The 60948-nt window shown below is 36.0% G+C and overlaps 4 protein-coding genes across 7 annotated transcripts in view; 2 read left to right on the forward strand and 2 right to left on the reverse strand.

Moving 5' to 3' along the window:
* Window positions 1–3760, forward strand: part of LOC125227003 — a 4772-nt gene extending 1012 nt beyond the window's left edge. Inside the window, exons 5-7 of the mRNA XM_048131193.1 lie at window positions 165–299; window positions 2939–3099; window positions 3522–3760. Coding sequence (XP_047987150.1) covers window positions 165–299; window positions 2939–2994 — 191 coding nt within the window. The 3' untranslated portion in view covers window positions 2995–3099; window positions 3522–3760. The remainder of the gene's footprint in view (window positions 1–164; window positions 300–2938; window positions 3100–3521) is intronic.
* A 7388-nt stretch (window positions 3761–11148) lies between these two features.
* LOC125226942 (probable G-protein coupled receptor Mth-like 1) lies at window positions 11149–19856 on the forward strand. 2 transcript variants are annotated; one of them, XM_048131123.1, is made up of 3 exons: window positions 11149–11338; window positions 16864–17054; window positions 19346–19856. In XM_048131123.1, exons 1-3 carry the CDS (start codon window positions 11196–11198, stop codon window positions 19480–19482), a joined length of 471 nt encoding a protein of 156 aa, XP_047987080.1. In that variant the 5' UTR covers window positions 11149–11195; the 3' UTR covers window positions 19483–19856. The 2 variants fall into 2 exon arrangements, with proteins under 2 accessions (XP_047987080.1, XP_047987081.1); XM_048131124.1 differs by lacking the exon at window positions 19346–19856 and adding an exon at window positions 18637–19323.
* Window positions 11671–16716, reverse strand: LOC125226940 (uncharacterized protein K02A2.6-like). 2 transcript variants are annotated; one of them, XM_048131121.1, is made up of 2 exons: window positions 15650–16716; window positions 11671–15345 (listed from the first exon to the last, which is right to left on the reverse strand). In XM_048131121.1, the coding sequence occupies exons 1-2, from the start codon at window positions 16523–16525 to the stop codon at window positions 15334–15336; spliced, it is 888 nt and encodes a 295-aa protein (XP_047987078.1). In that variant the 5' UTR covers window positions 16526–16716; the 3' UTR covers window positions 11671–15333. The 2 variants fall into 2 exon arrangements, with proteins under 2 accessions (XP_047987078.1, XP_047987077.1); XM_048131120.1 differs by having other exon boundaries at window positions 15650–16715.
* A 7290-nt stretch (window positions 19857–27146) lies between the features above and the next one.
* On the reverse strand, window positions 27147–60259 carry LOC125226976 (sodium/hydrogen exchanger 9B2). 2 transcript variants are annotated; one of them, XM_048131161.1, is made up of 12 exons: window positions 60082–60259; window positions 39665–39756; window positions 39015–39114; window positions 38773–38921; window positions 38437–38668; window positions 37749–37918; window positions 33977–34191; window positions 33486–33657; window positions 32437–32591; window positions 31398–31562; window positions 30128–30344; window positions 27147–27688 (listed from the first exon to the last, which is right to left on the reverse strand). In XM_048131161.1, the coding sequence occupies exons 1-12, from the start codon at window positions 60126–60128 to the stop codon at window positions 27483–27485; spliced, it is 1920 nt and encodes a 639-aa protein (XP_047987118.1). In that variant the 5' UTR covers window positions 60129–60259; the 3' UTR covers window positions 27147–27482. The 2 variants fall into 2 exon arrangements, with proteins under 2 accessions (XP_047987118.1, XP_047987117.1); XM_048131160.1 differs by lacking the exon at window positions 60082–60259 and adding an exon at window positions 47536–47797.
* Window positions 60260–60948: the final 689 nt, after the last annotated feature.

Consider the following 60948-nt stretch of genomic DNA (forward strand, 5'->3'; position numbering starts at 1 on the left):
TATGTAAATTCCAAGGATCATAGCGTCATAAAATGGTTTTTCTTAGAATTGTCTCGATGAGTATTAGTTGTCTGTCGTAAGAAAAGTGCAGTCATGCAGCGATAAGAGCTTGTACCAAAAATATATTTTTTTGCCAAAAACTTATTATATTTGTATGTTGTCAGATTTGGCAGAAGACGGCGACGGACGGTTAACTCCCTTTGCACGCCAAGTTAGTCCCCGGTGCCGATATGAACAACCGTCGAATATCGGCAGCGACGAGCCAGCAGCAACGCCATCGAGAGTTCAGGGATTAACAGGTAGGTAATATACTATATATGACTATGATACATACATACATACATACATACAATCACGCCTGTATCCCATAAAGGGGTAGGCAGAACACATGAAACTACTAAAGCTGCAGTGCCACTCTTGGCAAATAAGGGGTTGAAAGAAAACGAAACTGTGACATTGCAGTGACAGGATGACTATGATGTAGTACTTTTTAGGGTTCCGTAGTCAACTAGGAACCTTTATAGGTTGACTCGTGTTTTAAAAAACTCGCAAGTTCAATTCTCGAACCACTCGCTTCGCTCGTGGTTCAACTATAGAATCCTTTCACTTGCTCGTTTTCCAATTCCACACTCGGCATTAAAATACAACTTTGCCCCCTTGTATAACAAATAACTACTAATACAGTATGATTATTGTTGTTGTGTCAGTTATTGGAAAAATCTTTTTATGAATTAAAAAATAATGGCGTTAGAGCACTTCTGAGAAATAACCCTATGTGGATTTAAGGCTTTGTCCAATGGTATACTGTATACATAGAAACATTACTCAAGAACAAATATCTGTGATAAACGCACAAATATATGCCCTTACCGGGGTTCGACCCCAGAATCTCCTGCTATGTAAGCAGTTGCACTACCAACTAGGCGTAGGCTAGGAGGCCGTCAAATGCTAACAGATAGACTGAGTTCCTTTCGCATTTATAATATTAGAATTGATGACTGAAATGGCGTGCCCATCTCGCGTTGTAGTCCGTTGCTTCTGGAAAGTTATGTATGAAAATGTTGGCATAATTAATGGAAGATTTTTTTTTGATTGGGATATGTACATTACAGGCCGAAGTTATTTTTCATCAACCCTCCCCATCCGCGTCACCCCTCTTCACCCCCTTAAATAGCCGAAAATGCGGTTTTTCACGATTTCTGACAAAACCGTTGTAGATACAGAAAAAGCGTGTAGGAAGAAAGTAATCCTTGATAAATTTACTACAAATCGTTTATTGACACTTTGGTTCTAGCACTTATAGGTTTCGCGTGATCCATCACGAAAGTTGGTCCTTTGCTGCAATTTTCTTCAGTGAATGTTAAGTTTTCTTCCAAATTGCTTACGAAATCTGTTTAATATTACTAAAATATTATAAACTGAAAATGAATTTCAGGGGGAAAATCACTACCATGGGTGGGACTTGAACTCACGGCTACTGGATTGATACTCCAGGGCTCTACCAACAGCTACCAAAAGCTCATCCCCAGTCATAGATATACTATATAGATCAATGGTACTCCTAGCGACTACTACCGTGAAAATATTACGTCTTAAATAGTTACTGGAATTCCAAGAAATATTGGAAATTCCACCCATGGTAGTGATTTTTTCCCCTTAATTTTATTTTAGTCATGAGTTACAATATTTTAGTTATATCAAACAAATTTCGACGATTTCGTATGCATTTTGGGCGAAAACTTAACATTTACTAAAGAAAATTGCAGCAAAGGACCAACTTTCGTGACGGATCACGCGTAAACTATAAATGCTAGAACCAAAGTGTTAATGAATGATTTGTAGTAAATTTATTAAGGATTACTTCGTTCCTACGCGCTTTTTCTGTATCTTCAACAGTTTTGTCAGAAATCGAGAAAAACCGCATTTTCGGCACTTTAAGGAAGGGTAGAGGGGTGACGCAGAGGAGGGAGGAGTGGGGAGGGTTGATGAAAAATAATTTCGGTCTATAACGTACATATTTCAATTAAAAAAAAACCTTCCATTAATTATGCCGTAATTTTAGCTAATTTCCCCTACTATTGTCTCGGCGAGTGTGTACAGTCGGCATAACATGTATCTATATCGCAGCGGCCAATGTACACGCTCTCAAGTCTTGTTCCGATATATTTGACCACTTTGCACTTACACTGTTTTTATTTTATATTTATTTTTTAGGATACCAAACAAAAGTGCTGTAATGTTGACATGTATCAAAACTCAAAATGATCAAATAATAAGTCTGTTAAAACATGCAGGCACATCGAAAGGTAGCCTAAAACCGGAATTCAAATTCCCAATTCAAAATGCCGATGAATTAACTACAACTGAATTATTAATAGAGAAAAAAGAAAATTATGACAATTTGGTAAGTTACAATACCTACAATAACTCTTTATTGAACACCATATAATAAGATTTACAGAAAAAAGATAAATGGAGAATATTTGCACCAATAGGCGGCCTTGTAGCTTCAAAGCTATCTCATTCAGACAGCTTATTACATTCATAGGAAGAAGGAAGGAACATCTTGAAAAAGAGGGTGCAATTTATTTATTTATTTAGTAGTAATACAACATTTGTAAAGCTGAGTTTAGACCAGCAAGTTATTGCTGCAAGTTTTGAGATGCAACTATAGGTAAGAGTGGGTGGCAAAACTGGCAAATATCTGCATCTCTTATAACTTGCACGTCTAAACTCGGCTAAAAAATGTATTTCACATATTGCTATAATCTTCACTCAATTAGTGGTTTGTCAGGATCGTAGTAAATGGAAATCCGTGATATCTGCCTACCCCTCTGGGAAACAGGCGTGATTATATGTATGTATGTACTAAATTAGTCTGACCAACAATAATTTTTATTTGCTATTTTTCAATTATACATTATTTTGTTTGTTACAGGATTCATACATGAGAACTATTGGAGGCAGGGATATTGCGAGCAGTGTCTCGGCTAATGAAATTTTGTTTCACTGACCAGCTGGCTCAACAGTACAACTTTTATGGAAAGAGATCGAACAAAAAGCCTTTCTGCCAACTGCGCCTGCGAGATTGTATCGTGGGTAAGTTGGCTGTTTCATAACTTGTGGTAAATTTTTTTAGGATTTTGGGGTTGGTCCACGTCCCATAGAAAAAGTTGTTCAATATGACCTACCTAATTACCTCGTACAATATGGTTAGTTGTAAAAAAAGCAATCTGTATGCTGGAGAATCTGGAGATGAAGTAAAAACTTATTAGTTTGCATAAATAGTTATATTTTTTTTTATTGCGAGCCTATAGTGTCCCACTGCTGGGCAAAGGACCCGTCCCACTTTTTCCATTGTTCCCTATCTTGAGCAGTCTCTGGCCGTACTTTTAGAAAGGAGTCAAACTCGCCTCGCCACTGTCGGCGGGGTCTGCCGGATCCTTGATTTGAATTATTAGGTTGCCATTCAGTAGTAATGTTATAACATTAACAAATGTATTATATCTTTATCTTTATAGAAGGAGTTGTCACCACTACATCTGGGTCTACAGCTAAAGACGTAGAAGATTCCATTAAAATTTGGCTAAAACATGCCCCCGAAAGATTGAAGAAGATTAATAAACAACAATAAACATGGCAGAGAAAATAAAATATTCGAGAAAAGCCATAGTTGGCCAACGTCAATTATTGAGAAGAGCCAAAGAAGCACAGTTAAATGTAATTTCAAATTTAAAAAAGAGTACTACAACTGTAAGTGCATCCTTTTCCTTAGTTAATTTGCCATGTACTTCATATAATAATTCTCAATCTGAAATTGTATTCCAAGGTTCTTAGTCCGAGTTCTTAACGGCTAATAAGTATGAGAGTACAGTCCCTGCTGGCAGAAAGCATGAAACTTGGCATGTATATAGCTTATAGGTTTATAAGAAAATATGGAAGTAGAAACACGCCGAGGTGTCAATGTTTCCCCTCTTTCCCCCAACTTTTGTATCCCTGATTTCAGTTTTTTAATATTTCCATGAAAACCGTGAAAGCTATCATCACGATGTCTAGGAGAAGTATATTCTTCATAAAATTCTCCACAATATTGTCTTTGGAAGTATAAAGCTAGAACTTATAATTTTCAAACTATGCTCATTTTCCCCTAACGATATTTCTCTTTGGTGCCCTGAACGATAAGCAAGACTAGCGACTTTGCTCTTTTACCTGTGGCGATGTTGCTTCACAAAATTGTTCCTTGGGTCAAACTGATCCGATTTTGCTCAATAGTCATGAAATCGCACGTCACTACCCCCCACAAAGACAAGGGGAAAGGGCCGTAATCCTCGGTGAAAACTATGCATTACATCTTTTTGCTCTTAGTGACTAGGGCAAATCGTATATCATTTTCGTGTAATATAAGGACGAGTTAATCATTTCTGAAAAAAATCGTTGCACCTTATCATACAAAAATAACGATTTGTCAATGTTCTCAACGTAAATGCATGCTGTTCTTATAGAAACACAAAAATCACTATATCTTATGCCTTTAATATTTGAAATGAAAATGAAATGAAATGAAATTGTTTATTTCGAGTAACTAATGACTCATACAATTTGTTAGTAAGCTTACGTTTAAAATGTTAGTACTTAAACTAATAATAATAATTACAATATATATTCACTGCTGGAAACATGCATTTCACAGCAGTGTCGCATATACGGACAGTCCAATCTATCCGCTAACATACACAGGATAGGGTTGGGGCTGGCCCGCACCCGGCGCACCAGGGATGTACACCGTTTGCGCATAGTCGTATAAAAACAGTCCACGTGCGCTTCTGCAAACATCCCTGATGCGCTGCAGAAACGAGGCAGCCCCATCAATACCCGGAACGCGTTGTTGTACTGGATTTGAGGAGTTCCCTCGACCTCTCCACGATTCCATCATCAGAACTGGGTTATTGGCTAATCTGTCCTATGTTTTATTTGTTGATAATTACCGCATTGTAACTGTAAATGCCATAACTTCCATACTTATTGAAATACATCGAAATTCATTATTTTGCTATAAAATCGTTATTTTTGTATGAAAAGGTGCAACGATTTTTTCAGAAATGATTAACTCGTCCCTATATTACACGAAAATGATATACGATTTGCCCTAGTCGCTAAGAGCAAAAAGATGTAATGCATAGTTTTCACCGAGGAAACCGGCCCTTTCCCCTTGTCTTTGTGGGGGTAGTGACGTGCGATTTCTTAACTATTGAGCAAAACCGGATCAGTTTGACCCAAAGAACAATTTTGTGAAGCAACATCGCCACAGGTAAAAGAGCAAAGTCGCTAGTCTTACTTATCGTTCAGGTCACCAAAGAGAAATATCGTTAGGGAAAATGAGCATAGTTTGAAAATTATAAGTTCTAGCTTTATACTTCCATAGACAATATTGTAGAGAATTTTATGAAGAATATACTTCTCCTAGACATCGTGATGATAGCTTTCACGGTTTTCATGGAAATATTAAAAAACTGAAATCAGGGATACAAAAGTTGGGGGAAAGAGGGGAAACATTGACACCTCAGCGTGTTTCTACTTCCATATTTTCTTATAAACCTATAAGCTATATACATGCCAAGTTTCATGCTTTCTGCCAGACCGGACTGTACATCTGGTTAAGAACTCGGACTATCTAGAAATAATTCCGGTTTATTGATAGAACATGACATTTCTCACGATAATCATATCATTACTAGTGATAATGAGCATTTACTATCTGATTCAGATTCTGTTAAGTCTATAAAAGAAGATGATTTCAAAACAGAGTTAAAACATTGGGCCACTCAATATCAAATACCACATAATGTACATGATGTGAGTACATGTTTTCGATGAAACGAATAGGTGTTATTATTAATCACATAGAGCACAATCACGGAGGACGCGTACGACACAACAGGCGCCAAACGAAAAAGGAGGGTAAACAGCGTCACTTGAATGACTTGACTTCGTTACTTCAATCAAATCAAACTGACAAAATGCGTTCCGTTCCAATATATTTCCTAAGCTTCTTTTTAAATTAGATGATGTCTATTAATTATATTTGTCCTCTTAGGAGAACATTTAAGTACTTACTCGTAATCATATTTTTATCTTTATTCAGTTTTAACAGACATGTATTAACCTCGAAAGTCCTGTGCTTTTGCAACAGCTGTACTGAAGTCATATCTGCCGGTTGTACTATACCAAGTACGAACCACGAATAGTGCATCAGACCGAGACAAATAGATGTCGTTATTACAGATTTTTTGATGTGAAGTCTTGTTGTCTTTATATTTTTAGGAGACCAGTCAGCGAAAGAAAAGTCTTCTAAAAATCGTGAGCGTTAGGACCCCTGGACCACTACAGATATTTGATGTTTAGTACATACTAAAATTTAGTACCTATTTGATACTATTTGGTACCTTGGACCTATTTGATACTATTTAGACATTCTGACGTCAGGATGTCTGGACCATTTTTGGTTTACATAGTTCTAGACAACACTACTAATTGATATCTTAGTCAATATTTACTACCTATTTGGTACCTGTCAATATATTTTTTTTGGCGTATCAGAAAAAAGTTATGACGGAATTTAAAGTTGTGAGCCCGGCCGTGCCGTTGAAGTATGTAGCGCCAGTCAAAAGAATAGAGGCAAATCCGCCTGCCCTCCTGCGCGTCAACTTAAATAGGAATTTATTTTTAGGCACTCGCACATCATCTCTACTGACTAGTGGCATTAATATAGTCGAACGAAATATAAAAGTAATTAGTGTAATTACACTAGTTTTCAACTTTAAATTCCATCATAACTTTTTTCTGGTACGCCAAAAAATTTGAAAAAATATATTGACAGGTACCAAATAGGTAGTAAATATTGACTAAGATATCAATTAGTAGTGTTGTCTAGAACTATGTAAAACCAAAAATGGTCCAGACATCCTGACGTCAGAATGTCTGGCCACTTTATTCGCTCGATTTTTCGATATCACTGGAGGTACCAAATATATGTACTCAGGTACCAAATAGTATCAAATAGGTACTAAATTTTAGTATGTACTAAACATCAAATATCTGTAGTGGTCCAGGGGTCCTGACGCTCACTAAAAATTGATTTTCGCTCATGTCGTCTCGGATATGGATGAATATAGTATCGAGGTATTCAGTATAATGCCCTGAACACAAATATATGAGATGACAAGCGCGAAAGTGGTTGGGGTAGTTGCTGTGACTAAAGTCGACAGTACAAACTTTTTCTTTTAAACATAACATGTGGGGCCCCCAATGAAAGGTCTTTGAGTAGATCACAAATATATGACATACTGTAACATTTTCAATACTTGGTCTAACAAATTATTAGAATACGTTTAAAAATTGTACAATCCACAGTTACTGCCGAATTTATGACGTCACAGCAACTACTCCCACCACTTTCGCGCTTGTCATCTTATATATTTGTGTTCAGGGCATTACACTGAATACATCGATATCATATTCACCATATCCGAAACAACATGAGCGAAAATCGATTCTTAGAAGATTTCTTTCGCTGGCCGGTCTACTAAAAATATAAAGGGGTGAATCAACTTTTCTTTGCCAGCAAAATTACGCATACTTCGACTACATGTGGTCAGAAAATTTAATTTGTATTTAGTGTAATTAGTTTATACTGCTATATATTATATAGCAGTGACCCAGTGGACATTGCTGTCCCTCACTTTTGTATGAAAAAAGTGTCTCTTCCACTGAGTCACATATAGATTTAATTGTAAATGTTTTTTTTTTATTATTCCCTTAATGTAAAATAAAAATAAGGATCTTTATTCACGATGGCCAGGTTAAAACTCACAAAAGTAGAGCTAATAATAAGTATGGGCAATTCTTGCAAAAAGCAAGAAAAAGTTGATTCACCCAAAGACAACAAGACTTCACATTAAATAAATCTGTAATAACGACATCTATTTGTCTCGGTCTGATGCACTATTCGTGGTTCGTACTTGGTATAGTACAACCGGTAAATATGACTACAGTACAGGTGTTACAAAAGCGCAGGACTTTCGAGGTTAATACATGTCTGTTAACACTGAATAAAAATTAAAAATATGATTACGAGTAAGTACTTAAATGTTCTCTTAAGAGGACAAATATAATTAATAGACATCCTACAGACATCCAGGCCCAATGTACTTTTAAAAGCTACCGACAAGAGCTAGGTTCTTAATACACACAAAAGTCAGTAATTTAGGCAGATTTTTTCGTAGTTAGTAATTAGTTTATGTTTAAACATATGTTGTGTACTTTGTATGAGTAAATTCGGTTTTTACAGTGTAATAAAAACAAATTTAAAAAGTCATTGGTTTTATTTAGTATCCAAAACAAATCACATTTTTGCTCTTAACATAACTTACTTAACCTTTTGACCGCCAAAGACGGTTATGACTTACGTCGGAAAATCGTGCTGTGGACGCCAACGACGGCTAAGGACGTCAGCTTTGTTAATGTAATAGACACCTACGGGGATTCCGCAAAGTTCAATTGCGCTCAACAAAAAATGCGATAGCGTGACATCAGGGCAACGGCATATTTCTTCGTCGTCTGGTGTTCAAAAGGTTAAAAAGCGGCCGCCCTAATATTTTCGGCCCAGTAACGTCCCTATGAATTCAGTATATGACGTCACTCCGACGTCAGTGGCTGCCCTAATATGTACGTCCGTGTAACGTCCTCATGAACTTAGTATATGACGTCTCTCCAACGTCAGTGGCTGCCCTAATATGTACGGCCTAGTAACGTCCCTATGAAGTCAGTATATGACGTCACTCCAACGTCTTGGCTGCCTTAATATGTACGTCCGTGTAACGTCCTCATGAACTTAGTATATGACGTCTCTCCAACGTCAGTGGCTGCCCTAATATGTACGGCCTAGGAACGTCCCTATGAAGTCAGTATATGACGTCACTCCAACGTCTTGGCTGCCTTAATATGTACGTCCGTGTAACGTCCTCATGAACTTAGTATATGACGTCTCTCCAACGTCAGTGGCTGCCCTAATATGTACGGCCTAGTAACGTCCCTATGAAGTCAGTATATGACGTCACTCCAACGTCTTGGCTGCCTTAATATGTACGTCCGTGTAACGTCCTCATGAACTTAGTATATGACGTCTCTCCAACGTCAGTAACGTCCCTATGAAGTCAGTATATGACGTCACTCCAACGTCATGGCTGCCTTAATATGTACGTCCGTGTAACGTCCTCATGAACTTAGTATATGACGTCACTCCAACGTCAGTGGCTGCCCTAATGTACGTCCCAGTGACGTCCCCATGAAGTCGGTATATGACGTCTCTCTTAGGTCTGTAAACTGACGTCTTGAGGCTGTGACAAATTGACGTCATCTGCTGGGACCCCCCGACGTCAAGAAATGACGTCTCTTACGTCGAGCAGTACCGTAAACGGACGTCATAAAGACGTATAAATGCTACCTGGGATGCAGAGCACATGAACTACTTAAGTTTCAGTGCCACTTTTGGCAAAAAGGGGTTGAAAGAAAACGCAATTGTGTCATTGTAGTGACAGGTTGCCAGTCTCTCGCCTATGCCACAATTTAACCCATATCCCACATTCGATTAGGGACTAAAACATCCACATAAGTTAAGCTCGTCAAAACGGTGTGTCATAACAATCGCATTCGCGCGTAAAAATACGCGTCCCGGATTTGTAAGTTCACATTTTTGACACATTTGTTTTGAAGTATGTTGCGATGTGGCTAAGACGTATCGTTTGCCAAATCTAACGATTAATTTCGAATTGGTTGAATCGATTAGGCCCTATGTACAAGGAGGCGCTTAAACAAATATACGATTTCTATCAACTTACTGAAATGGCATTTGAATCGAAATGACAGACTCTGCCACAGCACTAGTTTAAAAATAAAAACCGGCCAAGCGCGAGTCGGGCTCGCGCACAAAGGGTTCCGTAGCAGCAAATATAATAAACTTATTATGTCAATTTATACACCTGCCAAAATTACAGTTAAATCAACCTATCTCAAAAACTATAAGAGATACTTTGATCAAACCAAAAATCGTTGAAAGAGTTAATTAGCATGCATCACCTCTATTTTTTTTAGAATTTTATACCCCGTAGTTATAAAAATAGAGGGGGGGGGACATACTTTTTACGACTTTGAGAGCTGATATCTCAAAAACCGTTCACTTTAAGAAAAATGTTTTTTAGAAAACTTTATATCATTTTAAAAGACCTTTCCATTGATACCCCACACGGGTATGTACATCGAAAAAAAAAATTTCATCCCTCAGTTACATGTATGGGGGCCCCACCCCCAATTCTTTTTTTTTTTACTATTTAGTGTCATAATTTTGTAGCGGTTCATACAACACATATTCCCATCAAATTTCATCACTGTAGTACTTATAGTTTCCGAGTAAATCGGCTGTGACAGACGGACAGACGGACAGACGGACAGACGGACAGACGGACATGACGAAACTATAAGGGTTCCGTTTTTGCCATTTTGGCTACGGAACCCTAAAAATGAATGATAAATGACATAATAAGTAAATCCTGCGTGATAAATTAATATCGTAAAATACTCACTAAAATCCGCAAAATGTAACATGTGTTAGATTATGTTTAAAGTAAGCGAAATATTGTTTTTAAGTACTTGATTTTTTTAAATATTATTACAGGATTTTATTAAAAATTTCATTAGGTTGCGCGAGTTTACGTTTTGTGGACGCTGTCATGTGTCAAAAAGAGGTTCTTACAGCTCTGGGACAATAGTCTGTAATCGCCGTATACATAAACATAACAGATAAAGATTTTAAGTAGTAGTAGTAAAAATATTTGGGTTAGACTTAGGCACTGGTCCCATCGCGAGCTAGTAAACTATGAGCTATCGGCTATAAAAACGAACAAAAGATAATCACTCCCGTGTAAATAAAAGAGACACGGCGATGTTTATAGCTACTCGCCCAGCCGTGAGCTAAATATCGCCGTGTCTCTTTTATTTGCACGGGAGTGCTTATCTTTTGTTCGTTTTTATAGCCGATAGCTTACTAGCTCGCGTTGGGACCAGTGCCTTAGCAACACATTATTTTTTCAGTTCAAAATTCCGATTCGGACTGGCCGCACTACATTTTCTTCGTGATCCCCATGGGCCTGGTGACGTGCACGAACTTCGTGCTGTGGGTGCTGACGGCGCGGCACTGCGCTCGCGTCAAGTCCGAGGTGCACCGGCTGCAGGCGGGCTCCGTCGGTGACCGAGCAAAGCGTCGGTTTCGAGTTGATAAAGCCAAGTTAGTATTCGAAACTTCTTTTATTTATACATCACTGGAGACTACATTCTGACTCGCACTGGCCGCACTATTCCTCGTGATCCCCATAGATAACCATGTTTAGAACTTTTGATTTTTAATCACCTAATAAACATTTTTCCACTATCAGCTTTATCAATCTTTTTCGAGATCTTTATACTTAACTAATTTTTATGTTCTGTTAGAAACATAAGTCCTACAGTTTTCCAAAATTAGGAGTGTATTGTTCCTTGGCGATAGGCGTTGACCAGGGATGGCTTTATTTAATTTATTTCAATTTTTGGGAATTGGGAGCGCAGCTATTCAAACACCAGTTCAGATCAAAGACAATTTTATTTTTTCTTTTCATGCGACCACAGACCAACCATAGACTATACAACATGCCCCTTTTTAAAAAGAAAATAATATGACAGATGACATTGACAGCTAATTTTGACAATCACATTATTTTATCATTTGACAGCTAACCTATTTACGCTAGGCAAACATTAGCATTAATTATCATTAAATTGAAATATTATCACAGTATCAAATTCCATTATCCTATTTCAAATACATTACAATTAGTATACATAGCATTTTGCAGTCAACCTTTTTAAACATTTGTGAAACTTACACGTTAATTACAATTTACATCAGTGGAAACCTCGTCATTACTTCTTCTAGAATAAATATATTATTTTATTATGTTATGTTTACATGTCAAACTTATTAAATAAACACTTATAAATCTAATTTGTCTATTTTCTTTAACAATCTCCCTCTAGAACTGTATCGAGGCTCCTCAATCTGTTTCTCTGTTGTTGACATGCAAGGTAAGTTTTCACAGTTTACATCATCATCTACATCATTACTTATATCACTAATTACTGACGACTGACACAAAGACTCATTATTTAGACTAGTGATTGGACTTGACAAGTTTTCATGAGACTGACTAGACCTGAAACTTTCATTATTGTTAGCATTACAACTCGACTCTGAACTGACATCTACATTAACTTTTGGACTTGACTGACATGGCTGAAATAACAAACAATCTGGGATATAATAGCCTGTATCTCCCTTTTCTTTCTCTTTTTGAACCTGACATGACTTTTTATTGTACTGACTGACTGACTGACTATTTCTGTCTGTAAATACTTGACCAGGCTGACTCGGGTGCCTGCGACTACATGACTGACTGACCTTGTTGGACTTAGACTCGACATCATTATTAGATCCAGACTCTGATCCTAACAGACATGACTTAAACAACTTAATGTGTTGAGAATTCCGCCTATACACTGTCCCATCTGAATTTTTGACAAAATAAGATCTAGGAAACTTAGTTTTAGACATAATTGTGCCTTTTGTCCATGTTACATCACTAGGATTTTTCTTGAAATAGACTATGTCATTATCATGAAATTCCTGTGCCGGAGTTGCATTCCTATTATAGTATGCTTCTCGTTTTGCCAATATTTCTGACTTATTTTTAGAATGATCTGCAAATGTAATGACTTTGGGCTTTAGACTTTCTAGACTTGTAGGTAACTTAGTTCTAAGCTTTCTTGACATGAGTAATTCGGACGGTGACTTCAAATTTCCTCTAGGTGTTGTCCTATATTGTAACAACCCCAAGTGAAAATCTGTACCTGAATTTTGACATTTTCTCAAAATGTTCTTTATTATTTTTACAGATATTTCAGATAATCCGTTCGACCTTGAAAGGTGAGGACTTGACATAATATGTTCAATGTCCCACTCATTGAGGAATTGGTGAAATTCCTGACTATTATATGGCGGACCACCATCACTAACTAGTTGCAATGGGATGCCATGCCGGGAAAATATTGACTTTAACTGTTGAATTACAGTCTGACTTCTAGAATCTGTATTTAATTGAGCAATTTCTATGTAATTTGAATAAAAATCGACGACTAGTAGGTATTTTTTATTATTGTAATCAAATAGATCTGTCGCCACCTTTTGCCATGGTAGGCTTGGTTGCTCATGTGACAATAAAGTTTCCTTTGTTTTATTTGGACTAAACATCATACACGTTTCACATTGTCTAACTTTCATTTCTATGTCATGATATATGTTTGGCCAAAAAACTAACCCACGGGCCAAATTTTTTGTTTTTTCTATACCCATGTGGCCTTCATGTAAAATATTCAATATTTCAGAACGCATTGACTTTGGTATGATCACAGACTGATTTTTAAATAGTATTTCATCAATTACATGGATTTCATCACGAATATTCCAGTATGGTAAAGTTATAGGATCACATTGAGTTTTACTATTTGGCCAACCTTCAAAATAATATTCCTGTAATTTTACAAGAGTCAAATCTGACTTAGTATGATTTCTAATTTGTTCTAATTTATTTTCAGTTATGGCTAAGTTTGAAGTGATTGACTTTACTTGACAAATGATGTTATTTTCTAACTCATTAGCATCAAATTTCTCTATATTACCTGATGATATTGGAGCTCTTGATAATGTATCTGAAACATACATTTCAGTACCTTTTGTGTATGACACAATTAAATCATATGCCTGTAATGTAATCATCATTCTTTGCAGACGAGCTGGCACATCGGACAAAGGTTTTTTAAATAGAGTGACTAAGGGCTGATGATCTGTTTCTACTTGTATGGTTTTACCATATATATATTGGTGAAACTTTTTACAACCATATACAATTGCATAAAGTTCTTTCTCAATTTGAGCATAATTTTTCTGTGTGCTTGTAAGTGATTTTGATGAATAAGCAATTGGGTTTTTCCCATGAAATATGACTGCACCGACTGCACTCTTTGATGAATCTACTGACATTCTTATAGGTTTGTTAACATCATAATGAACTAAAACTGGTGACTGTGTGATAAGGCTTTTTAATTCTATAAATTCTTTTTCATGACTATCTGTCCACTGCCAAATATTTTGTTTTTTAAGCAAACTTCTGAGTAGATTAGTTTCATTTGCTAAATTTGGTATGTACGAGCCTAGATAATTTACCATTCCCAGAAAACGTTGCAAGTCTTTGACATTTTCTGGTCGTGGCATTTTGACTATGGCTTCGACTTTAGATTTATCTGCTGAAATGCCATTTCTATTAAAAACATGACCTACATAAGTAATTTCTGACTTGTCAAACATGCATTTTGATTTATTAAACTTTAAATTTACTTCTCGAGCTTTTCTGAAAACATTTTCTAACCTCTCATTATGTTCTTTTTGATTTGAGCCAAATACTAGGATGTCATCAACAAAAATAAGTACTCCAGGCAAATCACTGAATATGTCTGACATTATTTTATGAAATATTTCTCCACTTGAGTTTATACCATATGGAAGTCTAAGAAATTTGTATCTGCCAAACTGTGTATTAAATGTACAAAGTTTACTACTTTCTTCATCTAACGGTATCATCCAATAGCCAGAATTAGCATCTAACTTTGAAAATACTGACGCACCTGCTACTTTAGAACGTAAATCATCTAATGTAGGGTATGGGAAATGAGGTCTTTTAATGGCTTTATTAAGAGGTCTCGGGTCTAGACATATGCGTAATTGACCATTCGATTTTTCTATAGGAACTATGGCATTTACCCAATCTGTAGGAGTTGTAACTTTCTCTATGACCTGTAACTCCTCCATTCTATCTAACTCTGTCTTAAGTTTTGGATGTAAAGCATATGGAATTCTACGGACAGGACAAACTTTCGGTGGAACATTTGTGTCAACATGTAAATGTGCCTTCTGAGGCAGACAGCCTAAACCCTCAAAAGTGTCTGAGTAAGAGTCCAACAACGTTTTTACTGACCTGTCAGTTGTCACTTCATATAGTCGTTTGACGAACCCAAGTTCTTCAGACGTATCTGCACTCAGAATGGTTGAGCATTCACAATCCAGAACTATGAAGTTTATGTCAGCCAGTTTTCCATTTTCGAAAGTACCCGACAGTGTGATAGTACCTAAATTTTTTACTTGTTGTCCTGAAAATGAGAATATGTTATTATGCGATCTTTGGATTGGAATTTTTATATTCGTAGCCTTTTCTAGGCGTTTTAGCGTGTGAATGGATATAACAGTTGGATCTGCTCCTGTGTCAAGTCGACAAGTTAATACAAAATCATGACATTTAAAATTTACGCTCCATTTTTCTCGAGTAGACATTACATTTGTATTAATAGATTCAATGATAAAATTAGATTGACTAGCATAACATAATTTATAATTTTGACTAGGGTCTGATTCTGAACAAGTATGACTACTATGACTAGAAGTTACAGCACTTACTTTTTTATTTTTGTTGAAACAACATTGAGCAAAATGATTTTGCTTTTTACAAATGACACAAGTCTTGCCTTGCGCTGGACATTTGTATCGGTGTACCTGGCCACATCTTCTGCAGGTCCCGTTGTTGTAGTTGCTGTTGTTTGGCGTTGAACTGCTGCGGTCTCGACCAACTCGATTGTTGTATTTAGATCTTGATCGTGTTCTTGATTGTCTATTTTGGGAGTTATTTCTGAAATTCGATCTTGACTGATGTCTTGAGGTTCTATTGTTGGAAATCTCTTGCACTTCTTGAGCCTGATGATTACCTTCGTTTAATAACTTTGACCTTTTGCTTGACAATTCCAGAGTTTTCGCAATTTGGACTGCTTCACTCACTGTGGTTATCTCGTCGTTTTGTAGAAGTTTTTCTTTAATGATGCTATTTCGTAACCCTATGACGAACATGTCTTTTACGAGCGACTCTTTCAGATCTTCAAACTTGCATGATGCTGCTAAATTGTTGAGACATGTGACGTACTCATCTAAAGATTCTTCCTTTTGAAATCTTGTAAAAAAATTATATCTCTCGACGGTGGTGTTTCTACATTCGTTAAATTTCTGGTCAAATTTAAGTAAAATTGAGTTTAACGTTTCTTTAGTGCGGTCCACGTGGAATGAGTCAAATATTTCTAGTCCATCGTCGCCTATGGCATTTAAAAATATTGCTATTTTCTTTTTGTCGGTCAATTTGTCGAAATCGTTAGCCTCTGAGAAAATTTCGAATTTCTGACGCCACTTTCTCCATTTTTCGCCGTTAGAACAAGCTGTACCTGCGCCATCTTGTGCGGTTAGCAGTAGCGGTTTGATATTTCCTGCGATTATTACCTTATTCTCCATCTGTCTTCCTTGTTTTTCTTTTCCTTTTTTCTTCTGACACCATGTATTGTTCCTTGGCGATAGGCGTTGACCAGGGATGGCTTTATTTAATTTATTTCAATTTTTGGGAATTGGGAGCGCAGCTATTCAAACACCAGTTCAGATCAAAGACAATTTTATTTTTTCTTTTCATGCGACCACAGACCAACCATAGACTATACAACAAGGAGAACTGCCCCGAAAGTTTATTTTTAATCTTTCAGCTCTTCACCTCGCTGGAACATTTGTATTTAATAATATGCTGATGACAAATGATGAACCACATTTATAAATATGTATTTGGACATATGCCGTTACAGGTACATATTGACTGGAAAACTGTGGGTAGTCATGGGTGCCGGCTGGCTGGCAGAGATGCTGTCCACGATGACAGGGAACCCAAAATGGCTGTGGGACATCATCGACCGCATAAACGAGCTCCAGGGAGTCTTCATCTTCATCATCCTCATCATGAAGCCAAAGCTGTACTACCTCATCAGAAAGAGATTAGGTAAGGGTCGCCACATTTCGACGGGTGATAGTGATGGTCGTTTAAATTTAAGTCTCAAGAGTCTCAATATTAGTGTGCAAAAAAAGTTTGCAGTTTTCCTAAGATCTCAATCTGCTCCAGTAGGTAACTGTTCATAACCTGTAGTCTAGGGACCTGTTTCTCGGCTGTAACCGATACCTACAAGTAGAATGTTTAAAAAAAAATGGTTTATTGTTTATTATTCATTTGTTAGAAGATATAAACTTAGTAGGTAGGCGGTGGGACACCTCAACCTTCTTCCTTCTCTCTTTCTTTCCTCTTCCTTTTTCATCTTCTTAATTGAGTCTAACTACTCACGTGATTTTACATTCATACAATCACGCCTGTATCCCATGAAGGGGTAGGCAGAGCACATGAAACTACTCGTTTCAGTGCCACTCTTGCGATCTTGGCAAATAAGGGATTGAAAGAAAACGAAACTGTGACATTACTGTGATAGGTTGCCAGCCTCTCGCCTACGCCACAATTTAACCCATAGGTATCCCACAGTCGCCTTCTACGACACCCACGGGAAGAAAGGGGGTGGTGAAATTCTTAACCCGTCACCACACTTACGTGATTTTGATTTTCATAAAAGGCTCTCTAAATTGTGTCGACATAAAGTTAATGAAACATTTCAATACTCGGCTATGTACCTACTGCAAGCAATTCAGAGGTGTGTAAGCTCGTAGCTCTAGCTACTGGAAGCACGTAACTAGCTCATTTAGAAAGATGGCGCGAGGACTCGTATGTAATATTGAGATAATATAGATGACTATTCAGTTTACATACAATCAGCTGCATGCGAATTCTCGTACCGTCTAAATCAGCCGTTATATCGTTAACAGGCATTAATTACTGATTGTTAAAAATAAATACGAGGATACAGTGATGTAAGTAACAAAAAACAAACGTGAACTATATAGGGAGGTACGCTATAGTATGTACATCTTTATAGGCATGTAGATTATAAGGCACAGGGTGACAATTTCACGTGATCGATTTTTTTCCACGTTTTACACTTTTCAGCTTTTCTATATGATGTATTCACGTTGGTATCCACTGACACACGCGTGCCATATGTGCCCAGTGGTCACTATTTAATAATGCCAAAATTGTAAAACATGGATAAAAATCGATTAGGTAGTTGAAATTGCCCGTCAGTAGAAATGACCCGCCCCCATCCCAACCCCAGGCCCCGTAGCCGAATGGCATATTTACTAAACGACATCGAAACGCCGCAGAAATGTAGTCTGGCTCTTTCGCGCCAATACGCAAGAGCGATAGAGATAAATAGCTACGAAAGAGATATTATCGTGGTGAGCGTTTCGTGAGCGTTTGTTCAGAAAAATGTAGGTATTGGTCAACGATATTCTATCTGGCTATCAAAATATTCTCGATGATATGATTCACACTCACACCATGTACAAGCTATTCGGCGCTTTCAAGTGCCTTAATGCCCTTAATGGACAAATGAGTCGCATATATTGGTGTACATGCGTTGTGATTATGCTGATTATACTTAGTCATAAAACCAGATATATTGATATATATTATTTTTCAGGTTGCTCAAGGATACCGATTGATACAAGTATATATTGAATTTATTGTCGATTTCCTTCTTTCGTTTTCGTTACGTTAGTAAAGGTGAGATCCGACGGTTGACTACAATGAATGTTTACTTGAGTGAATGCATTTTTCTTTCATTCTATATTCACACAGCTCATCAATGAAAGATTGGACGTTCATTTGTCATTTTATGATTAATTTTGTGTTCAGAAGTTTATCACTTTGAAGTCAACACAAAATAAACCGTCTGATTTCACCTCAACGCTATTATCGTAGCTTGTAGCTAAAAATCGAAGTTCTTGATATTCTGCTATAACATACTAACGCGGTTTTATTGACACCCATAAAATTATTGCTTAGATTTTACAACATATCAAGTGGCCAAGTGGGCCAAAGAGCATGTCGAACCTAGCTCGATGTAGGGATTCGGATCCGTAATTGCTCATTTGGCACCAGACATGGACTACATTAGATCGCGGTCAAAGAAAACCGATACTTTTATGGGAGTTAATATAGGCCCATTTCCAAAACAACTTAAAAATACTTGTAACAGCTTGTGCTTATTTGTAATTTGAACAATGGGCTAATCTATTAATACCTTAGCGCCACTAAAACTTATGTGCTATTCATATGTCTACTTAGCATAACCGTTGTGTATTACATCTGAGATTACATCATCATTCTAACCGTCACAATATTAACAGGATTGGAGAAACCCGACGCGAAAAACGGCACCTCCTCTTCTGGTCGCACTTCCTCAACATTCCTCTCACGGACCATCAGCACTGACGAACGCACTAACTTGAGGATTTCACTGCCCGAATCTGCTAAAAAAGTTTAACGACACCCACCGAGTGAATTACGAACTTAAGTGTAGTGACGTGTCGTTTTCGTGAATAATCCTATCGTAGGGAATACTTTTCATAGGGAATTTTCCCAGGAATAATTCCTGAGAACGGCACATCACTATATAAAGTGTCATACGAGAGCAAAATTACTTATCGATACTCTAATTCACAATCGTATGATTTAAGAAGGAAAATCGCTTTAATTTGTATTATAACGCGTAAACATAAAGTGGTTTTGACAATTTCCTCAGTAATTAATACGGCTGTGAAGTAGGGTTTCACGACGAAGACGGTATGTTTAAACCTAAATGACTAGAATCCCGATAAATAGTGGTTGGTGCCAGGCAATCACGCTCGCGCGATAAACGATAAAACATCGGGCCGTCCCTATCGCCTGCTGTTTTATCATTTATCGCTCGACCATACTTGCCTGCCTGAGCATAGATTCTAGTTTGTTATATCCATTATGGAAATAATTTGTGTTTAATATTTTGTATTAATTAACTGCCATGTCACATATTGCTTTTCACAACACATTTGAGGAAATTATTAATTATCAAAATAATATCAGCTACTAGGTAATTATTAGTCTTCCAGAATCAAAGAGTGCCTCTGATCCTTCAGGTTAGGTGAAAAAGTATATTTATAGCCATATTGACTTGACTGATGTTTAAATAAATCGAGATGCCACCAGACTGTAAAATGAATTGTATTTGTATGTGAAGCCGCACCGGTACGTTTTAGCCTCCTTTGAAGTTAAAATTAAGTGGCTCTAAAGTTTACGCATACCTAAGCTATAAATAAGTAAATAATTACCAACTAGTTTTGTCGGTGGATTTGCTACAGCATTGGCTGGTCATTCCTGAACACGTACTTATTTTGGTTCAAATTTTTATTAAGAAAGTCTTATCGATCTCTACAGAATTGTATTCCAATATTTAAACATATTTTTTCTGCAATGTTTAGACTGCATTTACACGGTGCGAGAATTTGCATGTGAGTTTTATTACATTGCGATATTTGATTGGTAGGTATCATTGAGGTATATGTACTACGTACTAGAGGCGACGTTGCCAAGCGAAAACACTGCACATGCTGACAAATGCGCGGGGTGGGGGGAGCGGCCATTTACGCATAGAGTAGGTCTACCATCAGATGTGACACATTATTATATTCTGCCTAATGGGAATTTTACATTTAGTTAAAATACGGCTATTCTAGTCAAAATGATTTATTTATTTACAACTTAAACAATACAAAATAATATAATTGTGCTGTACTTATTTTCTTCTTTAAAATACAATGAATGAACAATATGTGTGTGGTCAGTTGGTAACCAAGTTTCCTCAGCACAATTTTTGGATAAAGCGTATCCATTGTTCCCTTTTTTCATGACCAGGCCAAAGAAAACTGCAAAAAGTGAGCGTGCTACAAATACAATTTCACTCAAAAAATATTAACAATTTATAAACAAATAAACTTTTTTAATATTATAGTAACATAATTCAAGAAGTAGTAAGTAGTTACCTAATAATTTTCCAAATAGAAATATATATATTTCGCAAATATATTAGAAGTGAAACACATTAGTAGGAACAATGTAAATGGCACATCTGCGCGGTTAACTTTTTCTAGTCTATGATTGCGTCACCAAAATGGCGGCAGTCCGCACCCGCTCGCGTGTTTGTAGAATATTCAATCTTAAAATATTATAGACGAGTTTTTTGTTTAATTTACCGATGAAATGTCACACCTTGACTTTTATTTGATTTTTTCGAGTGATTAGAACAATTTTTAAGCACACAAGAACGCATTATTCACGTGGATTGTAAATGAATCACGGCACGTCACTGCACTGCAAGGGCCTGGAGACGACTGACAACGTTGCGGTCCATGGACCGCAGTGGGGTGTGTTAAAAATTCTCTTAGCAACGTCGCCTCTAGTACGTAGTACATATACCTCAATGGTAGGTATGCTAAATCGATGTACATAACCTCAACAGTTCGTAATATGTATTTAACTTAATCGCATGCACGTTCGCGCGTCGTTAAATGCGCCTTTAGGAGTTTCTAAATTTCTTGGTTATTTGTAACCAAAAATGAAGTTCCATACTTAACGTTGAGAGTATTTAGTTTCAAGTACGAGCTGTAATCTTTTGCATTTAACATTAATTTTAATAACCTAAATACCTAACTAGAAAAAAATATAGTCAAACTTATATAATATATAATACATACTCGTTCAAAGAGAACCTACGTAAAGGGGACTTTGCATTTAATACATCAGCCTATACCATCAGTTTTTCGAGTTTTCGAATATGTTACCCGACAAACTAAACGTCATGTAAAATGACATTCATTGTAACCAAGTAATACTTATATTTTAACTTCTGATTAGCAGAAACGTCTGCAATCGATGCATATGACTTGGAACTCCGGTTGCCGTTTAAGAAGTTTAACACTCTTACGGTAGATGTCGCTACGGGTCCCATTGACCTTAGTAGTGGAAAATTTCGCTGGCTTGGTTGAAGTCTTGGTGGCTCAGTTGGCAGAGCGCTGGAGTATCGATCCAGAGGCCGTGAGTTCAAGTCTCACCCAAGGCAGACATTTTCCACTTTTAAATTTATTCTAAGACTAATACTTATATGTAGACAAAGAGAACAGCGCTACCAAACGATACCTACATTCAGTAAAGGTACATTATAGTAAACGGATCAGCATTGCTATCCATCCAGCGGGGCAATGCGGCCAGCCTTCTGGGCACCTTACCCAACAACGAAGACTTAGGGCAAATCTTTTGTAAGATTTTAATTAAAGGCATATTCAATTGGCTGCGTATATATTATGGGTTTGACTATATTTTATCAAAACTGCTTAGGCGGTATTATTATATGTACTATCTTTAAAAAACTAGGAATAACTTTAGCATTTACTCTAGTCATAATTTAAGTAGTCCATGTAAGTGATTTTTGTTTAGATGTAGGTACCTAGAACTACATTTATTGATATATTGATTGTTTCGTTTAGACATGAATACGAGTAGGTAGTTTGCTTGTATTGTTGGTAATGCTATTTGACATAAAACTATATTATTGGATGGACAGACACTATCTAAAATAGGTACATAAACTATATACCTACAATACAGAGCTTTACATCATTACCTCACCACGCTTACAGCGGTACGACTCTCATACATTCTCTCATTGGCCTAAGGGCCCATCTACACCCTGCAAGAACTCGTATGCGAGTTTTATTGAATTGCGGTATTTGATTAGAGAGTTGAAAAAATTATGCTGATTCGCGTGCCGTGTAAATGGGCCTTACATCTCTTGAATTTCTTAATCATAATCAAATTAGTCGTTGAACAAAATAATATGTTTGTAAGCGGTGGTGTGTTTAGGATAGGCAGTACAGTATAATAAATATTGAGATATTTATGGACACTGTACCGATATTTATCTGTCGGCGATTGTAGCTAATTAAGGTAACACGCTTAATGCTTGACTTCATTGTAATACAAATAATGTCTGTACAGACTCACGAGTGACGTCAAAACGTGTTTGACGCCATGATCATGACATTACGCTTACATTTATGTATTTTCACCACACCAACTGGTAAAAGCTTACATTGCTATTCGAAAACAGGTAGCAAACATGCATTTTATCCACAAGAGTGCAAAGTAATTTCATGCAAATTTTAACTTGATATATTAAGCTGGCTAGTAGAATTTACTTATAAATGATGATTTTGAATCATAAATATTGAATAGAGTGATGGATTTGATTTAGTTTGATGTTTTATAGTCAGTATTTTGTTCGTGTTGGTGTGGTGAAAAATGTTGTGTTTCACTCGGTGGCAAAGTTTGTTTAGGCTTCGTGCCTTGAAACCCTCGCAACGCTCAAGATTCCACTTTTTGAATCTTTCCCTTGCTCGGGTATCAATATTGGCACGTGCGGTTAAAGAACAACTTTGCCCCCTTGTAAAACAAATACTTAACTATTATTAAAGTAGACCAGTAGGTATTGCATGTTTTATTCAATCACTCAAGATAGTAATACAAAAATAGAATTGTAAGAACAAGAAGAAATGTGGTTACATACTGCATTATAGTTATTAAGTTTACTAATATATTACTATAAGCTTCTGAATAGAAAAATGGTTAAGGTACAGAGGGGCAAATTTCGACTGGGGGACAATTGTAACTAATCCATTTTTTCCATTATTACACAATGATGTTGAGTTCTAGATCCACTGAACACGCCTACCATATACATATAACCGGAGGACACTCTATTTAATAATGCAAACATTGTAAGACATGGAAAAATGAACCAGTTAAATTTGCCCCCCCAGTCGAGATTTGCCCCGCTGTACCTTACGAAAACTGAAAAATGTTTTTTTTTATGAATATCCTACCCGTTTTATTTTTGTTCTAAGAGTGATTTTGTAGAATATAACCGCGACAACGAATGGCTAAGTACAATAAATGTATCGCACTATTTTAAACGTATTGAGACCGTAATAAAGCTTTTTAGGGTTCCGTAGTCAACTAGGAATCCTTATAGTTTCGCCATGTCTGTCCGTCCGTCCGCGGATAATCTCAGTGACCGTTAGCACTAGAAAGCTGAAATTTGGTACCAATATGTATATCAATCACGCTGACAAAGTGGAAAAAATGTTTTATTAGGGTACTTACTCCCCCTACACGTAAAAGTGGAAGTGATTTTTTTTCCCTTCCAATCCTAACGTGTAATATATTGTTGGATAGGTATTTAAAAATAGATACGGGTTTCCGAAAATGATTTTTTGATATTGTTAATATTTTCGGAAATAATCGCACAAAAACTTTTAAAAAATGTGTCCCCCCCTTCTAACTTTTGAACCATAAGTTTAAAAAATATGAAAAAAAAACCACAAAAGTAGAACTTTACAAAAACTTTCTAGGTAAATTGTTTTGAAATTGATAGGTTAAATAATTTAATAGTTGAGGTAAGTAATACGGGTAACTACGGAACCTTACACTGAGCGTGTCCCGACACACTCTTGGCCGGTTTTTTAAATCTAGTCAAAAGGTTACAATTAAGACATAAGTTAGGTATAGATATGTTCTAAAAAAAGTGTTGAGAGATAAAGTGGACATGGGGCCAGTAATGAATTACACTTAGAAAAGTCTTGTAGAACTTACCTATTTATCATCGGTTTTTAAATCACGCAACATGTCACCAGTACAAAAGTCATAGAGCAAATTTGCCCTCTCTCTATTTTAATGTCTCATTATGGTATCATTGATTTTCCCTTCGTTTAAAATTAAAGCAGCAATTTCAGTATTTTTCCCAAACTACGGCAAAAAATTAAGCGTCGAATAGAACTTACATAAAACGCAGTAAAACTTGTAAAAGTGTCGATGGGTGGTGATAAGAATCCCATCAGTATGTCCCATAACTGGCATTGTTAAAAGTTACCTTCGTATCCGATAGGTTACTTCATTAATTCATTATTTAGGTATTTGCCAAAAAATAAAACTAGGTATTTTTTCATAAATATAATTCTAATTAGTTATTATCACTGTAATGTTTCCGTAGGTAACATTTTCATATAATACTTACACTTACCTACAAAATCGAATAATACGCATTATATAAATAAGTACATTATGGTCCCATAACAATTTTTAATTGGTATTTACCATAAATTTTCAATATCACTATATTTTAAGGAGTACCTATAAGTATTGGTACAAAATGCATCAAAATAATTATGACTTTAATTTATTTACAAGTCGTTTTTTGAAGGCATCTCTCAAATCACATTTTAATAGGTAAGTACATACTAGATTATAAATTACATGTTTAAGAGCGTGATGAAATATTCCTACACTTAAATGGTACTTTGTACATATTCAAATAGTATTTCTATATTATTCTTTCCTCTACAATACAGTTATGAATACTGGGAAAATACTTTTATATTGGCACCTGTACAGGTGGTTACATTTTTAGTAGTGTAATGTATACTTCATAACTATGTAACAATAAATAGGTAAGTATTACTTTTAACTACTTAATTACAAAATAAATAGAGAATTACAGTACTTGATGTCTTTATCCATTGTTAAAAGCGAGGTCTACATTATTTTATGATTTAACTATAAATTTATAAATATGTTTATTTAGTTACAAAGATAAAAACATAACACTCTGTTAATAAAAACACACATCATGTGTTGTAGGGTCATTCCAGCGAAACCGACACCACAGGCATAAAAATTAAATAACTTAATTTACATTTAAATCTACATCTAGAGAATAGAACATTATGCCTAATTTTATGAATCAATGAGTTTTTCCTTTTTATGACATTTTTTTGCATTTTATATGTGTCCAAACGTACTCCTAGCACCAGTTGTCTAAGGTGGCATATATATACCCTAAGTTGGCAGCGCTATTTCGCGCTTTTAATAAACATTATGGAGAAAGTGATATGTGTAAAAGAAAATATATTTAAAGCTGTTTAAACCAGTGGCAAGTAAATTTAAATTAAGTTTCATGGTTAGGATTTATTGGGCGTCTACACAATGCGTAACTCACGTCCCGCCCGTCACAATAAAACAAAGTTTTTTCTTGTTTACCCTAAAAGTATCTAAACTCTTGATGTCTTACTTTGTGAAAGTAACAATTAGGTTGAGGTTGGTTATTTTAGCTAAAAAACGCGTTGCTCTTGTGAATAAAAGTATACTTTTAACGCTTTTCAAAGTAGGTCCCACCCGTCACAGTGACGGGTGAGCAAAATGGGTTATCTGATAAAACTTGAGTTAATGAGTATAAAATCCTTCTTTTAAGTTTAGTTAAACCTAACTGGGTTATATTAAAGCAAATTATATGTCTAATATTTCTTAATTCGGTTGTGGTATTACTTTTTAGAACACAATGAATGCAATGAGGCCTATGAGTCAGGAAGAAGTCTTTTTCATTAAAACTGGTAAAATTTTTGGCATTATTTCTGACCCACTGATAAAAGTATGTGGTAATAGACTGTTTGACAAGGTTTGACAATTTTCTGAACCTTTAAAAATTCAAGTTGAAAAAATATTTTTTTTGGTTTAATGCTCTAAGAAAACTACTGAAATTATTACTTGTAACATTAAATAATTAATAAAAGAGCTGATTTAAAGTAAATACAAACGAACTGTCTTTATATTTTTCATATATTTGTATACTCAAATGTTACTCGTCCCACCCGTCACAAAGCGCTGTCCCACCCGTCACAAGCATTGAGAAGCAAAATTATTTTTGTTTTACGAGTTATTTGCGTAAATTATTCTAATACCTAATCTATATAATATCAGGAATTAAATAAAAAATGGTTGTTTAACAAAAGTTTCGTAGTTTCTTACCAATTGCGAATTGTGTAAGTCAAGTCGGAGAGGAGAGGCACTTTGAAGTCCCACCCGTCACACTTCTTATACCATCAATTTCTCATAATAATAATGACATTTTCATATTTTTTTGATGGTACAGTACGCATTGATTATTCAAGTAATTGATAATGTCATATTTAATACGCTAATTGTTGCCGTTTGGCAGAAATAAAGCAAAATGTAGGCAAAAAAGAGTATAAATGTCCCACCCGTCACAATGGAATGACCCTGTATGATAATTTCAAAAATATTTTTTATTCAAAATCTCTTTACGCTTTACAATATATTCTATATAATATATCTACTACTATATATTACCATTGTGGCGAAAAATATACAACATGAATTTTCGATTTTTTACATGTGACGATCGTACTTGACGTAAAAATGTTTCGTAAATTTGTCACCTTGATGTGGATATTTCCAGTCTCACACGGCGGTGGATCCGGCGACCGCAAGAGTCGATAGACTGCAAATAATCCATATAAATTACATCACTGATGTGACCTTCGATAGGCAATATTAGAAAAAGTATTGCTCTGGTAGCTATTTAGAGAGTGAGTGATTCGGTCATGTGCGGCTGTTGGGCTGGACGGTGATGGGCGCGGGCGCGGGCGCGGGCGCGGGCGCGGGTGTGCTGGCGGCGGCGGGCGCGGGCGCGGGCGCCGGCGGCTCCGGCGACTCCGGCGCGTCCGCCTCCGCGTCGCGCTCCGCCACCTCCTCCTCGTCGATGATGGAAATGTCGCGGATCGACGGACGGTGCGAACGACGCCAGCCTGTACAACGATTAAACGTACTTTAGTTTCATAAAAGTTACACCTCCGGACTAGTATAAACAAGGAGATCTCGCATCCTTTTATACAAGATAGAAGAAAAAACATAGATAAGCATGTATTAGTAATTTATAAGTACGAGCTAAAGACTTACATATTCGAAATTAGAAGGAGCCATCGCATCCTTTTTTTTTAAATAGTCCAGTAGAAATAGATAGGTCCGAGCTAACGCTGCAGAAAGTTTGGAAGCAAAGAGCGAGGAGTTACCTACCATAGTCGTCGAATGTCAATGAAATTTATGATATTTAAAATATCACTTCTACGCTCTGCTTTATCAAACATCCAGAAGAGTGAGCTTGGGCAGACTTTCAATATTTCTGAGTTCTTAGCTGAAGAAACTTTTACTACGAGGACTACAACCACCACCAAAGACCGCTACTATCTTGTTCGGGTAAACAAAACTCGTAGTACAGGTAATTATGATTTATGAAAGAAAAATCTGTTAGGGCACATTTTATAATTGATACCCGCAGAGACGCGGTGTTTATATACTTCCACATCAGCTATAGTACAGAGATATTCGTTAAGATGACACCGCGCCAGGACTCCCGTTCTGTGACAAAAATTTATATTCGTTCCATTTTCAGGATCACCACAGACATATCTGAATCCAAATGCAGCATGTCTTTATACAGTTTTGTAAAGTCGCACAAGTTTAGGGTTGAACTCTGACCTTCATTTTATAAGTAACTTTCATAAAGAATAGGTTATCTAATATACTAACTCCGTTTTAGTTTTACTTGGTAAAGCTTTTAAGAGTGTAAACACTTGCCTTAGGGCCTGTTTACATATTTATAGGTCCTGTTTAATTACTATATGTGTATACTGATCGAAATGTCATAGTTTTCAATAAAATTGTTTGGTGGACATAAAATATTATAATGTTAAATAAGTTTTTACGAATTTTAGGTTCGTAGGCATGGTATACCCCAAAAATTAACAAATTATTATTAAAAAAACTACAGTGTGTACAGTGTGTAATATATTGTCTTCAGTTACCGCGATAGTTACTGTGTACTTTAAGTTTAACAGCTTTCCTGTTGTAAACACACCTCAGCACAGATTTGCTGAATTAGTCGAAGTGACAATAGTTTAGCTCCATGGAGAGTGAAACGCAACTGGCTCTGATAGTATCAATACGGAAAAGCGATAGAACTACCATACGCTACGCAGCGCGACACTTTTAAGAAATTAACCCTTAAGTGCATGAATTTTTCTTTTAACGAGATATTAATATATGTGATAGACAATGGTTTTCTGACTCTGGGAAAAATAATAAAAAAAATATTTAAGATCGATTTTTATACTAAATCAGTGTTAGAAGTTAAATAGGCAAAATCTTATTTATATAAATATATCGTAATTGGTAAGTTTTATTTAAAAAAAATTACTACTATTAAAAAGGTACACTATTTGTGAAACCTTTATGATAAAATGTTTAAACATAAACTAATTACTAACTCCGAAAAAATCAGCCTAAATCACATACTAAAAATCGCCATTGTACTGTTTTTTCACACTTTTCCGCCATTTTATCTTAATCCTTAAATAATAAATAGTAAATCATTATATTATTTAATTTATTTAATTGTATATTAAATAACAATAAATAATGAATAATAATTAAGCAATAAATGTGATTTTGGATAGCTACATATCGAGCCACGGGCCATCAAATATATGATGCATATATACATCACCCATGCATTTAAGGGTTAAGAAAATATTGCTCCTGGTTAAAAAAAAAATTACAGTCAACCAATTGGAACCACTCTACAACCATGTCAAAATGACAAGCACTAAGAGATTTCTTACAATCTGATTTATAACGTCACTATGACATAGTTCTACAGTGGCCTAGGGTACATTGGTTGACTGTACCGGGATGGCACCAATGACCGACAGGAAACCGAAGCTTTGATTTTTATCCAGCAAGAAGAGTCGTGTAATGAATTGGGTCCATACACCATCACAGTTACCATCTTGCCATATTACGGGAATGGTTTTCTACTTATTTAAACTTTCACGATTATTACACATAATTGTTATTTTTAAATCGGGACAACGCCGTCCCTGAAACGTTGGAGGTCAGTTTAATATGTAGTCATACGCGATTTAGTCTAGTTAGAGTTTTCTACTTCCTATTTTATTGGTTAATTATTGAAGTGTTGGATTACTGCTTCCCTGACGGTCAGTAGTGCCACTACCTTACTATAGAAAATTTATTTTAAATAAACAAAAAGAAAAAAAAAATGCTGGCCTGGAAATAAACCACGCGAAAAAAACAAATGATTCAGAGAAGCACAGAACACTGTGTGCATGGATTGGTCGTCCAAGGGTAACTACTTATAAAAGAAAACAGAGTGTAGAAGTGTGGCTTACCTTCTAGTACAGGCGGCTTAGTCGTCTTGGTGAGTAGTCGCGGGCCTGTGAGTGTAATGACGATCGCCCCAAGAGGCGCGGTGATCACGATTGACATAATGCAAATATTTAGGACGATGTCTGCGTATCTCTCGTACTTGATTAGATCTTCAGAGGATGTACCCCCGAGTTCAGCCATTTTTTTCACAGCGTCCATAGCAACTGGTCCGAGCGCAGCCTGGTAAGGAAAATACATAATATTGTACTTCAGTTCATTTGCCCTTTTAGTTAAGGTTTCTTCTAACATCTTTCTTTTATTAGGTATTAGCTTTTGCCCGCGGCTTCGCTCGCTTTAGAAAGAGACAAAAAGTAGCCTATGTCACTCTCCATCCCTTCAACTTATTATTATTATTATTATTTGGAGCCTGTCGTGTCCCACTGCTGGGCAAAGGCCTCCCCCCAATTTTTCCACTTCTCTCTATTCAAAGCCGTGTCTGGCCATTCCTTCAAAAAGGAGTCCAGTTCGTTCCGCCATCGCTGTCGGGGTCTGCCAGATCCCCGATTCGAGTTTTCGGGCTCCCACTCCGTGGTGATTCTGCCCCACAACTCGTTCGGCATCCGGCAGACGTGACCAGCCCAGTCCCATTTTAGCTTGGCCGCCTTCCGAGCTACATCGATAATTTTCGTCTTGGAGCGCAGCGTGGTGTTCCGGACTCGATCCACCAATTTGACACCTAATATGCTGCGCTCCATGGCACGTTGGCAAACCCCGAGCTTGGACTTCTGAGTTTTAGTCAAAGACCAAGTCTGTGCACCGTAGGTCAGAACTGGGAGTATGCATATGTCCATGAGCTTCCGTTTGAGTGTCATCGGAAGATTACCTTTCATAAGATGTTTCATGGACCAATAGCTCCTCCAGGCGTTTTCAATCCGTCTTTCGACCTCTTTTTCCTGACGCGCCTGGAAGGAAACTAATTGGCCCAAATAAATGTACTCTTGGACATATGCAATTGGTTCTCCATTAATCTCTATGCCATGCGGCGCATCCCTTCAACTATCTCTACTTAAAAAATCACATCAATTCGTCGCTCCGTTTTGCCGTGAAAGACGGACAAACAAACAGACACACACACACTTTCCCATTTATAATATTAGTATGGATCTGGGGTTGTTAGCGTTGAAATTAGTTTGCACATTGCATAGGAGTATTGTAAAATTGGTATTAAGTAAACTAAATATGGATTCACTTAGTACTTAAAAACTCATAATATCGTAGAAGATTGATAATTACCTGTACAGTGGCTTTGGCCATCCAAGAAAGACCGACGAATATTTTTTCTTTCATGTTGAGGTTGCTTCTCACCGCGCAGGTGCTGGTAAGGATGGCGCGAAGAATCATGCATCCAACCAGAATACCACCACCGACTAACACCAAGTGCAGTTCCAGGTCAGATATCTATAAAATTATGAGCAAATTTTGAGTGGTTACTGGTATAATCAGCGGGTTATTGGGGGGTAAATCGTATGTTTTCCTAGTCATTCCTATTTACAGCGACTGTGAAGGCTAACCGGAAGAAACCCCTTTGAAGCAGTGGTCAAAGGTCAACAAAACCTGACATTTTGAGGCCCAACTTTTGGCAGTCTTAAAAGGGGACAAATCTCATCATCATCCTCCTTGCGTTATCCCGAAATTTGCCGCGACTCTTGAGAGCCTGGGGTCCGCTGTGTCAACTAATCCCAAGATTTGACGTAGGCACTAGATTTATGAAAGCGACTGCCGTCTGACCTTCCAACCCAAAGGGTAACTCTAACTAGGCCTTATTGGAATTAGTCCGGTTTCCTCACGATGTTTTCCTTATATACATACATATATACATAAGTTCCGAAAAACTCATTGGTACGAGCCGGGGTTCGAATCTGCGACCTCCGGATTGAAAGTCGCACGCTCTTACCAGCTCTTACTTAGGTCACCAGCGCTTTTTGTTAAAGGGGACAAATCTATTCTACCAATAATATAATGTACTCAGATTTCCTAGTATGTAGTTTCATGGCCCACTCCATATTCGCTCGTAATCCACCAGTGGGTAAATTTTTCTTTGTCATATTGATTGATAATTAATTCAATGAAAGTGACATCTACTAGGACACTGTCGAGCATTGGTACTTTTAACTTACAAAACTTTCATTTATAAAGGGACTGTTACCTCAGTGCCGATAGCCTAATTATTAGTTAAAATTTGTCAAATGCAGTTGCTGCTACACACCTAGGTTAATTTTCGACGTGGCTGCTTAGAATATCACAGGGAGAGTATAAAAATTAAATGACCTACCACAATTTGAGCGCCCGTAACGGAGAACAGCATGGGCTCGAAGAACATCCAGAATATTTCGAAGGCTGTCGCGACAGGGTTGTCTTCCATCTCCCAGCCCTGCTCCGACCAGTTCTTGCCGGCGAAGAAGGCAAACGCGATCACCGCCAGGGGTCCTGAAATTTGACGAAAAATTATTTCAACTTAAATTTATCCTTTTATTATTTTTCCCCTCACTAGCTCGGAAACACGTGTTTTGTCCGTTAATACCAGCGGGTAAAAACGCATTTTATCCACTAGTGGGTAAAGTAATTTGTCCTTGAATAAAGTCAAATTAACTGCTTTAAAATTGATAAAAGTAGGTGAATCTAGTAATAAAGATGATTTACCACATGTGGAACTACTGGAAGCAGTGATAAACGCATTTTTTGCGTTGTAGTTTCCTCGCTATAGTGAGGGGAAAATTTTTGTGTTACACTCGGGTGCAAATGTATTTTACTTCTCGTCTGTTAAAAAACTCGCAAGTTCAGGATTCTATTTTCGAACCACTCGCTTCGCTCGTGGTTCAACTATAGAATCCTTTCACTTGCTCGTTTTTCAATTCCACACTCGGCGTTAAAATACAACTTTGCCCCCTTGTATAACAAATAACTATTGTGCCTTACACTTACCATGTCTTAATGAAATGAATTTTAACTGTTTCCTACACATAATGGTAACGATCTAGACACACGGTAGCGTGTCAAGCCAAGTTCAAATTATAGATTATACGATATGATTTCCGAATACAAGCGGTTTGATGTAACCATGATAGGTGCAATGAAAAAAAATTAAAAATCTTTTTAAATCCAAAGAGAAAAGTCTTTTCAATCCCTTGGTAGTGTTTTAATTTATCGCCACTCGTTTCCAGCTTCCTCTTTTCCGTATTAGCACTTGTATCGCATTGTTTTATTTTAAGTACAGGTAAGTTCCCTACTAAAGTTTAAAACTTACTCTCGATGTTTCGAGGAAGCCGTAATGTATCGATAAGTTTTCTGTATTTTCTAAAAATAGCCTCGCCAAATACTGACCTGCGCCTCCCCATCCGATTTCCTCGGAACCAATCACCGACACTATCCCGCCCGCCAGCAACATCAGCACTCGAAGAGGGACGACAAACGCATCGTTCTTTTCCGGCACAACCTTCAACAAGTAACCGCAAGCTCCACCGAATACTAATCCAACGACTATACTCAAAGGACCCTGGAAAACAAAATAAAATTTTATCACGGATGCTTTTGAGGTTCCAACTCTCCGAAGACAAAATATTAGGGGTCGATCTTTGAGTTCAAAGCGTTCGATTATGTTACTTAAAGATTTGTGGAAACAGCAAACTATTTTTAAAATAAATGTTAAACAAAAATTAGGGATCTAGTGGCATTTGACCACTCGTTGATGGAGACAAGTTTCCTGAATCAATTTATGTTGCGGTTAAAAATTTAAAACCTTGTTGCATTGATATTAACTTCGATTTTGCAACGACTTAGCCTAAAAAAGTCGTTATTCTAAAAGTGATACGTACTTGTATGATATTCATGGTCATGGAGGAACTCGAGAACATCAAGGAGGAGACAATTCCGAAGACGGCTACACTGGCAGCGTCATCGACTCCGGACACGGCGAGGACCAGCGTCGGGATGCCCTTGGACACTCCGTAGCCTTTGTTCCTGAGGCGGAACAGGCAGGGCACGATCACGGCAGGAGACACGGCGGCTACTATCGATCCTAGGAGGAATGCTGCAAGAGGGACAGTGTCCATTAGAATCAGGCTATTATAACTATTGTACCTACATTATCAAAGCTGATTGAATCAATAATGTCAAATGATATAATTAGACACGTAGAAATAAATAATGCCCTGTCAGATGCACAATATGCATATAGACCTGGTCGTTCTACCATTTCAGCAACTCACAGGTTCATGGAGAGTGTTGTTCAATCCTTGGAAAACAAAAAGAGAGTAGTTGGTATTTTCCTAGATTTATCCAAGGCCTTTGATTCTGTAAACCATTCCCTGCTGCTGGCTAAACTGCAAGCTTATGGTGTGCAAGGTCAAAGTGCTGAACTACTAAAATCATACTTATCAAATAGGGAACAGACGGTAGAAATTAAAGTTAATGGAAAACGTTACAGATCTGAACCACAACAAATGTCAACAGGAGTCCCGCAAGGCTCATCGTTAGGAAATGTGTTATTTTCTATATTTTTGAATGACCTCGCTAGCTTAGATATTGACGCTGAAATAATTCAATATGCTGATGACACAACTATAATTGTTAATGCAGAACCTGACGAAAATTTAGTTCTTAAAATAACTGTAATTTTATCAAAATTGGAAACCTGGTTTAAAGCGAATGGTCTTAAATTAAATTCTGACAAGACACACATAATGAAATTTAGTACATGGCAAAAAGAATCTGATACGATTGAAGTGATTACCTCTAAGGGTGCAATCCAGAGTGTCCAAAACGTAAAGCTATTAGGGTTTGACATAGATCCAAGTTTTTCGTGGAAGATGCATATTAATTCGGTCTGTGGTAAATTAGCAAAAGGTGTATATATTCTTAAGCAGTTAAGACCACTTATCTCGAATAATAATCTTAAGGAAGCTTATTACGCCTATGTCCACTCAATCATCTCCTACGGAATTATATTGTGGGGAAACGCAACAGATTTCGAGCGAGTTCTTAAAATGCAGAAACGTGCCATTAGGATCTTAGCTAATGCAAAGTATAGAGATAGTTGTAGGGACCACTTTAAAAATCTAGGAATTCTGACATCCGTATCAATATATATCTATGAGGTATTATTATATGTGAGAAGAAACCAAAGTGAATTTGTATGTACTAAGGATATAAGTGCACGCCCAACAAGATATCCAGATGATCTGAGACCAGTAAAATGTAGATTAAATATTACAAAAAAATGTCCTAAGATAATGGCTCAGAAATTATATAATAAGCTACCAAAACGAACTAAAGCCGAAACTAATGTCAACACTTTCAGTCGCCAAGTAAAGAAATTGCTACTAGATAAAACATTGTACAGCATAAAGGAATACTTAAATAATGAATACTAATGCCACTGCAAAAATGCTTAAATTATGTCACATTGATTATATTGTAATTGAAAATAAATGATGTCTATTGTATGTATTAATAATAATAATCTTGTTAATTATCTAATATTTAATAACTCTATATTTCTGACGATCTTAATATGTATTCATTTTTATATTCGTTTGTAATAAAAACATGTAATACTTATTGAGAAATAAATGAATCTGAATCTGAATCTATATTGTTTTTGTAATAGGAATTAATTAAAATAAATATGTACAGAACATATACATGTCTTTGCTGTAAGATTCTATAATTGAAGTCTGTAGTTTGCATAAATGACGTAAGCGCAAAAATGTAACATTTCGATATAGCATTCCTAGTCCTACTAACTTAAGTACTTGTGCTATTTACGACACATAGGTATTATAAATACCTACTCTTCTTTCTACGAAACAATTTACGGTGTTAAAACAAAAATAACTAATTAGTTATCAATTGATTGAAAAATTAAATACTTATTGCCAAGAGCCTGCAGTTCAATATGTAATGTAGTATGAATTAATTTTGGAATATACCAAAAACTGTGTAAAGTTTTTTTGGTTAGTAGATAGTACCTAACTTTTTCTACACAATCAGATTTGTATTGAAAACAAATTCAATTCAGAATTTGCTAAGGTTCATGATTTTCTAATGTAAAATCGATTGCATATCTAATCTATTATACATATGTATTTTATAGACAAGTATCAGTGATGTGAATGTGACAGTTGCTTTTATTGAATTGAAAACTTAGATCAAAGTAGGTAACTAGGGCACAATACTTTTACTTTGCAAGAACTTTACCTACACCTAACTTGTTTATTTGCGGATAGTTTGTAATATTTTGTTAATAAGTACCTAAGTAATACATTTAATTGGCAAGTGAACATACTTCTTTACGACTATATATTTACATAACTATTTAAATGGCAATCAAGCTTTTAGTTGGCATTTGGTAATAAAATACTGACATGAGGTAATTTATACAGAGAAAAATCACATAACCCAATTGCCATAGTATTGCTATTGAAATTGTTAATTATAAATATACCTACTTGAAAATATAATGAGCCAGGTCATATTTAATTTTCAAATATTTTTATTAAAGGTCACATTTAATTGATCAAAGTACTGTGCGGTCCCTATAGGGCCCTATAGCACGACTAAATAATTCATACGTTATAACTGCCTAAAACTTTTGACTAAAATCATCAACAAATCAACTTCCCATTTACATTTTTTCATGTTGAAAAGTTACTGAACACATGTTGGTCAGTTTAAGGAGTAAGTACCTGTAGTGATACAGTCGACAATTCAATTTATTGTTCATGTTACAAGGCCCACCATGTATATACTCGTATTTGTGCAAATACGAGAATATTGATTGATTCACAAGGTGATAATCTTTCATCGAAAATAATACCGATATATAAACTTACTACTTAGCTTTTGCCCGCGGCTTCGCTCGCGTTAGAAAGAGACAAAAAGTAGCCTATGTCACTCTCCATCCCTTCAACTATCTCCACTTAAAAAATCACGTCAAATCGTCGCTCCGTTTTGCCGTGAAAGACGGACAAACAAACAGATACACACACTTACCCATTTATAATATTAGTATGGATTATCAACTTATTACGGCCGGTCTGGCTCAGTCGGTAGTGACCCTGCCTGCTAAGCCGCGGTCCTGGGTTCGAATCCCGGTAAGGACATTAAAAATATTTGTGTGATGAGCACAGATATTTGTTCCTGAGTCATGGATGTTTTCTATGTATATAAGTATGTATTTATCTATTTAAGTATGTAGTTATATCGTCGCTTAGCACCCATAGTACAAGCTTTGCTTAGTTTGGGGCTAAGTGGTCTGTGTAAGGTGTCCCCAATATTTATTTCATTTTTATTTATTATCAAATTCTCTGTAAAGATGCGAAAAAAAGTCGCGTGATAACTTCTAGAGTCTGGCTAATGAAAGTTGATTCCGCGAAAACTTGACAATTTCAAAAAAATTGGAGCTGGCAACACATTGATTACATGCATTTATTTTTTATTATTTCTAATTTATTTTCTTTTACTACTTTTTATGGTTTTATTCATTATTATTTATAGATTTTGCTGTTAGCTTTTCCCAGTTAAAAAAATACTGACAGACACACTTCTATAAAATGTTGTAATAACTATGCAAGTTAGACGACATACCCCAATTCCAAGGTAGGTCCAGTAAGTAGTGTGCCGACACTGCGCACAGAACACACTCGAAGGTCCACGGTATCAATGCCAGCTTAATTACAGTAAAGAACAACTTTTTCATGGCTACGGGGTCCAGATCCAGGCCGGCTCGTGTTAAAATTATCGTTAAAGCTATTTTCCTGTAAAAGATAAAAGTAACTTTGACGTATTTGTATAAGTTTTGTGTTTTTAGGACAAATTTGATCGTAGATTAAAACACGGTCAATTTTTTTACAACAGTAAAAATATTTAAAAGACGTGACGACAATCGAGATACAGTTAATAATATTTAATAGATTAAATACATAATGGATAGGACCTACTGATTCTATAATGATAAAATGCGCTTGCAGTAAATTAGCTTGTTGCACTAAGATTGTTACCAACTGCTATAGGTTACCTATTATTTAGTAAGTAATGTCAACAGGTAAAATTTATTGCTTACTATGACTACAAAAACATATTTAAAAGTAAATATGACTGCCGAACTAGCCGAAGTTACAGTCGTTCACGCTCCGTAGAGTACTGTAGTAATCTTTAATTTTAACTATCGCTCTTCCGTATTGCCGTGACGGAGCCAATTGCATATCGTACGCCACGGATCGTGAACGATTGTCATTTTGACTAGGCCGGCTGATCAGACAAATATTTAACGAACCTTATATACGAGCAGACTTTTTGGTATTCCGGATCAAAGTGGACGAAACCAATATTTTTCATAATAATTCCTACGATGAGCATTCCTATGAGCGCCGGGAGCGTGGTGATCTTGACCATCAGCCAGCCGCCGAAGTAGGCCAGGATGGTGAGCGCCGTCAGCATGAACAGCTGCCCGCCAGGCGCCGCGGTGTCGCCCATGATGATCCATACACCCGCCCACACCAGTATGCCTGCATCAAAACACTCACTGTACAAGCTACAAATACCCCACTTTCAAACAACTTTCTACTTAAACTTAAAATCGATTCTTAAAATTTATAAAAGTTCAATTTACCAATGATGAATACTGATAAGGTCTGCGCGAACTGCCGGTAGGACGGACATAGCGGATATGGACATATCTTCTGCCAGTGAGGAGGTTCCCACGAGGGAATGCCGGAGTCTTCTTGATGACACTTTGCACAACAGGCGTACCACCACGACCTAAAAGCAAGCATAACGTTGTAGCCTAAACTGAAAACTGAGTCAGTGTGCATGTGTCACTGTTAATATGGTCTTGAAAATACGCATGCTCACCTTTCTATGTGTTCGCTTTGCTGTGATAACGCTTTCTTGGAATAAATAGATGATGTCGTTGAATATTTTTTGTATCTTCCTTCGATGTGCGTTGGCCGATCTGAGGAGCAGACACGAGCGTTACTCGAGACTAAAGCGAATACAGTGATGGCAATCGATACAGTTAATATAGTATTGTCGTATTGTTCATGTCATGTGAACCGTCAACTGTCCTCAAAGACATCTGCTCGTTCCTACACCCGCAGCCGTTATTAACGCCGGTAATTCTCCGTTACTCGGAACCTGTTGTTTATTTTAAGAACGATCAAAACTTTGCATGTAACAGTGACGGATCACACATCATTAATTTATCACTTTATCAGATCCTTTTAACACGGTTTACTTATAACTTATGCAATACACATTCTCTTGGGACAGTTTTTATCAAGGGATTATACAAAATACCTACTTATTAACTCCATCCTTATAAAATATTATAATAAATGAATACTGTAATACATTATGAGGTAAAACAATCAGGTATACAAATTAATACAAAATTTTAAGATATGTTAATTTTTCTATATGCCTTGAATGTTAGCCGAATACATAAAAGCGAATATGGATTTGGTTTAAAATAATAAGCTCCTATGTATGAAAATCTTACTCACCCCAAGATGTATCCAAGTCTCCCGCCATAGCATTGTGGAGGTTGCTTTTTCGCCGCGAAGGCCCCTCCGCTTGACTCGACACGCGGCCATTCCTTTAGAAAGGAAAACATTTTTAGTTACATTTCATAGGTAGGAGGTTTCGTCCTAAACAGATATCGGTTTAATTAAAATATTTGGCTTAATGTCTGCAATGGATGCCACTATTTAGACTTAGGACAGTAATGTTCCAGTTTTAAGTTTATTCTAAGCCTATCGTTAATTTTATAGAAAAGGAATGTATCCTATACTCGTATGTGGCGTTCCATATAGGTTCTGCCTTGCTGCTTACATAAATAAAAAAATTGCAACCTAAGAACTTCTTCCAATCCTACCAATTATGCCAATAGTGGTAGAGCGGTATTCTCTTAATACAAAGTATTTCAAATACTTAAAAAGATATACTAGCCCAATTATGAAAATATTGTATGCTACCAAATAAATCAATTTAATTTAATTTAATTTAATTTAACATGAAGCATAAGAACATTAAGAACTCTTCTATAATTGAAAATCACATTTGGGAACAATCATATTAAAATTGATGGGCATCACAATAAACACACAGTTAATCTATATACCGGGATTTGAACCCGGGAGCTCCCACTTCATAGGTATTTAGGCCATTACCGATTGGGCTACAAAGCATTTCCGAGAACACGTTTTTTAATTAGAAAAGTATGAAGTAGGTTACTACAGTTAATATGCTCAAAAGAAGCCCATTAATGTAACTTTTTACACATTAGCTAGTTAATCGGATTATTGAAGGCCGATAAGTAATAATTAAATTAGCTTTGTGGTGGTACTTGTACCAAAGTCTTGAATACTTAATTTACACGATATACCTACTCGTACTTAACATAGATAATTAATTATACAGGGCAATTCATGAGACATCAGCTGGACTAACACTAATAAAATAAGTGTTCAATTGTTCATTGATTGGTCACCATGTTATTAAAGTAAGTATAGTATTTCAATTAAAACTAACGTGACCATATATTTCGTAAATAAAAAATAAACTTTTCAATACGTCAAAAATAAAAATAAAAATCTCTCATATACTGGTACGAAACGTTTGATTTTAATTGACTTAGGGCCAGTTGCATCGGTCAAATTTAACAGACACTTCATCGTCAGACAGAAGAAGTCTGTAGAATTTCCCATAAAAAAAATTAACGAACGCTTTAACGGTGACAGACAGTTTGATGCAACCGGCCCTAAGTCTGTATTAATTACGTGCCGAAATTAACTTATCCTGAGTGGCAGATATTGGCACGTTGATGCAGCCCCTTACTAATTGATACTGACTGATATACTCAGAAAAATTTAACGAGATAAGTAGTGCATCGCAGTTAACATTTTGTATATTTTTTATTATTTATTTGCACCTAAATAGTGGGTAAAATGTTTCTCACCATAAGCCGTGTTTAATAGTGGCACTGGCTTTCAGATCACTCAGAAAAATAAAAAATAAAACTGGAATGGTCGGCTTCTAACAGTTTCGAGAATATCCATGGTCGGACAGGTTAAGGTTTCTGGGAAATCATTTAGGGGCAAAGTATTCTGCGAAACGGCCTAGGACAGATATGTTCACGGCGGTCAAATAACGTTTTATGTAATGGTGCTCCCACACTGGCTGTTATTAATATTATATAACACTCACAAAAACCTGGATCCCGTAAAAACGAATACTTACGATAATGTGAGTCGCTTAACTTTAAACCTGGGTAAATCCATTCTGCTTTAAGGTTGAATATATAAAAAATATAATATGATCAGAAAGATAATCAACCTTATAGCAGTTTGGATTTATCCAGTTTTGAAGTTAAGCGACACATGTATTTTATTACGTAAATACATTATGACGAGGGGCCAATTTTTCAATGTCTAGTTATAGTTACCATAGGTCAACTGGACTCAAGGGCGGATCCAGCTTCGTGCCCAGGGAGCCAGGGTTTACATATATCCAGGGGGGGGGGTCATGGGGGTCATGACCCCCCCCTGGAGCCTAAGTTGGCCATACAAATAGACCACGTGACCCACCCCTGGGGCCCCGGGCCTTTACCACGTGACCCCCCCCTGGGCACGAAGCTGGATCCGCGCTTGTATGGGTTAAGTTTTTCCGAAGATGAATTCGTTTTATTTTGCGTAATCAATCCACCAAGCAATGATCCATTATTAGTACGCATTATGAAGTAATACGAATGTCAAGAATATGTATGCAGGGGACCTAAATAAGCTAATAGTTTCGTTGAATGTACCTTCATAATTATAAAGTGATCGGGGTTATTCGCTATCAAGTTGTTACATCGACCTTAGTACAGGTGTGTAGACTACAGTCAGAGAGGAATGTTGGCCACAATGATGGCGGAATGCTAGTTTAGGCTCGTCGTAGATGAGTTTGTTTTGTGTAAGATTTCATGAGATTGTGTAGGTGTTGTAGATTTCAGAAGTAAGTCGGTAGAAGGAAATTAAAATTAGGCGTATTTAAAGTTTTTCTTCAGGGGGGTATCCCGAATCCCGAATTTAAGTCCAAAATGAGTTTTCTCTGCCGAAAATGTAGCAAGCAGGTCGTGCCCCTTGCGAATCGGCCTCCAGTTACCAAACCCGTTGTCTAAACAGCCATGTGTAAATCGTCTACAATAGACGCAAAGGCCTGTGCTGATGTTATAAAGTAGATACACACACAAAATGTATGATCGTGTGCAGAAATCTTATGCCTTGCGATTATCACGGGTCGCGGTAGTAAGGCGCGTAGCCAACGTGCCAATTGTTCACGATCCGAAGCCTACGAAACACAACGGTCACTGTTGCACGAATATGGAAGACTGATAGAGAGACATAGCGCTTGTGGTTGTCAACTTGTCACCTTGGCTAAGCTGGCAGGCAAGCCTCCGTGTCATGTGTTCGCTAGTGAATTGTTGATCCTATGTGGGTCACATTGGGCACTAGTTATTTATACCTACGAACACGACCACACCATATACACCTTTAAGAAGCTTCGGTTATGGCTTAGATTATCGTTTGTCGCGCCATTGTCGTAAATGTCATGGTTGTGAGAACGATTAATAGTCGCGTATTAATTCCCATAAGGAAAATACTTTTAACTATTAACCACATGAGTGCTAAGACGTTGACATATTGGTATAGGAAAGTTTGATTACCAAGGTGACGCAATATTAATAAAACGCGTCAATGTTTTATTTAACAATTGAACGTGCGCGCGATACGATAAGGCCTAGGAGATGCATATCATTTCTGATATATGTATGAATAAAATTGTGAGTCATTCAACACAAAGTTTACAGAATTCGTCAACGACCATCATAATACATAAATGAAGTATAATTTTAATTAAGGTTTTCATTGATTTCCTAAAATATCATCACTAAACATTTGGGCTAAAAATATTTTAATTTCCAGGCAGAATAACATTTCTTAGTCAGATATTTCTAATGTCACGTGTGACACATTTTGCTTAATATAATAATACATATATAATAAGTATAAAAAATACAACAAAGTCAAAACCGTATTTACTTGACTTAGATTAATATTGTTGTGCGTTGCGGTACCTACACAGAAATCAAAATTAATACGACTTTCAGATTGAAATCTCGTATCTTAAATCTAGGTCAACCATTGAACTGAGAAAAACTAAATACTATATAAAAAAATAATTGTCAAATTGGTACGGAACCCTCGGTGAGCGAGTATAGCTTACACTTAATCATAATAGGTGATGTGCTACACGCGTTCAGTGCATGCTCGTTCAACTCTCGGTATTTGGTTGTAACCTGACACTATCAGAGCGTTTATTAAGACGATACTGTAGGGGTCAATTCTCCATACAAACGCTCTCGACTATTTCCTCCCTGGTTTTTGAAGATAGAGCAATGATTTTTCAACACAGATTGTTATTATTTTTATCTGTGTCGGACCGTTTTGATTTTTTTGATATTCTGCTTTTTAAAGGTTCTAGAGCCAATCAAAAATTTCCAAAAACGGCCTTTTTCATTGTGGCGCAAAAAAAGGTGTGATACTCAAGATTGGTAACAATCAACCAAAAAAGCTAAACGGTCCGACATTGATTATTTCATTGTTATTCAGATTCTCAAATTTCGTTCCGATTGATTAAGTTTTGAAGGAGGAAAGAGTCGAGAGCGGAACCTCGATTTTAAAGATTTTTTTGAAATATCTTTTGACTGAGTTGTTCTTAATGGACAATTTTTTTTCCATAAATCTAGTTAATAACACTTGTATATTTAACTAAAATTCCCAAATTGAAAGGGGGGCTCCTTTCCATTTTAGCATTTTCGCTACCGTATCCCCTTAAGAAAGCTTCTCCGATCACGTCGCTAAGCACCTACCAGTACCACTCATGCTACGGCCTCCGATGCCACATTCGGTGTTATCAATCTAGAAATCTAATTATACTTGTCTCGCGTTTTGTATTTGAGAATTAAATGTTCTGTGCATATACCGTATGTACTCCGTCAAGCTTTAACTGTAACAAAATTCGCATTGCATTTTAGAATAAACTTCAAAGATTTTTATTACACAAATCAAAAAGAAAGTTTTTTTTTCTTTTAAATGTTGGTCAGTTTAGCAGGCCAGCAGACATTTTAATTAATTGATCCTGTTGCAGGAATCACTCAGCGTATAGTTCTACAGTTATTGGCATTTACCTTATTACAAAACCAAAAACTAGATAATTACACCCGATCAGTTTCAACAGAATTTGGCAAACAACCAGAAATATAGCATTTAATTCATAATCTCTCTCGAATGCTGTTCTAAGCTCTGTTCACTAAAGTTTTACGCAATATTACAGAATAAATAATAGGCAACTTTAAGAGGAAGGTTTAGGCAGGTGTATAAGTATGTATATTTAAAGGAAGTTAGTGTAGGTCAGCACTCAGCAGGTAAACGTAGAATTTTATTACTACTTCATGTTCCTCCAGAATTATATTAATTGTCTTTTCTAAAATAAATATAGTGCTTGGGGAGCTCGCACGACGCTCGCTGGAGGGGCTTCGTCCTCGCAAGTACCAGCACAGTATAAAACCAGTAATAACAAACCACAAAGTGGTTTGGCAGAAGATCTGTAATAGGTTTCAGCTTTACGTTCTGAATAAACTATTTTTTTTTTTAAATCTTCTAACAAACGTACGCCGCGCGGAGTGCACACAAGCGCGTCGTGTAGGTACATACGGATTTGGATAAACGTGGATAAGAATAATATGCATAATGATATTTTTTGTGTTTTCTGGCTGATATAATGTCGTATTATTACACTAATACTTCTGGTTAATAGTATTAAATAACAACATCTTACTTTAAACGATGTCGAGTAACATTTATAGTAATTTTGTTCAACCACGTGCTTTCGAACGCAGTAGGTACCTTTCGCGTCGCCGCTGCCGGAGATTAACTACTGAGTCGTCCTTATACTGTGGTACCAGCTAGGCCAGAAAGTTAGTTAAGTTATAAGGTACAGCGGTCCATTTTTCCATGTTTTACAATGTTTGAATTATTAAATAGAGTGTCCACCGGTTATATATGGTAGGCGTGTTCAGTGGATACATGTAGAACTCAACATCACAATGTAATAATGGAAAAATGGATTAGTCACAATTGCCCCCCAGTCGAGCTTTATCCCGCTGTACCTTAGTTGGTTTTGTATTGCTACCTATAAGTATATTAAATTTATTGTAGGTTCATAATATGCGCTCACATTCGTGCGCAGAATCTAGCCTGCGCATTCGGTAAATCATAAAATGATTTATCAAAAATATTTGGTACCAGTGTTAAATTAATGCGATTAATGTTACTTTTTACTTAGGAAATGAAAACAAGTTATTATTTGTACTCAAAAATGACTCAACCGATATTTTTTATTCTTTCGTACCAATTTACAAAGTTTATTTAAAAAGGTACTTATTTTCTCCATTTTTTAGGGTTCCGTAGTCAACTAGGAACCCTTATAGTTTCGCCATGTCTGTCTGTCCGTCCGTCCGTCCGTCCGTCCGTCCGTCCGTCAGCGGATAATCTCAGAAACCGTTAGCACTAGAAAGCTGAAATTTGGTACCAATATGTATATCAATCACGCCAACAAAGTGCAAAAATAAAAAATGGAAAAAAATGTTTTATTAGGGTACCCCCCCTACATGTAAAGTGGGGGCTGATATTTTTTTTCATTCCAACCTCAACGTGTGATATATCGTTGGATAGGTATTTAAAAATGAATAAGGGTTTACTAAGACCGTTTTTTGATAATATTAATATTTTCGGAAATAATCGCTCCTAAAGGAGCTCCAAAAGTGCGTCCCCCCCCCTCTAACTTTTGAACTATATGTTTAAAAAATATGAAAAAAATCATGAAAGTAGAACTTTATAAATACTTTCTAGGAAAATTGTTTTGAACTTGATAGGTTTATTAGTTTTTGAGAAAAATACGGAAAACTACGGAACCCTACACTGAGCGTGGCCCGATACGCTCTTGGCCGGTTTTTCTTTTTTCCGACTGCCAACTTTTTATTTGACCCTAAATTCCTTGTGTCGCTACAAACCGCTTTCATAAGGTAATAATGTGCGGACATCATATATGGAGACAAGTACACGTTGTCTCCATATATGATGTCCGCGGTTTCGCGTTAACAATTTGTGGAAAATTATGACATGGTTTTAGAAAATCAAAATTTATAAGGAAGGTGTTAGAACTCGCTACAGTCGCTACTTGTTTCCGCACATCCTATAATCCATTAATCTTTTGCTTTTATCGATGTCGTCGACGATTATTGTCTTTTTGAGTGGAACCTTGTTTTTTACTGGTGGCAATGATGAAACGGCCTCCTTATTTCTATAAATATTTCACTTTTAATTTATATCCACGTTCAATAAGAACAAAAAAAATTAAGGTAAATCGCAACCTACTAAACAATACAGGAGAACCGCACTATAAATTGTCAGTACAGGACATATCAACAACCGATTTCGGACCTTTGTTATCGGAATGCTGTGAAATCTCCTATTTTTGCCTTTTTTAAATATTCTTTTGGACATATTTCCGATAAAATGGTGTTTCGGGTGTCCATGGGCGGCAGTGATCGGTTACCATCAGGCGACCTGTCTGCTCGTTTGCTTCCTATCCCATAAAAAAAAGCCGTTAGAATATTTATTTAGATAATTTCAGGGACCATATAATGTTTGTATCAGTTGAGGCCAAAAATGTATCAGATTCAGTCATTCAGAAATCTATGGAAAACTGCGAAATGCTATAATTTTTTTTTGAAATACTGAGCACCACTCGTTTTGAATTTTCATAATAGAAGAAGTATTTGATATGAATTGAAATAAACACACGAAATCGATCGGTGTAAAGAATAATCAAGTATCTATCTAATTTTATATTATGATTTTAAAAACACTAAAAGAATATATTTAGCTACCCACTACGCATTTTCATGGACTCCGGGTATACGGAGAAGGTGATTCTGTAGCCGGGCTATTGTTTTAATATAATTTATTTTTAACGCCGTATATAAAATGTGGATAAATTTCTTATTTTTTATAAGGTAAATGAAACTTGCACATATTAGACGGATAGAGAAAAATAAAGAAGCAAGAGAAAAGAAATCCAGTTTCAGGTTCAATTTGTCGTTAGTTTTAATACTTTGTAGTAATAAATAAAAACTACCCTCTTTAATGATTTCTTTAATATCAAGTATATTGAATGCTATTTTATTTACGAGACATAATTTATTATTTTCATAATTTGTATGTGCTTATAAATTAGAAAAGCTGTAAGCTCTTATTTATATAAAACTTACCAATGCCGGTTAGTGAGAGCTTCTGTCTCAAGGGATGAATCCGAAGGTAAGTAGCTGTCGTAGTGACAATTACTGAGGCTGCTGTGAGACATCCTACATGGCACTCGGGGATTGTTCGACAAACGTGAGGTTAGCGGTAGTGTCGCGTGCGCGGAGGCATACTGTGGAGCCCAGCACGCTTCATACCTATGGCGCGGCGAATGTGCATCTTATAACAAGCGAAGGTTCGGCTGCGGCTGAGCCGCCCACCGCGCCTCACCCCGGGCACGTGACTGCCGAGCGCAGCTGAATTTCACCGGCCGGCGGACCGGTCATTGGCCGACATGTAAAAAACTCACTTATCAACTGTGAGCCCTGTGCCATAGAAATTCGCGTACGCAGCCCGCGGCGACAGCAGCGTTTATGCCGGTACAAGGACGACGACTAAATACTTCGATTGTTGGCCGATACGCGGCGGAAGTCTGCTATATGTTGATACGAGAGTTCCAAACAACGCTCGTAAGTACCTACCGCAGAGGCTCCCGCGCCGCTCCGGCGAGCTACTCTGTCTCGCTGCTCACACCCGAGCACATTCGCAACCTCGCGCCCTCTGGCAGGACACGCGGTGTATGAATCACATTATGTTACGGTTCTATTAGACGTTAGTACGTTTCTAATATATTTTTACCGTAATGTGTACTCAATCGTTATAAATAACTTGTTAAGCCTCTTTGCGTGTCAGAATACTTAAAATATTCCACGCTAAGAAGAAGTAGATGGTATATTATTTTAATCGTAATATGTAGTCATGGGATGCCATGCTGATACGCAATAATGTGCCGACCGACATTCAATTTGCAATAAGATGTCAACTCAAAAAAAATTACGAATAAAGTTTACGTACCTATAATATATTGAAAAATTAAAAATTCTTGCTAAACGCCATCCTTTTATTCTCGAATGTTATTTCTAACTATTGTTACATTTTAGGTAAATTCAACAATAAACCGAAAGAGTACCTATGTACCTACTGCCAAGTACATCTTCAGAAAAAATCTAAACTTTTGAACAGGAAGTATATTTAAAATAAGAAGAAAATTGTGTACAAACGCCCTGTCTGTACAGGCTGTAGGAGTCCTGAAAATAATTTTGAATATTTAATTATGATTTTTGATTCTAATCAGAGTTAATTCATGCCCTGAATAAGAGAGAAGTTGAAGTTATTTCGAATTACCAGTTTAAATAGGTATTATATCATGTAAAAATAAGTATGGGTAGGTATTTAAAGACGCGACATGTAGGATGGACACAGATATCTAAAATTAGAATGAAAGATGACAATTTTTTTTTACTCCCGTAGTGTTATTCGTTATTTACAGTGTCGTGCATAGATCTTTAAAACCCTATAAAAAAAAATCATTTATTCATGTACCAAAAATAGCAGTTATAAACAGGCCATATTAACACAAAATAGGCTTCACCATGTCCGTGCCTGAACTAGGGAGATCCTTTCACCATGTCCGTGCCTGAACTAGGGAGATCCTGTATCTCAGGCAGAAAAAATAACTTACAAACTAAAACAGGGAAATTATTTGATAATATCATAAAATAATAATGATAATAATGATAATATCATATATAAAAGATGCCAGCCTCCGGCCGGCGCCCCGCGCACCCTCTCTCTTTTTGACCTCGCTTAAACGCCAGTTGCATAATAGTACATTACAATACAAGTGCGTAAAAAAGGAAGTACGAAACGAGTGGCGATAAATTAAAACACGACCGAAGGGAGTGTTTTAAATCGACACGAGTTACGAATTTCCTTTTCGCACGTGTATCGTACGACGTTTTTCAGTACAGATGAGCCTCCGAAGTTTCGACCTCGCATATAATGAACCACTTCTCGCACTAGTGCGTAAAAAAAACACCATCTGTACTGAAAAAACTATTATCACACGGTCTACATATGTCCTAAACAATATTATTTTGAGTATTTTCTAGTTTTATAAGCACTTAAGTATATTTTTTTAACTTGTTAAGTTTTTTAAGTTGCTAGTTTATTTTTTTATTTAGCTATATTATTTAATTGTAAATAATGAGCTTTTAATTAAATAACAAATAAATAAAATAAAATAAAAATCATTTATTTCGGACCACAAAATCCATACAAGGTTAATTAAATTACACGCAAATACTAGCACTAAGTTAGTTAATTAATAACTGAATAGCAATTTAAAAAATATTTATATTTCGGGTAGCGTTAACTATGTCATGCGCATATAAATATTGGGAAATTCCCTTACAATCTCGAGCAAGATTATTAGTTTCGTCAAACCATTTTCATAGTTTTATATAGGTATCATACATATATTATTGAATACGTTAAACAAAACATAGTTGTAACAATGATCGAATGCCGATATTAGTCATAAATCAATCGTCTCCATGACGAAATAACTAAAGTGTCCGTGACGAAATAAACTGAATAGAGCGTGTGGAGTTTTTTTGTTATTGCAATTTTGCTTTGTACGAATATTCACTTGACAAATATCACGCTTGAAATCATGTGACTCTGATACACAAAAAGCTGGTCATGATAATAAAATTGCAGGATCTATCTCATTCTTAGCTTGCATTTGCCTCAGAACCTGTGTTATTAAGACCACTATATGCGGAACTTAGTACGCGATGGGTAATTTTAGTGTAACTGGTTACTGAGATGGCGATTGGCGACTGTACGCGATATGAATACGTGTAGACAGATCATGTAAATGAAGTACCAACCAAACCAGATATATAAGTAGATGATTCTTTGGTACCCGTTAAGAGGAAAGAGGATGGCCGTTTTTTCATACAAACGTAGTGGATTTTCCTCCCTTGTTATATTGACATTATCCCTAAGTTAAGTCCCTAAATTTGACATTTCTTGGTTTTATTATTATTTATTTTTAAATGCAATTTTTAAATGTGTATCAAAGTATAGCATTCGTGGTTTGTTGAAGCCTGCAGCAAACTAGTTTGGGATTGGTTCATTCACAGACAGAAAACCGGCCAAGAGCGTGTCGGGCTACGCTCAGTGTAGGGTTCCGTAGTTTTCTGTATTTTTCTCAAAAACTATTGAACCTATCAAGTTCGAAACAATTTTCCTAGAAAGTCTTTATAAAGTTCTACTTTTGTGATTTTTTTCATATTTTTTAAACTTATGGTTCAAAAGTTAGAGGGGGAAAAAAAAGTGTGTCCTCCCACTTTTTTTTCCTTTAGGAGCGATTACTTCCGAAAATATTAATATTATCAAAAAACGATTTTAGTAAACCCTTATTCATTTTTAAATACCTATCCAACAATATATCACACGTTGGGGTTGGAATGAAAAAAAATCAGTCCCCACTTTACATGTAGGGGAGGTACCCTAATAATATTTTTTTTCCATTTTTTATTTTTGCACTTTGTCGGCGTGATGGATATACATATTTGTACCAAATTTCAGCTTTCTAGTGCTAACGGTTACTGAGATTATCCGCGGACGGACGGACGGACGGACAGACAGACATGGCGAAACTATAAAGGTTCCTAGTTGACTACGGAACCCTAAAAATGCATTCAACCTACAAAATTAGTTGAATCGCGAGAAACTCAGTTAATAATAATGATTTAGTCCTGACCAATCCTGGAGCTAATCATAAATATAACTCTTATATTGCACTGTATAGTGTAGTGTAGGAACTTATGCGTTTCGGTACCTATCCCGCGCGTACCTATTGACCGCATTCGTATTTGTTCTAAAAAACATCTAGCTTAAATTTGTGTAATAAATTAGGTACTCATTAGATGATGCTAAAATGGAGAGAAATTAAACTCAAACAAAAAATGGAATCAATTTTAATACGTTTAAGTAGGAGTTATACAATATGAGAGTTTTAAATGTGTTTCACGGCAATATTTTCCGTGATCATGATGCGCATGTAACTGAGTCGAAATATCGGGAGATCAATAAAAATCAAAAAGATAACCACAGTCTATATGTCTAGTTATACAATATATTCGTCATTGAGCGAAGGCTGAAGCAATCATACCTACTTATCATTTCGAATTAATTAGGTACATCAATTTTATATTAATTAATTACAATTGTTTTGTACGTACGAGATTTGTTTTGTAGAATATTTATTTTTTCAGATTGGGTATGGGCAAATTTTTTTTTTGTTGTATGGTACTAAATTTGGCATGTCCTACCTCTTCTGACAAATATTGCACAAATTCTATATCACTTTTTTACAGGCGTTTGATATTTATGCATAAATAAATAAATTGTCTTTCAGAAATTATTAGTTTTGAATGAATATTAGTCATATTTTTAGTAAAAACTTCTGTTTGAAGTCAACAAAAGTGTTGTTTTTCCCATGTCCTACCATGAAGTACTTATGTTTCATATGCGTTAAAATATTATTTTTGTATCATAACAATATGTTTTTATTTACTTAAATGTTTCTTTGTACATACATTTCCAATTTAAATAACGCTTTATTTATCATAAATAGCTTTAGAATACTAAAAAATCATTTCAAACATAAACCACAAAAAGAAGCTCTGTGGAAAATCCTACTGAGTTACGGAGAAATTTAGTCAATATTTACTTATTTTACTACTAAAGTGGTAGGTTATTTTTTATTCTGGCAACATTATAGTGTCTTGCCATGTACGCCATATTGGTTATTTGTTGTCAATCGCAAGCCACAACTCGTGAAGGAAGAATTTGTTCGAGCGTCTTTTAGAGGTCCGTTTCTGAGTTCCACATAGTGGCTACATTTTCGAAGGTATATTGTATATTTTATCAAGAAACTACCTGTTCATATTACTAGTTAGTTTATCTATTTTAATAATATATAACGTTTTTGGGAAGAGTTTGTATAATTTAAAGTACAACCAGAATTTTGTTTCTCAAAGGCGTAACCGTTACGTTCCATTGAGAAATATTGTTTCTCAGTGGATTAAAAAGTAACTCAGTGGAACGATAAAGCCGCGTTATAAGTACACATTTATATTTTTACGGTTTCCATCTTAATCAAATTTTATCGTCACTTTTTTATATGGAAGTTTAATTATTTTCATGAATGTGATGCAATATACAAAGAAAACAAATTACTAAATTAAGGGCCTCAATTTTCATATGTGAGGCGTAAAATAAGTCCAAAAAGTAAATATTTTGAAGACACTGAATATGTACACTTTTTCTGAAAAAGGCTCAGTTAATTTAATTTTGTTTTTATTTGAGATATTAACATCCACGTAAAAACAGTTTACTTAATTGTTTGACGTAGTTAAATTAGCTCCATGTTAATCGCACCCTTAGTTTTATGTTACGTTCCACTGAGAAATTGTCCTAGCAATTTCTTAGACGTAAATTTAATTTTTTATAAGATTTTGTTAGCCTTACCTACCTGTGAGTATGATATTATATAAATCTAACATCTTCTTTTCATTTAATAGGAGTTTATAGTAAATTTTTCTACAGATTTTTATGTTTTTACGAAAAAGTTTTGAAGTTTTTTGACCACAGTGTCACTCAGTGGATATGTAAAAGTGATTTTTAGAGGGTTCTTTTGTGTTTATTCTACAGTTTTTTTAAAAATTTAAGTTCATTTTGTTAATATTTCTATTATTAATAAAATATTTCACATATATACGTCTTTTTTTGTTATTTTTATACATTAGTAAGTTTGTAACTCAGTGGATCACCCAGCTCCAGAAACACCGATTAAAGTTAATTTTTTTCTCAGTTCTTACAAAAATGCTATTAATTTCATTGAATTTTATGTACATGAATGACTAATGAACACGAAAAAACAATTGTTATCATTCAAACTAACAACATTTATAAAAACACAAGTTTTTCAAAACGCTACAACAAAATAAAAATATTGTTTCGTATACTCTCTCCTGAAAATATCAATTTAATCGTGATGCGTGAATGAGTTTTGCATTTTTAGTTATTGGAATGCGCCTGCTAATTTTCTAACACCGCAATTTTCATCGAGCAAAGCAGTGAAAATGACTAGTGAGTGCTGAAAACTAGTAGGCGCTTGTTGTTAAATCATCGTTGCCCGTCCGATATTCCATTTTCTATGAATCGTAGATTCTTGAAGACTATTTTTTTTTGCTTTCTTTTACTACCTATAACATAGTGAATGTAAAATCAGCATCAATAGTAAGTAGCGGAGAAAATAACGCGCCACAAAAGAACCTAACATCCCGAATAACTTTTCTCAATTTAGAATTGAAAGTATCATAGTTTAATTATGTATTATACTTATAATAAAATAAAAATTTTACGCGAATATATTTTTTTAATAGACGAGTTTGGTCAAAGATTTTAATGAAATTTAAATATCTTGCACTTATAAAACTATATATAAACTATATATAAAACTATATATATATATATATATATACTTAAAAAGACGAACCATGAAAAAATCCCAACAAATCATTAGAGACATGTAATATCTTGCTGTGAGACATTGTCGCAATAAATAAAATCATTAACTCTGAATGATCAATGAGTCATTGTAGTAGCCTTAATAAATTATGGAGTGTCTGCTGATAAATAAATAAAACATGTGACAATATCGTATGACTAAATTAAATTACTAGTGATAAACCTTACGTGAACGGCACAGTCTTTTCTTATTTTCAACACAAATGGCACGCCCAGGTGACTAGATCTTCGATTCCAGGCATAGTATTTTGTTTAATGAAGGATGTTTTAGTATTAGAAGAGGTCTACTTTTGGTGGTCCTTCGGTTACCCAAGGTAGTCACGTGAGGTGTGCGAGACTGATGACTAATGTAATGCGAATGGTGTACGACTAGCTAGTGAAAGGCACGCTGTTATAAAGACGGCACTGTACGCATATATCTCTCATTGGGTACCACGACGACAGCGGATCAGCAGACTAGAACGTATCCTTACGCCTTCGCAAGAGATTAAGACGATACAGGAGGGGTCAATTCTCCATACAAATGCTCTTGACTATATCCTCCATGGTTTTTGAAGATAGAGCAATGATTTTTTCAACACAGAATATAATTATTTTTATGTGTCGGAACGCTTTGATTTTTTTGATATTCTTATATTTAAAGACGCTAGAGTCCATCAAAAATCTCCAAGAACGGCCTTATTGATTATGGCGCAAAAAAGGTGTGGTATTCAAAATTGGTAACAATTAGCGAAATAATTTTTAAGAAAAAAAAACCGTCGCCTTTCGGGTTCTGGTGAAAGCTACTTGCGAATGTTGGATTATGTAGAAATGTGTAAGTATTTTTTAAAACTGCTTTTAATGCTTTAATTATTAGATGGCAACACAAATGAATATACGTATAACGTTAAGGTTTGAGGAGTTTCCTCAATTCCTCATGAATCCGATTATATTATAAGAAATCGAAGCTTGACAAACTTTGACTTGAAAACTCAATATGCTTAACAAACATAACTAAATAAATGTCACTGTTCTGAACTTAAATGCATGCTATTCTTACAAAAATACCAAAGTCACTATGAGTGTGCCGTTCAGACTTGAGGAGTTCGGTTCTGACTATCATCAGCAGTTCCACTGCACCAAATGTCACTGTTCTGGACGTAAGTGCATGCTGTTCTTATAAAAATACCAAAGTCGCTATAAGCGTGCCGTTCAGATTTGAGGAGTTCGGTTCTGACCATCATCAGCAGTTCCACTGTACCAAATGTCACTGTTCTAGACGTAAGCGCATGCTGTTCTTATAAAAATGGCAAAGTCACTATAAGCGCGCCGTTCAGATTTGAGGAGTTTGGTTCTGGCCATCATCAGCAGTTCCACTGCACCAATTGTCACTGTTCTGGACGAAAGTGCATGCTGTTCTTAATTTTCATATATCGACATTGACACATATCAATCAAAATATCAGAGTGGCCGGAAAGCTAGAAATAGGTTGCACAAAGGAGGTTATTAGCTAAAGCCAGACTTAGTAACAGTATTCCTGGTATACACGGCCGAACGACCGATTACTACATGCGCATTACAAGGGGTCTTATCTTATAAGGCCCACTTGCACCAACCACTTAACTCAGGGCTAACCCTCGGGTTAACCCTCCATTTTCGTTGGTGCAAGTGGGCTTGATACGTACCAAGCTTTGGGCCAAAGTGAATGTTTTGCCAAAAAAATATCTATAATTATATTATAAGGTACCTAAAGTAATTTTATTTATTTATTTAAACTTTATTGCACAAATTATCAATAAAAAGTGCAAATGGCGGACTTAACGCCTTAAGGCATTCTCTACCAGTTAACCATTGGGCAAAACAGAGATAGTTAGTTTGGTGCACAAGATTATAAAGCCAGTATGAGATTTTAACGATTAAATACAAGTCGATACCTACTATTATAAAATAAACATACACAAATACAATAAGTAAACCTACATATATATTAGTATAATACATATATATGAATAAAATACACGTATACATAAATAAATAAACGTACCTACTGCGAGACTTCAAGTAGACTTTAATCTCGAATGTTTGCAAATAAGTGCTTACGCAACTTGCTTTTAAAAGAGAGTTTACTCTGAGCTTGCCTGATAGGCAAAGGGATTACTAAGCCAGTAATTTTGTACTGATTACAAATTTAATATTAATAGGTAACTAGTGCATGATAGAATTGTAATTTATAAGAGTATATCTATACACTTGATATCTTATTAAGGAGTATAAATAAGTATTTACAGTAGATAATAATTAAAGCTGGTTGAAATGTCCTGTACCCTTATATTTAATTAGTGTCAAAACGCCCTCTACGTGTTGGCTTCACCTCCACGCATCAAGGCCCGGAATACCTAATGGTTTCCGTGATGAGAAAGACTTAGGTAGGTACTGGTTGAAAAAAAAAAAAAACATTCTAATAAAACTCATTATACTATTTTTTTAATACTTACTGTATGTAGTAGGCCAACGCCTATAGTTTTGGTATATATAAGCAATTCAGACAAAAAGGAATAAGATTGAACTAAGATGTGAGATCTAAGTATGAGATATAGTACAGCAAGAAAGTTAAAGATGTTGCAGCAGAAGGGTATTCAAGACGGGGTACAAGGAAGACGAAGAAGGCAGGAAACCTAAATCAATATGGGAAGATTCCCCAACATCTCTTTAATGGGAACTCTCCCCAAATATGTTGGGGTCCTCATTCATATGGAGCTATAAAGCTGAACGTTGCCCACAATGCCCATATCCGCAATACATTCAATTTTGTTGTAAACTATACTTCAGTAGAAACACAAATTTTCTATGGGAAATCAAGTTTTGCGCCTAAATTTTACATAAATAAATAGTTATTCACTTACGATTGAGAGACTTCTCTAGCTCTTGATAGATATTACCTACTATCAATATGGCACTATAGTGATGATAAATAACATTACAACGGTTAGGTTATCACAATAACTCATTGCATCCAAAAACAATTTTGTGTTTATTTGAAATTATGAGATTAATATGAGTGAAAACACGTCAAACTCATAAACCTGTCGGTCATGTCATTCTATTTCTGTCATAGATATAAGATGTTTGTATTTAATGTCATTGATTTCTGTGACGAAAAAGAAATGGTATCAATCGTAGACATGGAAAAAGTATCATCTACAATCTATGGCATCAATTATATTAATGTCAGTTCATTTAATACGAATGTGTTATTTAATAAATACCATATTTTCAAATAAATAATATTTTATGTGTCGCTGAGCGTGAAAAGTAAATCAATAATTACAGTAAAATAAAAATCATAAAATATTTACGCAGGTTTCTCGAATTGGTACAATTTTATCAGATTAGAAGAATATGGGTCATTCCATTGTGACGGGTGGGACATTTATACTCTTTTTTGCCTACATTTTGCTTTATTTCTGCCAAACGGCAACAATTAGCGTATTAAATATGACATTATCAATTACTTGAATAATCAATGCGTACTGTACCATCAAAAAAATATGAAAATGTCATTATTATTATGAGAAATTGATGGTATAAGAAGTGTGACGGGTGGGACTTCAAAGTGCCTCTCCTCTCCGACTTGACTTACACAATTCGCAATTGGTAAGAAACTACGAAACTTTTGTTAAACAACCATTTTTTATTTAATTCCTGATATTATATAGATTAGGTATTAGAATAATTTACGCAAATAACTCGTAAAACAAAAATAATTTTGCTTCTCAATGCTTGTGACGGGTGGGACAGCGCTTTGTGACGGGTGGGACGAGTAACATTTGAGTATACAAATATATGAAAAATATAAAGACAGTTCGTTTGTATTTACTTTAAATCAGCTCTTTTATTAATTATTTAATGTTACAAGTAATAATTTCAGTAGTTTTCTTAGAGCATTAAACCAAAAAAAATATTTTTTCAACTTGAATTTTTAAAGGTTCAGAAAATTGTCAAACCTTGTCAAACAGTCTATTACCACATACTTTTATCAGTGGGTCAGAAATAATGCCAAAAATTTTACCAGTTTTAATGAAAAAGACTTCTTCCTGACTCATAGGCCTCATTGCATTCATTGTGTTCTAAAAAGTAATACCACAACCGAATTAAGAAATATTAGACATATAATTTGCTTTAATATAACCCAGTTAGGTTTAACTAAACTTAAAAGAAGGATTTTATACTCATTAACTCAAGTTTTATCAGATAACCCATTTTGCTCACCCGTCACTGTGACGGGTGGGACCTACTTTGAAAAGCGTTAAAAGTATACTTTTATTCACAAGAGCAACGCGTTTTTTAGCTAAAATAACCAACCTCAACCTAATTGTTACTTTCACAAAGTAAGACATCAAGAGTTTAGATACTTTTAGGGTAAACAAGAAAAAACTTTGTTTTATTGTGACGGGCGGGACGTGAGTTACGCATTGTGTAGACGCCCAATAAATCCTAACCATGAAACTTAATTTAAATTTACTTGCCACTGGTTTAAACAGCTTTAAATATATTTTCTTTTACACATATCACTTTCTCCATAATGTTTATTAAAAGCGCGAAATAGCGCTGCCAACTTAGGGTATATATATGCCACCTTAGACAACTGGTGCTAGGAGTACGTTTGGACACATATAAAATGCAAAAAAATGTCATAAAAAGGAAAAACTCATTGATTCATAAAATTAGGCATAATGTTCTATTCTCTAGATGTAGATTTAAATGTAAATTAAGTTATTTAATTTTTATGCCTGTGGTGTCGGTTTCGCTGGAATGACCCATATGTAAAAAAATGTCGAAGAGCCCAAAACTACTGAATTTACCAAAAGATACCTAGTATACAGTCATGATTATTAAATTAAGTGCTTGTGTGTTGTGTGTGATTGAGTGTGAAATAGAAGAAATAGCCAAATAAGGAGGGCGTGCCTATTTGGTGAGTACCTAATACCTTCCCAAGTATGCATAAGCATTAGCATCCTATTACTAGTATCATATATATGGCATAGGGCCGTTGGATATACTCGTATAAATAGATTAATAACGCATATTTTAGACGGAGCCATCATAGAGCAAGCCAATTCATTGAATTGTATAAAAAAGTTGTGTAAGGATCTAAGGATTCTTTTGTACTTACTGGAACTTCTAAACCAAAATCTTTTAATAAAATAAAACGTGAGACAAACAAAGGCAAGCTTTTATGGATGGTGGCATCTATGCTAATTTTTGGTACCCCATTTGAACTCACACGATACCTATATGTTACAATTATTTTGGAATCATTTTTATTATCACCTGACTTAGTCGTGCGGGTCTCAAGGCGGTTACAATCGGTTGGAATGCCTATGAGATGTATACCTATTACTTTTTATTTCCAAGTGACAGAAGCTCTTGTGATTCACGGATTTCACGGTTTTTAATGAATGAACATGCAGCCGGATCGGCCTTGGGTATAAACTGTTTCAGATTGAATTTAGATAAATTGTAGGTACCATAAATTATTTCTTGCACAAATGTTTATGTTTTAGAATCGGTAAAGACATCTATAGTTTTTGACTGAAATAGGTACGTACACAACAGCTTGGCAAACAAGAGTAGAACCACACCTCGGACACTGGCGATTAAATATATGAAAGAGGCGCGTCGCTAGCACACAATCTAAGCTCGTGTAGGTTGACGCGTACTATGCTTGTGTGAGTGAAATACACATGACAGGTCGACTGTTCGCGTTTTTGACAGACGGTAACTGTGAGGTAACCGAGAGGGGTGGGCGGCGCTTTCAGCGGGGAGCGGAAGTGGCCATACTGTACGACAGTACTCTTTATTATACTGAGGTAGAACACAATAGGGGCGCCACCGTCTATGTAAATCGTTTTGCTTGTGGCAACTATTTCGATCGATTTTAAAAATTTTCAATGAGAACAGGGAAGTGTTGCTATGATTCTACTCTTTTTTGCCAAGCTGTAGTATTCTCAATGATCCTAATGCGCGTAAAAGAAGAGGAACAACGAAATATTTCAACAAAAAATAAATAAAAATTAAATATTGTCAGGTACCTTTCAGACGGCGCATTTTCTCTGTCTTTGCTGTTTTCGTCGGCCATAATTGACACTTTTCTCTTATTGTCCGGATTGGAACTGTAGGGGCTAGTCACTAGAGAGGGGCGCAGCGGCAGCGGGGCTCCCTGCAGCTTCGGGGGCTCGGACACCGGCGGCGGAGGGCTAGCTTCTGTGGCCTCTTTACCGTAATGATACATTTATTCGGTTTGCAATGTTGTTGTGCTTTAATACATAGACATAAGGTAGATTCTCGCATGACGTGCATAGATAGTGTTATCGGTCGATAGACACTGCGTTTTTCGGCGACTCGCTTAATGGCTCGCTGGACCAGCGGTACGGTGACGAGACTCGGACGCAAGAGGTCGGCCGTTCAAACCCCAGCTCCCGAATATCTTTTTCCATTTATATTTTTAGAGTAATAGTTGATATGTAGTGAGGACTCGTTTAAATATTTAACTACAACAGCTCGAAGGCCATTCCTGCTCATCTTGTGGACGTGTTCACACCGTTGTAAAGACGGTGGTCACATCAATAAGTTTACCCACCAAAATGTAAATGAAATTGGATTTGTGTAGATGACATGCAATTTCTAGTAAAGTGAAATGTAAAACACAATACAGTTATAGACATTTTTGTGATTGTTAAATACGGCGAAGGGGTAAGTTTAGTTATAAGTGTAAAAATAAAACCTGCAATTAAGCATTAGGTATTAAACAGTCGAATTTATTTAGTGTAATTGTTTTAGCCTCTGGAAACGCCCTTCGAGTTCCGGGTTACAATTTGTGGCATCTTATCATTGAATAAATAACTAACCCAGAAACGAATTACGTCGCTAGCCGGTGGCAACTGGATAGGCAGGGTTCC

The sequence above is a fragment of the Leguminivora glycinivorella genome, chromosome 6, assembly GCF_023078275.1.
Source record: "Leguminivora glycinivorella isolate SPB_JAAS2020 chromosome 6, LegGlyc_1.1, whole genome shotgun sequence".
In the NCBI taxonomy this organism is placed as follows: Eukaryota; Metazoa; Arthropoda; class Insecta; order Lepidoptera; family Tortricidae; genus Leguminivora; species Leguminivora glycinivorella.

Excerpts from the sequence above, each read along its gene's own strand:
- LOC125226940 (XM_048131120.1), bottom strand. The coding sequence starts at position 15,007 with ATGGAGGAGTTACAGGTCATAGAGAAAGTTACAACTCCTACAGATTGG.
- LOC125226976 (XM_048131160.1), bottom strand. The coding sequence starts at position 47,627 with ATGTCTCACAGCAGCCTCAGTAATTGTCACTACGACAGCTACTTACCT. Across the intron at positions 38,669-38,772 it reads CTTATCAGTATTCATCATTG|GCATACTGGTGTGGGCGGGT; the intron begins GTAAATTGAACT and ends GTTTTGATGCAG. Across the intron at positions 33,658-33,976 it reads TGACCATGAATATCATACAA|GGTCCTTTGAGTATAGTCGT; the intron begins GTACGTATCACT and ends TTTGTTTTCCAG.
- LOC125226942 (XM_048131123.1), top strand. The coding sequence starts at position 11,196 with ATGGGCCTGGTGACGTGCACGAACTTCGTGCTGTGGGTGCTGACGGCG. Across the intron at positions 11,339-16,863 it reads TTTCGAGTTGATAAAGCCAA|GTACATATTGACTGGAAAAC; the intron begins GTTAGTATTCGA and ends ATGCCGTTACAG. Across the intron at positions 17,055-19,345 it reads CCTCATCAGAAAGAGATTAG|GATTGGAGAAACCCGACGCG; the intron begins GTAAGGGTCGCC and ends CAATATTAACAG.